Consider the following 72,089-nt stretch of genomic DNA (forward strand, 5'->3'; position numbering starts at 1 on the left):
GTGCATATGTGAAAAACCTGATTTAAGTCTAAAAATAAGACGACTGCCGAGAGTGTTTGATATTCTCATCTCTCCTGGTGTTGTAAACTAAATACTGGTGAAATATGACCCCAGGAGGTTTGATATCCTCCTTGTGCATATTCCCCAAGGACAGTCACTATATTAATGAATGTCCATATCATTGGCTTCCTAGACAAATGAAGAGTTCAATAAATTGATGAATGGATTCCTCATGAATGAAGGTGAAAGCTCAACTGTGAAAGTTGAAGAATATGATGGGTTTGATGAAACTAATGAAAATGATCAGAACTTGCCAAAGTCTTTCGATTGGAGGAAAAATGGTGCAGTCACACCAATAAAGAACCAGGTAAAAATTGGACCAAAAAAAACCCAGTGATAAATGTGATATATAATTGATGTATTGATGACTTGTAGGTACCAGCAAGGAAGATGAGTATTTGATTTTATGTCTTACTTGTCAGAAAGTGCTGCTCCTGCTTTCTTATCCTGCTGATGTCTACTGAGTTTAGCCACACACGAAAAGTAAAATTCATCCTCAATTATTGAAATTAAATATGCAATATACTGCCAGATGCATTCTATCCCTTGCTCCCTGTAACTCAGTTCTGTTGAAGCTGAAGAAGCTATGTGTTGAACACATAGTCTTTTTCTCAGGGTTGGGGAATCAGGGCCTCGAAGGCAAACGTTTAAGATGAGAGGACAAAGATTTAATAGGAACTTGAAGGGTAACATTTCACACAGAGGATGGTATGTATTTGGAATGAACTGTCAGAGGAAGTGGTTGAGGCAGGTTGAATAACAACAATTAAAAGACATTTGGATGGATTCATGGATAGGAAATATTCAGAGAGATATGAGCCAAACTTGGGCAATGGCACTAACTTTGATGGGTCATCTTGGTTGGTATGAACAAGTTGTGCTGGAGGACCAGTTAGTGGTGTTGTATGTCTCCATGACCATTCAATGGTTAAATTCTGGTGAGAGTTTATAGATTTAGGGTTGAATAACCCAGGAAGTCAGAAAATTGAGGGAATGATTTGACTGGATTTATAAAGATATTAAGGAGAAGAGACTTATAAGTAAAACTACTTCCATGAGTTGAAATATTTAGGGCCAAGAGTTAGATTAATAATGTAGAATTGAAATTATCAAGAGGAAAATTTGCATCCATTTTACTTACAGAAGGGTGCAGAAATTGGAATCCTCTTCCACAAGATGCCAAATATATCAGGTCAATAGCTAATTTGAAATTTGTGATTGGTAAGTTTTTGTTAGATAATGGTATCAATTAAGATGTGGAACAGGGAATGATATGAAATTAGACCTCATGATCTCAAGAATAGCAGAGTAAGCTTGAGGGACAAAATAGCTTGGGTCTTGTTCCTATGTCCTTAACATGTCTGTTTCATGATCCTCAGCTAGTCATTTTTTGCTATTCCATGCCAATTTATTAAGATGCCTATCCGAGGAGTGTGTATGTTGTTCATAGACCAATGCTCACCTAATTTAAACATGTTTCATATGCAATCTAGATTAGATTCTGACTCCTCATCATTCAACTAAAACTGGTAATTTCAAGTTCCGGCTTTCTGTGTTAACTTATAATACCCGGGCTCACAATAAACAAGCTATAGTTCAGCAAGCAAGGACATTTTATTCAGAAAGCAGAATCAATGCAAATAGTAGTCCATCTCGGTGGAGGTGAAATGGATGTGAATTTTACATTGGAATGCTGTTGGTGTGACAGTGTTTGTGATTTCCAGGGAGCATGCGGCTCCTGCTGGATCTTCAGTGCAACTGGAGCCCTCGAGGGACAGATGGGAAGAAGAGGTCATCTTATTTCTCTAAGTGAGCAGAACGTGCTAGATTGTAGCACTAATCCTTACGGATGCAGAGGTGGATATATGGAAGATGCCTTTTATTGCATTCAGAAGGAAGGCGGCATAAACTCTGAAAAAGTATATCCATACACTGCAGTAGTAAGTCTATTTTCAAACTGTAATTATTTTTTTTGTTCATTTGCAGTGTTGCATAGAAAAGCCTTACATTTGTCTGAATTGTAGAGTTGAGTTGAGTTTATTGTCATGTGTACTGAGGTACCGTGAAAAGCATTTGCTATTTTGTTAACCAGTCAGCTTATATCTTCTCTGTTCAAATACATTATTTGGTTGGGGGATCCATAAAATATTTTATTGTTGGCACCTATTGCCCTTCTCTCATTGCCCCTGAACTGAGAAGGCAGTCATTTGCTGGATAAGGATGGAAGATTTTCTACCATGAAGAATATTTGGAGCAGCTGTATTTTTACAACATTCCTTTAGGTTCATGACCGTTGCAACTGGAGTCAGACTTTTTTTTCACTTGCAGATTTTTAAATTATTTTAATTTAACGTCGCCAGTTTAGTTATTCCAATTTTGTTTACTTTATTATCATGTGTACAGTGAAAAACTGTTGTTGCACGCTAACCAGTCAGCAGAAAGGCTATACATGATTACAATCAAGCCATCCACAGTGTATAGATACATGATAAAGGGAATAATGTTCAGTGCAAAATAAAGTCCAGTAAAGTCTGATTAAAAGATAGTCCAAGGGTCTCCAATGAGCAGGGGTGCAGTGCTGCCAGAGCTCACCAGAGCGCCGCTCCGACACCTCTGTAAGAAAAAAGCCAAAATAAACTGCGGGGAATTTTAACTAGTGGGGAATGTAACAGCGGCCGCATATTAGATTAAAGGGATTTTACGGAAGCGAAGGTTGGGGTAGATAAGATAATAATTTATGTAAAGATTCACCCAAGCAAAACCTGAAATGACGCCCCTGTTTGACAGTTCCGGCACCTAAACAAATTAGCACTGCAACACTGCCAATGAGGTAGATAGTAGCTCAGGACCGCGCTCCAGTTGTTAAAAGGATGGTTCAGTTGCCTGGTAACTGATGGAGTTATTCCAGCACTTTGTGTTATGCTCACGATTCCCTAGCTGCTGTGATGGGATTTCAGCTCAGGACATCGGGTCAACAGCCCAGTCTTTTGGCTGCTAGTCCGAGAATGTATGATGAGTCCAACACAATCCACATTTCCTTGATTATCGCTGGTTTCTGCATTTGTCCTAAGAACCCACTGTATGTCTCATTCTCCTTTCCCCGGACTCTCAGTTTGAAGAAGGGTCTTGACCCGAAACCTTACCTATTCCTTTTCTGCAGAGATGCTGCCCGACCCACTGCGTTACTCCAGCTTTTTGTGTCTGTCTTCCTGTCAACCTTCTCCTAACTTTTTATCATTGGCATGTACCTTCTGCCTAGAAATTGCTGTTTTCATGGAGGCAAACTAAGCTCACAACCACAAGAGAGACTTTGAGATCAGTGTACTATCTGACTCCATGTCTTATCTAGATTTGCCTCCTTGTATATAAAATATGGAATCGAATGAGTGAGCACCTATTGTTGTACAGCTTTTTGAATGTGCTCTTCCTTGCTCTAAATCCACACTGCGATTCTGAGCTACACTAATGGCTCAGCTCGGTGGCCAATATATTTCTATAAGGAGCGCTTTCAATTTTTGCCTTGTTCTCAATTTTCCCTTTCCATTTGAACGTGCCAACAATAGTTGTACATTCAATTTCTGATGAACTGTATCAGCCTAAAGGCTGAAGGGCTCATACAATATCTCACAACTCTATGATTGGCGTCTCGAGAAGCATCGTGGGTGTAAATTAACTTTGAATTCTATTGATTGATTTATCAATTAGCAAAAAGACTGCAGATTTAGGAGTGACAAGGTTGTTGCCAACCTCCGTAGTTACCACACGCTCAGAAAAAACGAAACAGCTCTAGCAATAGGCGTGGCTAATATCGGACCAATTTCAATTGCCATTGATGCTAGTCGTCATTCGTTCCAGTATTATAAAGAAGGTAAGAAACATAAATTATCCATTCCAGGGATAATGTTTAATAGAAAGTAGAATTATATTAAATGTCACACTTCCTCTGTCAACTTGCTTATCATTAACAAGTTCTGTTGAATATCTATAATTCAAACCATATTAACCTTCCATCACAGTAAGGTTTTACAAAAGCTTGGCACATGCTATCTGGTGCTGTCACAAGCCACCTATCCATTCCAGCATTCATATTTTCCATAGCATCCCTTTCATGATACCACTTATTTCCCTCTCCCCGAATAAAGATTTTAAGACCTGCACTCTCTATTCCCTTTCATCTTGACTATCCATTGCTATCACAGTCTAGGACAAAAATCACAATAAAAAAACAACCTAAACTCTTCTTCCTATCACTGCCATGATGGAGAAACACCCTCCACTCCTTAATCAAATCATTGAAATCGCACTTTAACTTCTGTGACCAGTCACTCTTCTTATCACTTTTTGCATTCCTGTTTTGTAAAACATCGACTTCAACTAACATATGATTAGAATCTTCAAAAATAGAATAGGATTGAATTTATTGATATTAATCAATTCCACATATCATTATTTGTGGATATTTTGTGCAAAGATCAATAGGCAACTTTATTTATCATATTAAGATTAGAATTAATTATTGACAAGTTGCACAGAATGATCAAGTGCAAAATTGCGCTTACAGTTGTGAAAAGGTTCACAGGTCTCTCATGTGTTTAACTGACCTTGCACTGACTAAAATGTATCCAAACTGAAATGCGAACAATAAATACATCGCTGAACATAGCAAGTGGCCTTTTCACATTCTAGATGATAAAAAAACATTAGGAAAATCTATTATTTGGGGAAGAATCCAAAAGAATATGTATTGTTCCACAAATGGTCTTGTTTGAATGCAGGCCAATGGTGCACGAGAGAGCTGTAGTATGAGCTGGGCACTGCGCACCATTTTCATTCCCGGCCTCTTTGCTGAGATCCCCCAACTGCCAAATCCCCAGAAAAAGATCGAGACAATGTGGTCAGCTTCAGTCAGCAAATTTTGCAGTGATTTGGAAATTGATGTTAGGTGCATGGGAGAAGGTAAACCCCAGAGCTCTGGCCAAGAAATGTGGAGGTGGAATACCAAGCCTAGGTTTGAGGGCACAGATTTGACGCAGCAAATTTATATTGGGATTTCTCATTACAAACATGAACATGAACATTGTGGTTTATAATGGAAATGTAGGAAAAAGTAACAGAATTTTGACAAACAAATGTGAACTGAATTGTAGAGTGCATGATAATTGCATGGCAAGATATTACAAAGAGCAATCCCTTGTGCAACCCATTGTCAATACATGTTTTTCAATCATATAAATAAATGTTTCTTACCAGGAATCTATTATGATGAACAATGCTCTAATAAAGATGTGAACCATGCTATGCTGGCAATTGGATATGGCAGAGAAAACGGACTAAATTATTGGCTTATTAAAAACAGGTATGTACCCTAAAAGATGAAAGATGTAACAAAATTTCAAAAGGGTCGGTGGCAAAACACTGTTCGATCAGAGTATTGGTGCATGAGGAAAACGAATTACCATTCTGAGGCAGCGAACAAAATGATTCACAGGATTGATACCAGAACTATGAAATATCTTTATCAGGAAAATATCTTTGCCTAAGATCTTTTGCATTGCAGACAGATACTAGGATGGTATGATAGCAATCTTCAAAAATATATAAATGGAATGAGCAAGACAGAGAATATGTTTCCATTTGTGGAAATGTGCAGATCTAAGGGTCTTTGGTATTGTTTTATCACTCATACATCCATGGAATCCAAAGGGGTTTCTTTATCTAATGCATAGAAAAGTGTAGAATGAGCGACCACTGGGAATACTCTAGACATAGTTAAGGGGAAGTTGGATAATCCCATGAGGAAAAAGTTACCAGAAAGATATATTTAAATGAAGGCTCTTGTAGGACATAAACATGACACAGGTCAGTTGTACTAAATGGTATTGTAAACTTTGTGACAATATGTCCAACATCAGATAATATGTTTATGTGATTTGAAGTGTCATTGACAAAGTTGGATGATACTGACAAGATTCTCGACTGCATCCAGTCCATTTCCAGCATTTGCCCTTCTCCTAGTCTCAGAACTGTAATGGGATTCCTTTTGTCCTTTCCATCCACCCCATGGGTCTTCACATTCATTGGACTATTATCTGCTTCTTCCAACTTCTCCAACATGTTCCTCCTCTTTCAGTTTCACCATTCCAGGACAGTCTGTTGTTCCATCCGTACCTTCTCTTTCCCACAACAGGAGCTGCAACACATGTGCCTGTACCTCTTCCCTGCTCACCCTCCAAACTCCAAAACATGCATAAGATGTGAAGCAGTTATGTACTTATTCTTCATTCAATATTCACTGCTTATTAATGTTATCCTATTAATTTAAGGGTACCTAAACTGTGCAAAGCACCCAAGGTATGGATTCACTTGTCTAGTAGTACTAATATTTTCCTATTTCTAAACACCGATCCCCTTGCAAAAAAACAAAAAGCCATTTGCTCTCCCAATTATTTGTATACTTACCTGTGAATATTTAGTAAGCCATACAGAAGAACACCTAGATTGTTTGTATTCCATTCATTTTCTATCTGTCCGTTTGGAGAGTTTACAAAAGCTTCATGAAAATTCATGAGATTGAAAATTTTGGAATATGAAGCAAAGAACAATCTGCTGGAGGAACTAGGCGAGTCTCGCAGAATCGATGGGGAGGGGGAGTAATGGCCAGTGTTTCTGGTCGAGATCCTGCATCAGGATTGAGAGTGGAAGGGAAAGATAGTCAGCACAAAGAGAAGGGGTTGATGAGTGAGATAGGGGCCAGTAGATGGACCAAGGAGAGATGAAGGACAACTGGCAAATGAGGCTATGTGGGGGAGGAGCTTAAGTGGAATTAAGCTCATTCTGCTCAGCAATATAACTCAACTGAACTATGTGCTTTGACATTTTAAAGATCCCAAGCACAAAATCCACTTTTGCAATGCACCACTTCTTCGACCTTAATACTTGAGCGGAACTGTGATATTGATACCAGTTTATCTCTTCTTTTTCAGCTGGGGCACAACATGGGGTGACCTTGGTTACATTAAAATGGCGAAGGACAGGAACAATCATTGTGGAATTACCAATGATATCGTCTATCCACTCGAGTAAGTGCACCTGCGACCGACCAGACCTTCCAAACACGGCCTGAACATTTTTGGAAAGTCCTCTGCTGTTGCTTTTTCATTCTATGCCATTGCTTTAACAGTGTGCGGCAAACGCATACTCGTGCTCAAGAGAATAATAGCAGCTTCCATAAATTCTATAGTGTGACATTAAAGGCAAACTAATCAAACATTACTGAATGACAATGTTATTCATCCTACGTCGAGGCAATGGGTTGCAACACAGAGAAATTAATAAAAGCTATTGGCAATTATTTCAACTATATCTTAACTTTCAAGCTTAATGAACAATTTTGCCTTTCACTTTCCATCAATTACCTAGTTTAATTTAAAACTGAGTGTCCTATAATTACTAACAATAAACAAGGTGCATTAAATATAAGTCTGCACCTTTTGATACCAGGACAATTATTGGCCAGGTGTAGGGTTTAAACCAAACAGTACTAACCCAGCACCTATGACGAAATGTGTCATCTGATCCTCTCTGGCAGTATAATGACATATACTTCACTGAAGCAAATTCAGACAAGAGAGACGTAGAAACAAGGAACTGCAGATGCTGGTTTGCCAAGGAAAGTCACAAAATGCTGGAGTAACTCAGCGGGTTAGGAAGCATCACTGGAGAACATGGATACGTGACCCTTCTTCAGAAAGATGTGTTGTTTAATCCACCATTGGATCAAGTGTTGCGTACATTCATGAATTCCAATAACACACACACTAAATCAGACTAAATGTAGGATTAATGTAAGGATAAGAGAGGAGACTGATACCAGATGTTGACCATGTGGATTAGATTTGAACAGCAGGTGATAGTTATGGTTCAGTAAGTATGATTTTCTTTCAATCCAGAGACCTGAGCACAAAATTTGCTTGGACTCAGTGTACATTGAGAAAATGCTAAAATGGGGAACATCTGATTGATAAGGGAATTGTTGATCACATTTCTAGTAATGACGATCTATGCTCCAGAAGTGCATGTTGCTCTCGTCTAGTTGCTGCAGAACGTGACCCTGCATTGGCAATGTGGAGGTATGAACTCAGTTGCAAAGATGAGGTGAGAGCAGGGCCGGATTAAGATAGTGCGGGGCCCGTAGCATATGTTATAAAAGGGCATTAAATACGGGACAAGGTGATGTCACCGCCCGCTCCCCACGTGACCTCACCCAGCCAGCGGCCACGTGCACCCACTCCACCAATGACGGCCACCCAGGCCGGGAGACGGGTTGCAACCTCCGTTCGGCGAACACACTCGGCTCCGCTCCCCGAAAAAACTCGGCCCGCCTCCCGAACACGCTCGACCCCGCTCTCCGAACACACTCGGCCCAGCTCCCCGAACACCGTTAACGTTAACGAGCTCCGTTAGCCTACACTGTCCGGATGGGGGGGGGGGGGGGGTTTCAGTTCAGAGATACATCGCGAAAACAGGCCCTTCAGCCCAGTGACCGACCATTGACCCCCGCACACACTAGGAACAATTTTACACATACACCAAGCCAATTAACCTACAAACCTGTACGTCATTGAAGTGTGGGAGGAAACCGAAGATCTCGGAGAAAAACTATGCGGTCACGGGGAAGACGTACAAACTCCGTACAGACAGCACCCGTGGTTGGGTCTCCGGTGTGGGGGAAAGCCTAATGGAGATGTGCAGGGGGGAGAGTGGGATGGAGAAGAAGAGAGAGAGTGGGACAGAAGACTGGGAATAAAGGGGGGAGGTAGATTGGCGGAAGAGAGGACTGGAATAGTAGCTATTTGGAGGTTCGAAAGTCTGGAAGGCGAGAGCGAAGGGGGATTGTGGGGAGAGACGCCCGGTGGAATTGGGAAAAGGAGAGAGCCAGAGGAGTGGAGAAAGAGAGAAGACCGCAGGATGAAGAGAAAGAGAGGCCCTAGCAAGGAGAGGGAGGGACGGAGGGGTAGGGAAAGAACAGACAGGAAGTTTGCAGAAGAGTGAGCAGTGGAGGATTCGGGGGAGCAAGTGCTAGAGGAACGTGGAGAGAGCGCCGGAGGAGTAGGGAGAAGGAGCATTGGAGGAGTGGGAGAGATAGAGGGGAGGGGGGATAATGAGGTGGTGAAAGTGGCCTGGGGACTTGAGAGAAAAGAGGTAATGAGCGAGGAGTGAGAGGGCCGGGATGTGTGGGGAGACAAGGCCAATATTTGGGCAGAGAGGTCCGGAGGAGTGAGGTGTTTGGGTGAGGCCGGAGGTGTGTGGAGTAAGAGAGCCGGAGACTGGGCGGTTGGGCGGTGATGTGCTGGCTGCCCATTGGTCCGTGCAGCCCCGCCGCCAACACATTCTAACCGAGCAACACAGCATCCCTCAGTGGGATGCAGATTTAAAGCATTTAGCGCAGGGCCCTTGAAAGCGCGGGGCCCATAGCAAATGCTACTTTTGCTATTATGTAATCTGCCCCTGGGGGAGAGTGACTGCTCAGTGGTATCAACACAGCATTTGGCCAAGTGAGCCATTAAAGAACATTGTTGTAAATGACATCAGTGGGTATCAAGGTAAAAACACTGCATGGTTGGAATCTTTCATGATGGGTTTAAATTAGTATGTGCTCATTTTAATGTACGCATGGTGAAAAGTGATGTAGAAGAATTTCACCTAGAATCCTGTGACCTGGATCCAAGGGACTTTGGTGGTGAGAATAAGAAGGCAGATTATTATCTGAATGGTGTCAAGTTAGGAAAAGGGGACATACAACGAGATCTTGGTGTCCTAGTGCATCAGTCACTGAAAGGAAGCATGCAGGCAAAGCAGGCAGTGAAGAAAGCCAATGGAATGTTGGTCTTCGTAACAAGAGGAGTTGAGTATAGGAACAAAGAAGTCCTTCTGCAATTGTATAGGGCCCTAGTGAGACCGCAGCTGGAGTACTGTGTGTAGTTTTGGTCGCACCTGGAGTACTGTGTGCAAATTTCAGGAAGGATATTCTTGCTATTGAGGGGGTGCAGCGTAGGTTCACTAGGTTAATTCCCGGACTGGCGGGACTGTCGTATGTTGAAAGACTGGAGTGACTAGGCTTGTATACACTGGAATTTAGAAGATTGAGAGGGGATCTTATCGAAACATATAAAATTATTAAGGGGTTGGACACGTTAGAGGCAGGAAACATGTTCCCAATGTTGGGGGAGTCCAGAACCAGGGGCCACAGTTTAAGAATAAGGAGTAGGCCATTTCAGTCAGAGAGTTGTAAATCTGTGGAATTCACTGCCTCAGAAGGCAGTGGAGGCCAAGTCTCTGAGTGCATTCAAGAGAGAGCTAGATAGAGCTCTTAAGGATAGCGGAGTCAGGGGGTATGGGGAGAAGGCAGGAACGGGGTACTGATTGAGAATGATCAGCCATGATCACATTGAATGGTGGTGCTGGCTCGAAGGGCCGAATCGCCTACTCCTGCACCTATTGTCTATTGTCTATTGACATATCTACCAAACTAAACAATGCAGCATCTGCAGTTTCTTGTATCTCCAATGCACTTTGCAACTGATACTGGAGTTGTTCTTACACAAAAATTATTGTAAATGCTTGAATATGAATTACTCAGTGCCTTCCTAGCCTTGAAGACCTAAGATTTATGTTTCAAATTCACGAGGAAGAAACAATTTCCACATGACTAATTCTGGGTGACATCTCAGTTCAGATCAATGAAACCTTGGTTCTCTTCAACCCACAGTAATCCATCCACCTGGTCTTCAATTTCTACCTGGCCCAATGGAAAATTGGAGCAAATGGTGATGAAAAGCCTGTCTATAGTAAGGTGTTCTAAGATTAGAATACAGCATCTGGGAGTAAAAGCAAAATTGTTACCGTTGATACATTGTGAGTGGTATTAGCACAGGTGTGGGGCCAGAACATGTGCACTTTTGTGGAAATGGTTTAGAGCAGAGTGGAAATGATTAAAAATTATCCAGATAGGCTATATATCCGGCTTGGATATATATAAATCACTGTTCCATCATCACCATCAAAAACCTAGAACATCCCACCGAACCACGTGGGAGTATATTCAATGGAAGTCTGACAGATTCAAGAGCATATCCCAACCCCACCACCGAGAACAATGAAGAATAAATGTCAACTGATTTCAACAAATTTTTGTTTGATTATCTTCAAAGTTTATATTTTCATTTATTTTTAAATAACATTTTTTTCTCATTTAAGTGCCGTTTAATTAAAAAAATCTCGGCTAATCCAATAATAATTAAAAATGACTTGTCTTACCTGTGGTCCTCCACCATGGGACGCCTGTGAGGTGACTGCAGGTTGTGAGATTTGTGTAATTTGTACAGCGTTAATCCAGATTTACTATGGAAGATGAAGGTTTTAGGTGCTACGTAATCGTAGGGCGCGTGCAACTTTAACAAAAGAAGGGAGAAAAGCTAAAATATACTCTACTAAGAAACAATTTATCAAAGGTTTTATTCCCTGTTTTTAGATACTAACTTCAACGGTATCTTCATTGTTCAAAGCTTAGCCAAAACTCTTCCAGTAACCACGAGATTTGCAACCAATTTTGCACTAAATGATGCTAGACGCCATTACAAAGCCCTCTCTCTGCTGAATTATCAGCTCCTAGGTAAAGAGAAAACAGAGCTCTTGTTTGATGTGGTTCAGGGCGAGATAATTCAAAGCTAAGTTTTGCACCTTTGATCATTAGTCCGTGATCTATATCAGAAATCCACATGTGGATGTCACACAAAACTAAGATTTACATGGACCCAGAATTTATTCTTGTCCAGATGTTAGGTGGCAGTCCAGCATAAATTTGGATTGAATTGGAATTACCACCGATCATCAGGATAAGTGAGAGACGGAACACAGAAGCCCCTTAAAGCATTTAACGTTCAGCAAGATTATTGCAAAACGTATTTTTGCCCAATTCGTATCGATTTCTTCAGATTCAAAATATCTGTCATCCCTGCCTTGAATATATTCATCACTTTGTACAGAGAAATGATTCCTGAAATTAATCCTAGAATTTGGAATAACCTCTGGGCAAGTATACACACTGTCAAAAACCTTCAAAATGGCATGTTTAATGAGATCATCTCATGTTATTCCAAATTCAACAACATGGAACAATTCTACTCAATCTTTGTTCATGGGACAGCCTTTTCATTTCAGGATTAAGTCATAAGTTTCACTGCATCACCTCCATGATGAGTACATCTTTCATCAGATAAGGCGATCAAAACTATACACAGTACCTCAGACATGATATCAACAAAGGCATGTATGATTGTTACAACATTCTCACTCCTGTACGGCAACCCTCTTACAATAAGCACAGTACATCTTCCTTAATGAAAACCTACGTATTAACTTTGATTTATTCATTCCACTAAATCTCTCTGAACCCTATCTTTGAGTGGTTGCTCCCAGTTTCAAAGATTTAAACATTTAAATGTAGGTCATATAAGAGAGGGCTGCATTAACCACAGCATAGGAGAAGCCACATTCTTGAAAATGGAGGTCATTTCAGATGTCCTGGAATAAGGAAGAAGAATCTTGAGATCAGATACAACAATGATGAAGAAAATGGGAGAAAGGAATTGCACTGCAAGTAATCCTCCTTTTTTAGAATCTCCTTGGGAATTTGAAGCAGCCCTTCCAGGTGAGGCAGAGATTCACATGCACCTCTTCCAACCTGGTCTATAGGAATGAGTTCACACAAAGTTCTCTCCTCAACATCAGGGAGATCAGGTGTCCACTAGGTAACAGTTTTCAGGGCACCTGCACTCTTTCTGCGGTGACTATTCTGAACAATTATCTGCATACCATTTCATGCAAGGATGTTCCTGCAACTTCCTCTCTTGCCTCTCTCAATAACGGGATAGATCCCATTAGGCCCAGGGGATTTATCCATCTTAATGCTCTTCAAGAGCCCCAACACCTCCTCCTTCTTAATCTCAAACTGCCCTTCCATATTAGTATTCTCCACACTGATTTCACTGTCATCCATGTCCTTCTCTTTGGTGAAAGCAGATGCAGGGTACTTGTTTTGTATCTCGCCGACAACTCCAGACTCCAAGCACAAATTCCCTCCTTTACCACTGAGCAGTCCTACCTTCTCCCTGGTTACCCTCTTGTTTTTAATATAGGCATAAAGAAATTTGAGGATTTTCCTTAATGCTATTTGGCAAAGTAATTTCATTGCTCCTTATGGCCCTCTTTTACCCCTCTAGGGTATTGACATGGATAAAGAACTGGTTGGCAAAGAGTAGGAAGCAAAGAGTAGGAATTAACGGGTTCTTTGCAGAATGGCAGGCAGTGACTAGTGGGGTGCCGCAAGGCTCAGTGCTGGGATCCCAGTTATTTACAATATATATTAACGATTTAGACGAGGGAATTAAATGCAACATCTCCAAGTTTGCAGATGACACAAAACTGGGTAGCAGCGTTAACTACGAGGAGGATGCTATGAAGCTGCAGGGTGACTTGGATAGGTTGGGTGAATGGGCAGATGCAGTATAATGTGGATAAATGTGAGGTTATCCACTTTGGTGGTAAGAACAAGACAGATTATTATCTGAAACAGGCCCATTAATGAGTTTCCATGCAGCTATTCAAGCCGATTCTGCTGAACCAACTGGCACCTCAACCTCATGTTGATGCCTCCTTGAATTAACCTTTCACCTTTTACCCATCATGACCTATCCACCGACATCCTACATTCACTCTGCCTCAGCTCTCATTTACAATGTAAAGACTCAGCCCTCCGAGAAAATAAAACCGCTTCTCATCTCTGTGTGGGAAGGAACTGCAGATGCTGGTTTAAACCGAAGATAGACACAAAAAGCTGAAGTAACTCAGCGGGACAGGCAGCATCTTGACATTTCGGGTCGAGACTCAATGGTGTCAGATTAGGAAAAGGGGAGGTGCGACGAGACCTGGGTGTTCTTGTACATCAGTCACTGAAAGTAAGCATGCACGAACAGCAGGCAGTGAAGAAAGCAAATGGAATGTTGGCCTTCATTGCGACAGGATTTGAGTATAGGAGCAAGAAAGTCCTACTGCAGTTGTACAGGGCCCGGTTGAGACCACACTTGCAGTATTGTGTGCAATTTTTGTCTCCTAATTTGAGGAAGAACATTCTTGCTTTTGAGGGAGTGCAACGTAGGTACACCAGGTTAGTTCCCGGGATGGCGGGACTGACCTATGATGAAAGAATGGGTCGACTGGGCTTGTATTCACTGGGATTTGGAAGGATGAGAGGGAATCTTATAGAAACATAAAATTCTTAAGGGATTGGACAGGCTAGATGCAGGAAAAATGTTCCCCATGTTGGGGGAGTCCACAACCAGGGGTCACAGTTTAAGAATAAGGGGTAGGCCATTTAGGACTGAGATGAAGAAAACCTTTTTCATCCAGAGAGTTGTGAATCTGTGGAATTCTCTGCTTCAGAAGGCAGTGGAGGCCAATTCACTGGATGTTTTCAAGAGAGAGTTAGATTTGGCTCTTAGGGCTAACAGAATCAAGGGATATAAGGAAAAAGCAGGAACGGGGTACTGATTGTGGATGATCAGCCATGATCATATTGAATGCTGGTGCTGGCTAGAAGGGCCGAATGGCCTACTCCTGCACCTATTTTCTATGTTTCTATATTTATAATGCCCACTCGAGTTATTTTCTCCTTCCCTGATGTTTCTCAAATGCTCTGCCTGATTCCATCGTCTTAAACATTGCATGCGTTTCCTTTGACTTTTTGACCAAATTTGTAACCTTTTTGGTCATTCAAGGTTCCCCTACGTTGCCATCCTTATCCTTCCTCCTTACTGAATCATAAACTTTGATCAACTTGCCGTTAAATGACTCCCGAATGTCAGATGCGGACTTACTCAATAACAACTGCTCCCATGGTACCCTCCCGAGCTCCTGCCTAATAACGTAGTAATTTGCCCTACTTCAATGTGTACCTTTCTGCAAGGTCCAAACTTCTTCCTCTTCAAAGCAATTATAAAACTTATGGAGTTGTGATCACTATCCCTAAAATGCTCTTCCCCTGTAATACAAATCCCCTGGCCTGACTCATTTCCCAATATATCTAGTACACTCCCTTTTTGGTTGGACTATCCACCTTGAATAAACCTTGAATAAACCTGCTCCATCTATGCCTTTGGTACTGAACAAGTTCGTCAATATTGGGGAAATTAAAGTCACCTATCAAGAGTAACCTGTTGCTTTAACATCCTTCGGTAATCTTTCTACATATCTGTTCCTCTATCTCCCACTTGGTTGTAGGAGGCCTATGGTATAATACAATTAGAAGGCGTGCAACTTTCTTTATTTTTTAAACTACCCACATCGCTTCTGTGGATGAAGTTTGTCCTCTCTGAGTGCTCAACTTCAATACAGCGTTGGAGATCAAATGCAGGTTGAAAAAGATGAAGTATTTGGGCTAATTACTGTTATGCCTTGGATGAACAAGGAACAGTAGATGCTGGAATTTTTAACAAAACACAAAGTGTTGGAGTATCTCAGCGGGTTAAGCAGCATCTGGAGAGGGCATGGTTAGGCAATGTTTCCGATCATGATCCTTCTTCAGACTGGCCCGTTGAGTTACTTCAGCACTGTGATTTACTGTTATGTCCATGTTTAAAAATAGGGGATCACCCATTTAAGAGAGATATGAGACAACATTTTTTTTCAGATCATGAGTCTTGGAAAGCCTTTTTCTCAAAGACCAGTGGAAGTAGAATATTTGAATATATTTTAAGTGGAGATAGACTTTTGGTAAAGAGAGCTTTATCGTTTACAATATGAAGGTGGTTAGCAATATGAAGTTAAGGTTATATTTAGAATATCCATGAGCTTATTAAATTACACATCATGTTTGAAGGTCTGAATGCATTAAATCTGTTCTTAATTTATATGTACTTATATTCATAAAACTAAATCACAGTTGATTTATACCAAAGATTTAAAGATTTATTAGCAACATCGTGTACTTTCTATTCATGTGTGGAGTCTCTAAGCTATAGTTGCCAACTTAATATCTGCAAAATTATTTGTGAAAATACTACTTTGTTGAAAAGTGAGCAGGCCATAACACCATGACATCAGAGCACAGTCAGGCCATTCGGCCTATCGAGTCTGCTCCTGATCTATGGCTGGTCTATTTTTCCCTCTCAACCCCATTCTCCTGCCTTCTCCCTGTCACTTTTGACATCTTTACAAATCAAGAAAGGCCAATTTATCTGATGTCCAATAGGATTAAAACACAGATACATTTTTAAGGCAGCTATTTCTGAGATTTAACCAGCTTGCAAAAGATAAAACCAGGTAACCATAAAAGCTATTTCAATGTATCATGAAAAGTTCCACTGCAAACCATTCCTGTTTTTACCTGATTGATATTTCTGGATTCTGGATGGATATTTTGAGTAATAAACATTATCCTATAATTGGGGCATAATTAATTGACTCTTTTTCTCCCACATTGCCATGAACTACTTTTAGAAGCAGCATATGGGGCTGAAGAATGCCTAATACTTGCCCATTTCTTTCTGGGATCCTTGTACCAGGTTATCTGTGTGAATTTTGGATGACTTGGATGTCTACATTCAACTTTTCATCAGCAAATGTGCAAGGATGATGACAAAAATGCAAGTGTACACACATTAGGAAAAGCCAAACAGATTTTTTCTCTTTAGAAGCGATGGCTAAGGGATGTTGGATTAGAAGTGTTTAATAAGCTAAAGATCTTGATAGGCTGTAATTCCTCCAGGTGTTTGGTTTTTGCACCAGATTACAGCATCTACAGTCTCTTATATCTCCCTGTCACACTGGTTACAGAGAGGAAATGTTTACTTGTGGGGAAGAGAAAAGAAATATTCACAATTTTCACATTTAATTAAGCCTGAGTGATAAAATTGCATAACAATTGCTTAAGGTTCCATTTTGGGAAGTTGCATTGTTCAAAATATTGGGAAATCGTGGTACAATTTCACTTTTTGCTATTTCAAAATGATTGCTATAACCAAATAGGAGTGAATTTCTTGATCTCTTTTCGCAAGAACTGTTTGGAAGAAACTCTGAGTGGAGCGAGGAGTAAACAGAAATTTGGGCACCAACCGACTTCTGCAACAAACTGAAAAATATAACATTATTTCTGATATCCATGGCACAAAATCTGGTTATCTATGCACATAGTTCAAAATTACACCACCTAAACTCACACTAAGTAGTAACTCACCTCCCGAATCTTAGTTTCAAAATGTTTTACCTTGCAATTTTCTGAGTGCAACTTCATCTTCCAACAATTTGCAGTTCTTCAGTGTTGACTATCCTGTCCTAACTTTGGATTATCCGCAAAATTATAAATTGTGCTTTTGATTTCAGAGACTATATTATTAATGTAAATTATGAACCACAGCTATCATATCATATCATATCATATATATACAGCCGGAAACAGGCCTTTTCGGCCCACCAAGTCCGTGCCGCCCAGCGATCCCCGTACATTAACACTATCCTACACCTACTAGGGACAATTTTTACATTTACCCAGCCAATTAACCTACATACCTGTACGTCTTTGGATCAACGTTGATCACGAGCATCATGGAATGCTACCATCTTCTTTCTTTCATTATGGATCTTTATTCTTTACTCCCACTCTTTGCTTCAATTTCTTTCCACTAGCCAATACTGGTGGAAAATGGCTTGTCATATGACTGCCTGTTCTCTGATGTTAGACCAGGGTAACGTACTGAAAAGTTTTGAAAAGTTTCAGTTATATCTACTGTATGCCATTGTCCAAATTCACCATTGTTACTTTCAAAAACGTATTAAGGTTCGTCATGCTAGACCTTTCCTTTTGAAATCCTTTTCAAAATACATTTTATTTCTAGTTTTTCTCCAGCAAGGATCAATTATTTTACCTGCTGTCTATGGACTGGCCACCAATTATCTGGACATTACAGTATGAACATTAAATTCCCCAATTTTAGGCAACTACATTACCCGTCCTCTTTCTATTCATCCCTCCACCTCTCTTGTGTCCACCTCGACTCACACCTTTCTCCCCTCCCCCTTCCGTTCCACCTACATTCCTTCCTCTAGCTTCACAGTTCACAACACGTCAATCTTTTTTGTTTTACATCTTCTGTCTTTTCATTTCTGGCCTTTGTTCAACCATCTGACTCTCAAAAAACCCCCTCTTCACTTGTAGCAAACTATTTCCTACCAAACTTTGTCCAACCTGTCCCCTCTTCCAGCTTTCTTCCTCCCATACAGTCTAAAGGAGGGTCCTAACACAAAAAGTCACCTATACATGTTCTCTAGAGGAGTTGCCTAACCCACTAAGCTACTCCAACATTTTGTGTCTTCTTTTGTAAATCACTAATTGCTGTTCCTCGTTTCTACAATTCTCTGGACAAGTTGTTCCATTCACATTCTTACACATGGGTATTGTTGTGATATTGCTGGGACTACTTTGTGTATCCAAGAACTACTTTGTATGGCTGTGTATATAAGTGATGGGTGTGATTAGGCAGTCACTCTGGATCCAGGCGGCCTTGGAATAAACAGCCTGGAGTACAAGCTGCACCATGATAACATCTTAAACATGTGCACTCGTGGTCAAAGTCAAGTCAAAGTCAATTTTATTGTCAATCCTCAGCCAGTTTACACAGACAGAAAATCGAAATACCGTTTCCCACAATCCCGAGGAACAAAGTGCATAAAACTAAGTTAAAATTAAAAAGGCACAGCAAACAACAATCAACATAAAATATAAAATATAAAATATAGTCACTTCAAATGCGTTAAAAAATTTTTTTTAAAGTGTCTGGTGCTGGATGTGCGTGTGTGTGGGGTGTTAAAGTCCAGGTCCAATAGGGGCAGGGGAGAAAGGAGGAAGGGAGGGGAGAGAGTTCAGCATCCTGACAGCCTGGTGGAAAAAACTGTTCTTTAGTCGGGTGGTGCTTGACCTCAGGCTGCGAAACCTTCTCCCTGAAGGCAGGAGGGTGAAGAGGCTGTTGGAGGGGTGGAAGGGGTCACCCACAATGCTCAATGCTTTGCGGGTGAGGCGGGTGGTGTAAAGGTCCAGGAGTGTTGGGAGTGAGGCGCCAGTGATCCTCTCAGCAGTGTTCACTATGCGCTGCAGGGTCTTGCGGCTGGAGGCTGTGCAGCTTCCGAACCACACAGTGATGCAGCTGCTGAGGATGCTCTCGATGGCGCCTCGGTAAAAAGTGTACATGATGGGTGTGGGGGCTCCCGCTCTCTTCAGTTTGCGGAGGAAGTAGAGGCGCTGCTGGGCTTTCTTGGCGATGGACGTGATGTTGTTGCTCCAGGAGAGATCCTCGGTGATGTTCACCCCCAGGAATTTGGTGCTGCTCACCTGCTCCACAGCAGCACCATTGATGGTCAGTGGGTGGGGGTGTTGGGTGTGCGTTCTCCTGAAGTCGACAACAATCTCCTTTGTTTTCTCCACATTCAGGAAGAGATTGTTGTCTGTGCACCACGCGGCCAGCTGGTCCACCTCCTTCCTGTAGTGGGTCTCGTCGTTGTTGCTGATGAGACCCACCACTGTTGTGTCATCCGCAAACTTGACGAAGTGGTTGGAGCTGTAGGTGGGTGTGCAGTCGTGGGTCAGCAAGGTGAAGAGCAGGGGGCTTAGCACACATCCTTGTGGGGCACCCGTACTCAGCGTGATGGTATCCGATGTGTTGCTGCCGACCCGTACGGACTGGGGTCTGGCAGTGAGGAAGTCCAGCAGCCAGTTGCAGAGAAGGGGGCTGAAGCCCAGATTTGTTAGTTTACAAACCAGCTGCTGGGGGATGATGGTGTTAAATGCTGAGCTAAAGTCTATGAACAGCATCCTAACATATGAGTTTTTAGTGTCCAAGTGGGTGAGGGCTGGGTGTAGAGCAGAGGAGATGGCATCCTCAGTGGACCGCTTAGCTCGATATGCAAACTGAAACGGGTCCAGGGAGGGGGGGGAGGTTGGATCTGATCTGCTTCATGACCAGCCTCTCGAAGCACTTCATGATGGTTGAAGTCAGCGCTACAGGGCGGTAGTCGTTGAAGCAGGATGGAGAAGACTTCTTGGGCACAGGTATGATGGTGGTTTCTTTGAAGCACAAGGGAACAACAGCCTGGCTCAGGGAGATGTTGAAGATGTCTGTGAGGACATCTGTGAGCTCAGCTGCGCAGTCTTTTAGCACACGACCAGGAATGTTGTCAGGTCCAGAAGCTTTCCGGGTGTTAATCCTTAGCAGTGTGCTCCTCACACTGCCTGGAGACAGACAAATAGCCTGGTCGTTGGGGGGGGGGGGAGTTGTTTTCTGCGCAGGTGTGTTGCTCTGTGCTTCAAAGCGTGCGAAGAAGCCGTTGAGGTCGTTCAAGAGAGAGGTGTCACTGTCACAGGTTTGTGGTAAGGGTTTGTAGTCCGTGATAGTCCTAATACCCTTCCACAGGCTCCGTGTGTCTCTGCTGTCACTGAAGTGGGCTGTGATGCGCCGGGTGTAGTGTTGTTTGGCTTTCCTGATGCCACTGGAAAGGTTGGCCCTGGCTGCTCTGAGACCGGCTGGATTGCCCTCTCTGAAGGCTGCGTTGCGGACCCTCAGCAGCCCATGGACCTCCCCTGTCAGCCATGGTTTCTGGTTAGCCCGGATGGTGATGGCTCTGGTGTGGGTCACATCGTCAATGCATTTGGTGATGTAGAGTCCAGAGTCACAACAAAGGTACAACAGGTACCGGACCACGAAGTACAACAGGTACCGGACCACGAAGTACAACATGGTGGCAGCGGCTTGGTGTTTTGCCTAGGGAGGGAATGAAGCATGCCCGAGCAGAAAAGGTTAAAAAGAAGAAAAAAAAGCCCTGAAGGGAAACAAAACAAAAGAAAAGTTTCCAGCTCGGTACGGGACGTTTGGAGTGCATCCCGACAGGGCCAGTGTGAGTTGGTATAGTTACCTGCTCAGTAGTCGGCGCCGAGTTGCCGACGTGACGCTGCAAGCTGCTGGGGGAGGTGCGTGTAGGCCCACGTCGCGCCCCAGCACCTGTGTAGGCCCGAGATTAGAAGCCTGCGACTGCTTCGCGGGGGAGAGACCGGGAGAGCCGACACACGGAGATGTGCGGTGACCGGGGAAGACCGACACCCATGGAGGTGTGCGGCAACTATAGGAGACTGGGAGACCCGACACCCACGGAGGTGTGCGGTGACCGGGGAAGACCGACACCCATGGAGGTGTGCGGCGACCGGGAGACCCGACACCCATGGAGGTGTGCGGCGACCGGGGGAGGCTGACACCCACGGAGGTGTGCGGCGACCGGGAGAGCCCTGGAGGAGACCGACACCCACGGAGGTGTGCGGCGACCGGAGGGACCGACCACCCGCGGAGGTGCAGCGGCCGGTAAGGCCAAGCCACTGCGTACTTACCCAGGCGCGTCGACCGTAGAGTCGGGACGGCCCTGGGCCCGAGGCAGCGGCAGCGCGTTCGAATTTGAGCGGCAGCTGCCGGGAGCACCTGTGGGCGGAGTCGGGGAGCACCTGTGGGCGGAGTCGGGGAGCACCAGTGGGCGGAGCCGGGGAGCACCTGTGTGCGGGGCCAGCGGCAGCGCGTTCGAAAAGTTGAACGGCAGCTGCCGGGGAGCACTTGTGGGCGGGGCCAGCGCACCGCGATTACAGCAGTGTCAGCCCAGCAGTGGGAGCCCAGCAGTGCCAGCCCAGCCCAGCAGTGCCAGCCCAGCCCAGCCCAGCAGTGCCAGCCCAGCCCAGCAGTGACAGCCCAGCAGTGGCAACCCAGCAGTGCCAGCCCAGCCCAGCAGTGACAGCCCAGCAGTGACAGCCCAGCAGTGCCAGCCCAGCAGTGGCAACCCAGCAGTGCCAACCCAGCAGTGGGAGCCCAGCAGTGGGAGGCAAATCATGGTGGTGGAGCATCTGGAGCCTACACTACGTTTGATCTACACAGCACGTCTTCTTGAGGGGAAGATATGGAACAAAATGAATATTTTGTGTTTAATGACCTGTGTAGTGATCTGTGTAATGAAAGCTTAATGTATTATATTTGATGCTTTTGTATAAATGTATATATCTGTGGAGTGACCACACGGAGTGAGTGACCGCCCGGAGTGAGTGACCGCCCGGAGATGAGTGACCACACGGAGTGAGTGACCGCCCGGAGATGAGTGACCACATGGAGATGAGTGACCACCCGGCGATGAGTGAAATTCCGCAGAGGAGTGACCACCATGATGGCGAAAAAAAAGCAATTGTGTTTAGTTGTGCTATTGGTTTTGTTTGCAAATAGCAATGGTGTTTTGGTTTTGTTTGTTAAATATATTTTAGCCCTCGAATGGTAAAGAAAACAATTTTATATAAGACAAAGGGGATGTTGTAATATATAAGACAAGGGGGATGTTGTGATATTGCTGGGACTACTTTGTGTATCCAATAACTACTTTGTATGGCTGTGTATATAAGTGATGGGTGTGATTAGGCAGTCACTCTGGATGCAGGTGGCCACGGAATAAACAGCCTGGAGTTGAGCTCCAGCAATGTAACCTTTTTAAACATGTGTACTCGTGGTCCTTCCAGAGTCACAACAAAGGTACAACAAGTACTGGACCACGAAGTACAACAGGTATTATATGAACTAATTCACTAGTCCTCTAACAGGTAGTATAAGAAAATAACTGCAGATGCTGGTACAAATCGAAGGTATTTATTCACAAAATGCTGGAGTAACTCAGCAGGTCGAGACCCTTCTTCAGACTGATGTCAGGGGGGTGGGACAAAGGAAGGATATAGGTAGAGACAGGAAGATAGAGGGAGATCTGGGAAGGAGGAGGGGAAGAGAGGGACAGAGGAACTATCTAAAGTTGGAGAGGTCGATATTCATACCACTGGGCTGCAAGCTGCCGAGGCGAAATATGAAGTGCTGTTCCTCCAATTTTCGGTGGGCCTCACTATGGCACTGGAGGAGGCCCATGACGGAAAGGTCAGACTGGGAATGGGAGGGGGAGTTGAAGTGCTCGGCCACCGGGAGATCAGTTTGGCCAACGCGGACCGAGCGCAGGTGTAGAGTGAAGCGATCGCCGAGCCTGCTCTTGGTTTCGCCGATATAAATAAGTTGACATCTAGAGCAGCGTATGCAATAGATGAGGTTGGAGGAGTTGCAGGTGAACCTCTGTCTCACCTGGAAAGACTGTTTGGGTCCATGGATGGAGTTGAGGGGGGAGGTAAAGGGACAGGTGTTGCATCTCGAGCGGTTGCAGGGGAAAGTGCCCGGGGATGGGGTGGTTTGGGTAGGAAGGGACGAGTGGACCAGGGAGTTACGGAGAGAACGGTCTCTGCGGAACGCAGAGAGGGGAGGGGATGGGAAGATATGGCCAGTGGTGGGGTCCCGTTGTAGGTGACGGAAATGTTGGCGGATGATTTGTTGGATCCGCTGGCTGGTGGGGTGGAAGGTGAGAACGAGGGGGATTCTGTCCTTGTTGCGAGTGGGGGGAGGGGAAGCAAGAGCGGAGCTGCGGGATGTAGAAGAGACCCTAGTGAGAGCCTCATCTATAATGGAAGAGGGGAAGTCCCGTTTCCTGAAGAATGAGGACATCTCTGACGCCCTAGTGTGAACCACTTCATCCCGGGCGCAGATGCGGCGTAGACGGAGGAATTGGGAGTAGGGGATAGACTTTTTGCAGGGGACCGGGTGGGAAGAAGTGTAGTCCAGATAGCTGTGCAAGTCAGTGGGTTTATAGTAAATGTCCGTCACTAGTCTGTCTCCTGTGATGGAGATGGTGAGGTCCAGAAACGGGAGGGAGATGTCGGAGATAGTCCAGGTATATTTAAGGGCAGGATGGAAATTGGAAGTGAAGTGTATGAAGTCAGTGAGTTCTGCATGGGTGCAAGAGGTAGCACCAATGCAGTCGTCGATGAGGTAGAGTTCGGGGATGGGGCCGGTGTACGCCCGGAACAGGGATTGTTCGACGTACCCGACAAAGAGGCAGGTGTAGCTAGGGCCCATGCGAGTGCCCATAGCTACGCCTCTGGTTTGGAGGAAGTGGGAGGAGTCAAAGGAGAAGTTATTAAGGGTAAGAACCAGCTCTGCTAGGCGGAGGAGAGTGTTGGTAGATGGGGATTGGCTGGTTCTACGGTCGAGGAAGAAACGGAGGGCTTCGAGACCATCCTTGTGGGGGATGGGATTGTAGAGTGACTGGACATCCATGGTAAAGATGAGGGAGTGGGGGCCTGGGAACCGGAAGTTATTGAGGAGATGGAGAGCGTGTGAGGTGTCTTGGACGTAGGTGGGGAGGGATTTAACCAGGGGGGATAGGATGGAGTCGAGGTAGGTGGAAATAAGTTCGGTGGGACATGAGCAGGCAGAGACAATGGGTCTGCCGGGACAGTTCTGTTTATGGATTTTGGGTAGGAGGTAGAATCGGGCCGTGCGGGGCTGGGGAACTATAGGTTTGGAGGCATTGGAGGGTAGATCGCCGGAGATGGTGAGGTCCGTGATGGTGCTGATGATGAAGGTCTGGTGTTTATCGGTGGGGTCATGGTCCAGGGATAAGTAGGAAGAGGTGGCTGAGAGTTGTCGTCTGGCAGCAGACCTCTAACAGGAGTGGACAGGAGGAACTCTGGCCCCCAGAGATGCGACGTGCAGGCGCACTGGCATGTGGACACATCCTGACGTCCATCAACCAGGTCCCAAGTATGGGTTAAATACCACCCCACTGCCTTGTGGGTGAGGCTCAGGTGAGCCAAAGGACTGGAGCTGTAGTCCCTAGAGACGGTCAGCTGATCCCTCGTGCATCCGCCTTCCGGCAACTCCTGCGACTGAGTAGGCCCCAGACGTAGCAGCCACGCCGTTCCTCTGGAATCAGCCTATCAGGTCAAGAGGAGAATGCAGATGCTGGGAAAGTTTGTATTCCCATTTACCTGCCCAGGCTCAGCAGCCAAACAAATGGAGAGGACACTTCATCCTTGCTGAGCACAATGAGGAACAAAATCACGGGAGGTAGCAGTTACAGGTTATAAGTCCAGCTCGATTGACGTAGAGCGTGGATGCCATGGGTTACCTCCGACAGTGGGAAGGATCATCACATCCTACTGGTCAGATATTTATTTTAATTTTTTTTAGAGATACAGCGCGGAAACAGGCCCTTCGGCCCACCGGGTCCGCGCCGCCCAGCGATCCCCGCACATTAACACTATCCGACACACACTAAGGACAATTTTTTGTTAACATTTACCCAGTCAATTAACCTACATACCTGTACGTCTTTGGAGTGTGGGAGGAAACCGAAGATCTCGGAGAAAACCCACGCAGGTCACGGGGAGAACGTACAAACTCCATACAGATGGCACCCGTAGTCAGGATCGAACCTGAGTCTCCGGTGCTGCATTCGCTGTAAGGCGGCAACTCTACCGCTGCGCCACCGTGCCGCCCGCCTTAAGCTGGGTAGCCCGCAGCCAATAAGGTACTGACCCGTCAACGTTTTCCTTCCTCTGTGGGTGCATGGGGATTAGGGAAGTTCACTTCCTGACAAGCAGACGTCAACCAGGCACCCAAGAAACAAAAAGAAAAGACAAAATTTCTCCAGCTTGGCAGCTGGAACGTCAGGACTATGTGCCCTGGCATCAATGAGAACTTGCCGTCTATCTCTGACTGTCGGAAGACAGCTATTATCGATTGCGAACTTCACACACTCGGCATCGATATTGCTGCATTCCAAGAAACCAGACTTCCTGACACAGGATCCATCCGCGAGACCAACTAACCTTCTACTGGCACGGCAAAAGGGTTGATGGTCGCAGGGAACATGGTTGCGCAGGCTGCGGATACAATAGATGAGGTTGGAGGAGGTGCAGGTGAACAGCTGCCTCACCTGGAAAGACTGTTTGGATCCTTGGATGGGATCCTGGTGTAGGAGCCGCTGTCTCCAACAGACAATTGCAGTCATTGGAGACCCCCACAGTAAAATCTGAGCGCCTCGCGTCTCTCCACCATTCTTCAAAAGAAGGTTTCATCAACATCATCAGTGCACATGCACCAACCCTGGGTGCCACGGCTGAAGACAATAACCGATTCTATGACAATCAACGTGACACACTAACATGCATCCCATATGGAGAGAAGATCTTCCTCCTCGGTGATTTTAATGCCCGCGTTGGCGCAGCCAAATTGCACTGGCCATCACTGCGTCAGGAAGATGAACAAGAACGGACGAGTGTTAGAACTATGCACACAAAACGAACTCTGAATCACAACCACCTTCTTCCAGGGTAAGCATCGCCACAAGGTATCGTGGCGTCACTCCCGCTCCGGTTACTGGCACCAACTTGATGTTCTCATCATAAGAAGACAAGATCTGCCTTGTGTCATCCACACTCGTGCTTATCACAGCACAGACTGCGACACAGACCACTCACTTATCAAGAGCAAGGTGAAGCTGCTCCCACGCAAGCAGCATACATCAAAAAAGAAAGGCCAACCCTGCATCAACATCTCCAACAATGTGGATGAACATCAGCATTGCTCAAAACTGCTAACTCAAACACTGCCAACCTTGGACCCTGAAGGGAACGCAAAAGAGGCATGGAAATCCTTGAAAACGATCATTTACAATGCAGCTTCACTTGCCTATGGAAAAGTAAAGTGCAAGAATACAGACTGGTTTGAGGCATACTCAGGTGAAATGTCGCCAATCATCGAAGCCGTGCTCTGCGCGCATTGCACATGATGCACAACCAAACCTCAGCACACAAGCAGACCCAAGGCTTGCAAAAGCATCCACGCACAGAGCAACAAGGCACTATGTGAACAGATACTGGGATGAATTGTGCGAAGAAATCCTAGCTGCAAGCAACTGTGGAAACCTTCGTGCCATGTACAATAGACCCATCCGTTTGCAAGATTGTTCCTTTAAAGTCCGCAGACGGCATCACCATCACTGGCAAAACGAAGCAGCTGGATCGCTGGGTCGAACACTGCCCTCAGCTATACTCAAGCGAAGAAGACATCTCCACTGCATCTTGATGATCTCCCTCAGATGCTGGTGATGAGTGAGCTCGATGATGAACCATCGTTGCATGAACTGGATAAAGCCATCAATCGTCTCGCAGCGGGGAAGGCTCCTGGGCAGGACGGCATAGCTACTGAACTCCTCAAGCACGGAAACCATCAACTCTTGCCATACCTCCACTCCCTTCTCCTGCTCTGCTGGAGAGAGGGTGGGGTCCCTCAAGGCATGCGTAACGCCAACATCGTCACATTGTACAAGAACAAGGGAGATCGCAGTGACTGTAATAACCTCAGGGGCATTTCACTCCTAAGCGCTACAGTACAGGCCTTTGCCAGTGTGATCCTACAAAGACTCCACAGACTCGCTGACAGAATATACCCTGAGGCGCAATGCGGTTTTCGTGGAGGTAGATCTACGGTGGACATGATCTTCTCCCTGCATCAAATTCAAGAGAAATGCAGAAAGCAGCAAACCTCCTTGTACATCGCATTTGTGGGTCTCACAAAAGCTTTTGATTCTGTCAGCAGACCCGGCCTTTACCAGGTGCTGGAGAAGTTTGGGTGTCCACCACACCTTCTAAACCTCATCCAGTCCTTTCATGAAAACATGCATGGCACAGAGCAGTTTGATGGCGCTGCGTCGGAAAGATTCCCCATGAGAAGCGGAGTGAAGCAAGGATGTGTCCCAGCCCCAACTCTGTTTGGCATCTTCCTATCTGCCCTTCTTGTCCTTTGCCTTCCCGACAGACACGGAAGGAGTCTACCTCCACACCAGAAGTGATGGGAAACTCTTCAAACTAGTAAGATTGAAGGCCAAGACGAAGGTGAAAACTGTGCTCCCGAGAGAACTGCTCTACGCTGATGATGCTCATCGCCCCAACGGAAGGTGGACTTCAAAGGCTAATGAACAGGATGTCTCATGCCTGCAATGAATATCGACTGACAATCAGCATTAAGAAGACTGTTGTCATGGGTCAAGGCACTCCACTCCCCCCCTCAAATCAGCCTAAACACCACTTTTTTGGAATCCGTCAAAACATTCTCCTACTTGGGATCCATGATGACTGATTTCCTCTTTGCATGAGGAAATCAACTCACACATAGGAAAGGCAGCAACCACCTTTGGAAGACTAACCAAACGGGCTTGGAAGACCGATCAACATCAAGAGGGGAAATTGAATCACTTCCATTTTTCTCTGTCTTGACCGCATCCTTGGAGTTTCTTGGCAGGACAAAATCACCAATGAATCTGTCCTCTCCCTAACCAACATGCCTAGCATCCCTGCTATCCTCAAGCAGAAGAGCCTCAGCTGGCTTGGACATACACATAGGATGAACAATGGGCATATCCCCAAATACGTGCTTTATGGGGAGGTTGCCAATGCTCGGAGACCAAGAGGAAAACCAAAGCTCCGCTACAAGGACACAATTAAAAGGGACATGACAACCTTCAATATCCACACTGACAACTGGGGAGCGGCTGTTGAGGACCGTGGCAGGTGAAGGAAGGACCTCCAGGCGGGCATGAAACATCACCACAGCATGTGGTTCAAGACCCTGGAGCACAGGCTCCAATGCCACAGACTCCCCACAGCAACGACCAGAGACAACCTCACCTGTGGAAACTGTGGATCTGCCTGTGACGGGTAGGCCTAGTCAGTCCCACAAGGAAATGTAACCACAGATGAAATATCCCCCTCTCCAAGCAGGACAATGCCAAGCCGCATCATCACCTCCCGCAGATGGATGGATGCCAGTGCTCTAACACCAGTCCTTTCTCTAATAATTTATTCGTATGTGAGGTCATGCTTCTGCAATCTGTTCCTTCGATTCTCTCAAAATCCATCTGGAATATGGGATTTATCATCCTTCATTTTGATTCATTGGTTTACCTATTTATCCCCTTTATCTATTTTAAATATGCCAATGGGGTGGGAGCTACTTTACATCCTTGTAAATACTGAAGCAAAAAATAAATGAATATATCTTAAATTTATTTTAAAATTCTGCCATCTTTTTGTTCTTACCACCCCATGGTTTCTCAGTCTTCCAGTTTGATTTACTTTGCGCCTTGTCTCCTTGATATTCTCTCTATTCCAGTGAGGGCACAGCGGAGAGCAAGAGAAAGGGGATTGTGGAAAAGTAAGGGGAGAGAAGGTTGTTAGAGGTTACCTAAAAATTGGTGCATTCGATATCCATACCATAAGCTACCCAAGCGAAACTTCTTCACCACTGACATTAGTGCCATCGGTCGGTAGCCGTTGGGGCACGTCAACTTAACCTTTTTGGTTTTATTGATTCCCTTTTAAAGCAGGAGAAAACCTCAGACCTCGGTAATGAGGTTAAAGATGTCCAGCCAGTTGGTCTGTGCAGGTTTTGTGAACGTGACCAGGTACACCATCAGGTCCAGACACTTTCCAAGTGTCAGCCTCCTAAAGGGTCTTCTGACATTGGCCTCGGTGACTTAGATTGCAATACCATTGGTTGCTATTGGGGCCCAGCAAGACACATCAGTGTTCTCTCTATCGAATCGTGCATAGAACGCATGGAGCTCATCTGGGAATGATGACTCACTGTCTTTTGAACTGCCATTTGAGTTTGCTTTGTGGGACTTCACTGAACATCAATTTTCAATGCAAATTCAACAGTTTGTGGTCATAATTATCGATACGAGCACACAAGAAATTGGAGATGCGGGAATCTGCAATGAACAAGCAATCTGCTGGAGAAACTTAGCAGGTCGAGCAGCATCTGAGGGGAGAGGAATTGTTGATGTTAAGAGTTGATACCTTCTTCAGGACTGAAGGAAAACTTATTCAGATAACAGTCGAGTGTAGTTCAGATGCTCTGTCTGTCCATACTGAGGTTTCAGGCAACAATGGTTTGGCTTTGTCACCAGACACAACGCTTTAGTGAATCTGCAGATGTTGATTGCAAGCACAGTCACCTCACAGATACTGTGACTATGGTAGATGTGTCCCCGGCCTGCCATGGCAGCTATTGTGTGCCACCTTCTCCTGTGAAAGAGATTAATGCCTGAATTTCAGATACAGTAAGAGCATTGCTGGCTCAGCTGTGGGAGTATTTGAGAAAATGGGATTTGTGCAGATGATTGCCCACTGGTCGGTGCGGATGTGATGGACCGAATGGCCTGATTCCATGCTACACCTCTCTCTGACTATCTTTTGCAAAACTGTCCCTGCATACAGCTTCATTCCAGTGTACTTGAATTTTAATAGTGTTTTGCTGCAGCTGTAACAGTTTGTTGAAAGTTAGATCACTTATTTTCTGGCAAACATTGTGCATGGTGCAAACAATGCTTTTTGCATTAGTTCTTTATATATGAAGCACCGTGGAATCGTTAGCAATTTATTTTGCAATTGTAGTGCATCTGGAAGAATTGGGGGAAATGAGTTGACACAATTCAGATAGTTCCTTAATATTCTTACCAATAGTTGGGTTAGTTCATTATAACCTCTAACCACAATTTCCAAACATTTTTATTTTCCGTTGCTAGTTCTCCGTTTGCGCCATCCAACCGTTCTGCAAATGCTTTACAGCCTCTACACCTTGTGCTCAAAACCATACCTTAAAGAAAATTACGATCATGAAATTAGGTTGTGTAGTGCCTACTTTCTTGGATCCGAGAGAATCAATTGGCATGCAGTTTTCCTTGTATGCACAAGCCCATATTTTTACTGCAATTTACGTTTTGGCACCTATCACCCACCTGCCTCAGACCAACTCCACGCATCTATCTCCCTTATCTGCCTCCATCTGCTTTCACCCATCACCCCAGTCCATCTATCACCTGCTGGCCCCTATTTCACTCCTCACCCTCTCTTTTATACTGGCTGTCTTCCCTCTCCAGTCTTGAAGTACCATGGACAATACTTTTACCCCACAGAGGCTGCTTGATCCACTGGATTCCTCCAACAGTTTGATTTTTGTACCTCTTAGCAATTGGGATCACTCAGTCGTCCATGCATTTTAGACATTAGCTAAAAGTATGCAGTATAGCCAGTTGGTGATGGAAATCCACATTGTATTGATTTGATGACAAATTAAGTTACAATGATCCAGCAAAAGCTAGTATTAATCAACATGAGATTGTGGTTCAGCAGTATGAAAACTAGCCTCCGCTTTGGACTGCATATTTGTGGTGGAGTTGTTATTCTGAAACTTAAAGCAAAGTTGTTTGAGAAGATTTGATCTTATTTGGCAGTTGACAACTTAACCTAACACCAACATCGTTAGGAGCAGATGATTTTATTTGTCCACACGATGTTGATGAACATAAAGTGTCATAGAATGATACAGCATGGAAATAGGCCTTTCTGGCAAACTCATCCACGCTGACAAGGATGGCCCATCGAAGGCAGTCCTATTTGCCCACATTTGGCCCATGTCCCTCTAAACCTATCTTATCCATGTACGTTTAAAAGTTGTCACTGTCCCTGCCTCAACGACCTCATCATGCAGCTCATTCTGTGTGAAAAAGTTGCCCCTCAAGTTCATATTAAATTCTTTCCCCCTCACCTTAAACCTATGTCACCTAGTTCTTGATGCTCCCACTTGGTTAAAAAAATCTGTTCATTCACCCTATCAATTCCCCTCATGATTTTATACACTATATGATCACCCTCAACCTCCTGTGCTCCAAGGAATAAAGTCCAAACTTGCCCAATCTCTCCTTATAGCACAGTCCTTTGAGTCCTGGTAACATCCTTGTAAATCTTCTCTGAACTCTTTCCAGCTTAAAGACATCCATCCGATAGCAGACTGACCAAAATTGAACACAATTTTGTGTACACAATACTCCAAATACAGCCTCACCAACATCTTGTACAACCGTAACACAAGGTCCCAACCTCTATACTCAATATCCTGACTGGCCAAAGTACCAAAAGCCTTCTTGACCACTCGTCTTGAAACGAAAGATGTCAACATTGAAACATTCAGATACATCTCCATGCTTTCAGTCTTGATATGCTTTAATTTTCTCAGAATTCTTTCTTCATAATACTTTGACTCAAATCTATACTTTATAGCCTTATTTTCAGTCAACAAGTCATGAAGTGCCGAGATATAACGTGTGTTTGTACACATAGTATTGTCGTGAGCAATGTGGAACAATGCACACTCGCATCTATAACAATATACAGAAAACGTTTCTCTCTCCATAGACGTTGCCTGACCTGCTGGGAATTTCAGCATTTCCTATTTTGAGTTCAGATGTTCAGCATCGGTAATGCATTATCTGTCTCCAAATTTTGCTGTAAGAATATTTGGAAATTTTACTTTGAAATTCAACAAATATCTTTCCCATCAAAACCAGATTGTCATTAGTTTATTGTAAAAAAAAATAATGCCTCCAATACATATCTCCTCCTTGTGAAAATATTTCCATAGCTGTAATTGCTGTGGTGTTGACTTCAATCACGACCTGCCCTTCTGAGCTGTGATGGTGTTTACTTATTACAGGAAACGGCTAGGCTGCCGATGTCAGTTCCCAACAGAACAACCCCATTACATCTATTCCCCTGACTTGCCAAATATTTACGACCTTTGGCTGTTTTTGTCATTGCTGGAATGAGTTGATCACTTATGAGTAAAAGTTGGACTATGCTGCCTTGGAGTCACCCATCTGCATCATGAATGCCTCTACCTATTATTTTCCTCTTCTGGGAAAATCTGCAATTACTAGTCATTCTTTAAAACAAGAGGTCTCCAATTTAAGAGAGTGATGAAGCAAAATTGTTCTTCTAATGATCGTATTCAAAGGACAGTGGAAGCAGAGTTTTCAATGTTTTAAGGCAGAAGTAGTTAGATACTAAATAAGTAAGAGGTGAAAGGATACTGTAGGGAAGTGGGACTGCAGAGTAGAGGTTGCATTAGAACAACCGTTATACAGTTAGAGAAGCAAGTGGCCTATTCACGTCCCTGATTTGTATGCTCAGTCGGCACCCCTACAGAACCTACCATGCATTTCTGTATTCTAACCTAACAGTAGATCTATATGGAGAATTATTAAAAATGAGCATTGATAAGAAGAGTGGGTACCGATAATATGTGAATTTGAAGCAAATGTACTTTAAACCAAAAGTGAGCACATTCTGCTTTACTGTCAAGTAGACATGGGTATACAGAACAAAGCTCAGACCTTTCCTATGACACCATGAACAGCATTAATATTGTCTGCAAATATCACATGATGATTTATTAGATGGGTCTGTTTCTATTAAGCCTTGTTTCTATTAAGTTGGAATCGATGAGCATATCTTTAATCATATGTATCCTTTCGTGTGTTAATCCATAATCCCACAAAGGTCTGTTTCTTTCATAACTGTCCTCACTTTCTCCATTTCAGTTATTGCTAACAAAGATTGAGAAACATACTTGAGCAAATTCATACCTTCTGGTTTTGTGTTCATGTAAAGATTGCAAAAGAGTGAATTGCAATCTTGGTCAGGATTTCCCAATATTTAAACACATTAAACATTTTCCAAAACTAGAGCACAACAAAGTTTACTCTGATCCTTACTCACCCTGATCTGTATGTGATTCCAGACCCATTGCAGTGCGCCTTACTCTTAAATGGCATAAGTCACATATTGGTACCTTTACTGCTGCAGAAAATGGTTAAAACCCAAACAGACCACATTGCATTGACCCAAATACAGACGTGGCAAAGTCAATCCCAACAAAATTAACCTTTCAAAGTCCAGCTCACAATCATTAGGGGACGATAGATCTATACGGACTAGCCTGACATCATTGCTCCTTCAGAATCATTCTTTAAATACAACATGCCAGACTTCCCCTTCATAATCCCTGGCTATATTTTGGCCCACTACCAAGATTGATTCATCAGAAGTGACCATGTTGTGGTTTTATAAGCAGTTAGGAGTCGCTCTAGAAGTCCACAGCATTTACTTCAAACCCTACCATGTCTCCTCTCACCAGGCATCCCATAAGCAAGTGCTTCAATAAATATCTACACTTCAGAACTCCCTGCACTTACAACTAATCTGTTCCCTTACAGTTACAACACCACCATCTACCCAACATTGTGTAAACCTCCCCAGTTATATCAAGTCGACAAAAAGCAGGAGAAATTTAAATAGGCTAATTACAGCCTAATCCGTCTACTGACAATCATCATCAAAGCAATGTGTAGGAAGGAACTGCAGATGCTGGTTTATTCCAAAGATAGACACAAAGTGCTGGAGTTACTCAGCGGGTCAGGCAGCATGTCTGGAGAAAATGAATGGGTGACTTTTCAAGTCGGAACCCTTCTTCAGACTGAATTATTGGTCTTGGTAGTATGTTCGGCCCAGACATTGTACGCCAAAGAACCTGTTCTTGTGCTGTGCTAGGTTCTATGTTGCCATCCGGGTCAAGCCCTAATGAATGGGAGATAGCATGATGGTGATTTAGTCCACGATAAACCTGAACAGTGTGGACAGTGAAGTAAAAATAATTTCAGCAATCTTTCCTTCTCAGTGTTGAGAATTGTAATATAAGCTTCATAATTATTGTACTCAATCATGGGGTTACAGTGGAACCAAGAGTTCTGAGGGAAAATGTGTAGGAAAAAAAACTGCAGATGCTGGTTTAAATCGAAGGTGGACACAAAATGCTGGAGTAAGTCAGCGGGTCAGGCAGCATCTCTGGAGAAAAGGAATGGGTGACGTTTCGAGTCGAGACCCTTCTTCAGACTAATGCCAGGGGAGGGGGCAGGACAAAGATAGGATGTAGTCGGAGAAACGAAGAATAGAGGGAGAACTGGGAAGGGGGAGGGGATAGAGAGGGGAAGCAGGGACTACCTGAAGTGGGAGAAGTCAATGTTCATACCACTGGGGTGTAAACTGCCCAAGCGAAATATGAGGTGCTGTTCCTCCAATTTGCACTGGGCCTCACTCTGACAATGAAGGAGGCCCAGGACAGAAAGGTCAGATAGGGAATGTGAGGGGGAGTTGAAGTGCTGAGCCACCGAGAGATCAGGTTGGATGAGACGGACCAAGCAGAGGTGTTCAGCTAAAACGATCGCCGAGCCTGCACTTGGTCTCACCGATGTAGAGAAGTTGACCTCTGGACCAGCGGATACAATAGATGAGGTTGAAGGACGTGCAGGTGAACCTCTGCCTCACCTGGAAAGACTGTTTGGGGAACAGGCAGGAAATGGGATTGAGCCCACAGATTAGATCAGCTAAAATCTTGCTGAATAGCAGAGAAGGCTGGGGGGCTGTCTGGATTATTCCAATCTCCGGTGCTGCAAAGTGGTAAGTCAATAAAAAGAGGAACATATTAAAACCATGTTCTCAAACACCTGGAACCCTGCATTGAGCTACAGTACAGAGAATGTTGGAAAGCAGCGAGTCTTCTAATGTTTATTCCTGCTAAACTCCTTGTTGGTCCGGGATACATCAGGAGCACATCAAGATCAACTGAAAGCGTATCTAAGATCTGAGCAAATCGGCAATGATACCCAAACACCTCTATAATATGCCCCGCCCTGATATCAAGGAAAACAAAAAAAATATTCAAAATTAATGTGTAAAAGAAAGGATAATATTTAATTCTGTTTTTTTGCTTAATAAAGAGGAATTTGAGTTTTCAGGATTGCTCCACAAGTCACAAAAAATGTGACTTTACTTCTGTAGGTTTCCCAATTAGTGATGTTGCCATGGAAAGTGGGGGCGGGTCCAGGGATATGGCACATGTATATAAACGGGGATACACCCAGTGTTTGTAGAATCTTCATCAAGGCCAACATCATATCAAGGTGAGTTTGCTAATGCTTGCCTTAGATATATATATATATATATATATAATAAGTAACTTTGTTTTGGATAATTTTTTTGGATAATTGATCTTAAGTTTGAACAGTATTTAAGTAAAGTGGAAGGGAAGTTAATGCTAATCCAGAAACTATGCGTGCACATTGTTCTGTTTAATAGGGCTCAGGTGTAAATGTATGAGTTATTGAAGCAATTATATCAGCCCCATTGCTCCCCATTCAGAGTAATTTTACAAAAAACTACTTTCATTATTAATGAACATGGCTCTGTCAAAATATAATGACATTTCTTTTGTCCCTTTAGGTTGTCCAGAATGAAGTTGCCATTATTTCTGGTCCTTGTGGTGGGGTCTATTCTTGTCGTTGCCTCAGACGACAACCTCAATTCAACATTGGATGAAAAATGGGAGAACTGGAAATTACAGTACAACAGGCAGTATGCAGAGGTAAAATAGAACGTGGTTTCAAACACAAACCTACTCTGATGTATGTCAGGAGGAAAAAGGCAAGTTAGACAATCTCTTTCTAACCAGCCTGTCAGTGACCAACTCATTGAAATGTACTGCTCTCAAGGTAAACTCAATTAATGGATCTTGTGCTGTCTTAAGATGTCTGGACCTGCATTCCTTTACACACATGGCAACCCTGGTAGGTTCAGTAGTGGAAGGTTCTACCTGACCACGAAGGTAGAGAGAGTGTTAGAGCACAACTTGGAGCAGTTCTGGGCCGAATAACGAACGGGGCTCAAGCTGTTCAGGATAAGTCGGTACTGGTTGGTGTGAGGTCTACAACAGTTTAGGAAGGCAGCTCAGAGACAATAACCACGGCCCATGCCTGCGGTGCCAAAATCCTTTAAAATAAATCATTGAAGCCACGGGCACCTTTTATACCCGGTAGCAATCGTATCTTGAAAATGTTGATTTGGTTTGGAGCAGCATCAGCATCCAAGTCTGTGGCTCCAAATGTTACAACAAGTGACAGTGTAAATTCACTGTCACTTTCCGCTGTTTCTTTCATGATTGCCTGGCCTAGTTCTATTGCTGAAAGGAAGAGGGTGGAGGGGGCAGATTGTGAGAAGGGAATGGTTACAACACCTGCTGCTTGTAAATCAGAACAGATTGTGAGATGAGAGAAGCAGGCTGTGGTATCTTGAGAGTTTCCACTGCATTGCGGAAACAGCGTCCAAAACGTACTCTCCAGTGCTGGCAGCCTCTGTCTCCTCTTTTGGAATGATGTGATCCCGTCTCTTTGGTTGTCTTTACTTGTGTCTTCTTGTGCTTTAAGAGAAAGGGAAGTTTACAAGTGAGTGCCGGGCAATCCTGTTGGGCAATGTGGCTATCAAAGTTGAATTACTGGCATTCTGCACAGCTCAATGCTGCAACAGCACTAAGGCTGTGGGGCAAATAGTCAGCAGGTGAGATTCAATTAATGGAGCTTATTGGTAACAGAGCATTGGGGATTAGGTGCATTGAGTTGCTCAGTCAACATCATGCAAGGGAGTTCTCCCCCCCACGCCTCCTCCCCCCTCCCCCCCCCCCCACGCCCCCTCCCCCCTCCCCCCCCCCCCCCCCCACGCCCCCTCCTCCCTCCCCCCCCCCCCCCCCCACCACCCCCCACACCATGAATGGGGTCATTTTGCTACCTTAAATACGCCGAACAAGTTATTGTTGTCCCTCGATATGGAATGATCCCTCATCTCAAGCAAGTCAGAGGCTGTAGACTATGAATTCTGTTATTCTGTAGAGCTTTTGAATACTATTTTATGATGATGGTAAAGTACGGTAAAAAAGCATGACTTTGCCTCAATGCCTTTTTTTCAGTGTGAGGAGACCAACAGGAGACTGATTTGGGAAAGTGCTATGAGTTACATTGAACAGCACAACCAAGAGTACGCCATGGGGAAGCACACATTTACTGTGGGAATGAACCAATTTGGAGATTTGGTGCGTACAAAATGCTAAATGTGTGTGTGAGGTGCCATTTAAGGTGATGCAATTACTGAGAGAGCTGTATCACATCATTTTACATCAGTTCACCCTTAACCTCCAGATTTCTAGCAAAAAATAATTCAAGTCTGTCCAACCTCTCCCTATAGCTAATACCCCCTAATCCAGGCACCATTCTGGTAAACCTCCACAGCACCCTTTCCAAAGCTTCCACACCCTTCCTCTAATGCAACAAAGAGAACTGCATGCAATATTATAAATTTAACCAAAGACCTATAAAGCTGCACCATGACTTCCTGACTTTTACATTCAATGTCCTGACCTATGAAACCAAGCATACCATGTGCCTTCTTTATCATGACTACCATCCAGTGGCACTGACACTGAGTGGTACTAAGCTGGGGGGTAGTGTGAATTGTGAGGAAGATGCAATAAGGCTGCAGGGTGACTTGGACAGGTTGTGTGAGTGGGCGGATACATGGCAGATGCAGTTTAATGTAGATAAGTGTGAGGTTATTCACTTTGGAAGTAAGAATAGAAAGGCAGATTATTATCTGAATGGTGTCAAGTTAGGAAGAGGGGATGTTCAATGAGATCTGGGTGTCCTAGTGCATCAGTCACTGAAAGGAAGCATGCAGGTACAACAGGCAGTGAAGAAAGCCAATGGAATGTTGGCCTTCATAACAAGAGGAGTTGAGTATAGGAGCAAAGAGGTCCTTCTACAGTTTTACCGGGCCCTGGTGAGACCGCACCTGGAGTACTGTGTGCAGTTTTGGTCTCCAAATTTGAGGAAGGATATTCTTGCTATTGAGGGCATGCAGCGTAGGTTCACTAGGTTAATTCCCGGAATGGCGGGACTGTCGTATGTTGAAAGGCTGGAGCAATTAGGCTTGTATACACTGGAATTTAGAAGGACGAGGGGGGATCTTATTGAAACATATAAGATAATTAGGGGATTGGACACATTAGAGGCAGGAAACATGTTCCCAATGTTGGGGGAGTCCAGAACAAGGGGCCACAGTTTAAGAATAAGGGGTAGGCCATTTAGAACGGAGATGAGGAAGAACTTTTTCAGTCAGAGAGTGGTGAAGGTGTGGCATTCTCTGCCTCAGAAGGCAGTGGAGGCCAGTTCGTTGGATGCTTTCAAGAGAGAGCTGGATAGAGCTCTTAAGGATAGCGGAGTGAGGGGGTATGGGGAGAAGGCAGGAACGGGGTACTGATTGAGAGTGATCAGCCATGATCGCATTGAATGGCGGTGCTGGCTCAAAGGGCTGAATGGCCTACTCCTGCACCTATTGTCTATTGTCTATTGTCTATTGACATCCACAGTCATAAAGTGCTCCAAGAGGCCGGTCATGGCCTACATTAACTCTAGCCTTCCAGACTGTCTTGATCCACTGCAATTTGCCTACCATTGCAACAGATCCATGGCAGACGCTTTCGCCCTGGCAATACACTCATTGCTGGAACATCTAGATAACAAGGACACCAAGTCTGAATATTTATGGACCATAGCTCCACCTTCAATATCATAATCCCAAACAAACCTATCTCCAAACTCCTTTTCCTAGGAGTTCTGCCACTGGGTCCTCAACTTGCTGAAACATGGAACACAATCAGTGAGAATAGGCGACAAAACATCCTCAAGAATAATTCTCACCAGTGATACCCTGCAAGGATGTGTTTTTCAGCCCCTGACTATACTCCATACACACTCTCGACTGTGTGGCCAAATTCTCCTCTAACTCCATTTACAAGTTTACAGACGACACCACTTTTGATGGGTCAGATCTCAAACAATGACAAGGCAGGGTACAGGAAGCATATAGAGAGATGGTAAATGGTATCAAGAAAACAATCTCCCCCTCAGTGTCAGTAAGACAAAGGACGTCAAGAATGAGGTGGTGTGCACGCACTGTCAGCATCAATAGTGTCCATGTAGAGATGGTCAAGAGCCTCGAGTTCCCAGGCATAAACATCAGCATTTTCTTTTCCTGGACCAACCACATTGAAACTATAGCCACGAAAACACTCCACTGCCTCTTCTTCCTCAGCAGACAAAGGAAGTTGGGCATGTCTCCAACGACTCTTACCAACCTCTACAGATGCACCATAAAAAAAGCTGCATCACAACTTGATTTGGCAACAGCTCTGTTTAAATCCCCAAGAAATTGCAAAAACCAACCTTCCTCCATCTCCATCTCCCTCCACCCCCCCCCCTCCCCCGCCCCCACCCCCACCTTATCCCCACTCCTCCACTGACCATCTACACCATGTTACCTTGGAAAAACCACCAACATAACAAAGGAGCATTTACATCCTAGTCATTCTCTCTCTCCCCTCTCCCATTGGGCAGATGTTTAAAAAACATGAAAGCATGTACGATCAGATTCAAGAACAGCTTCTTTCCTGCTGTTATCAGACTACTGAACATTTCTATCATAAGCTATGGTTGTCCCAATCAACAAACTGACTTCATTGCGGCCCTTGCACCTGTCTTTAATCAGCACTTTCTCTGTATTCTTTGTCGCTGCACTGCTGTAATGCTATATTCTGCGTTGTGATATTTTTCTCTCTGCACTACCTGTTGTACTTGGGTATGACTTGATTGTACTCATGTACAATATAATTTGACTGGATAGCATATAAAAATTGTTTGTCTATCTCAATACACATACTTCATTACTGGAACATGTCTGTCCATAAACTCTGAACTGGTCTCTAAAGAAATTTTGCAGTGGAACAGTTCAATGAAGACACAAGAGACTGTAAATGCTGAAATCTTGAGCAAAAAATAATCTGATGGACGAACTCAGTGAGATAGGTGGCAACTGTGGAGGGTTTGAAGTAGTCCTCTTTTTTTCTATAATGGCAATGCTATGAGATCCTTACTCACTGCTCCCCTCTCTGATTTCTAATGCTCTCCTGCTCTTTGACAATGGTCTTCCCCAAAATCGCTACCACAGTCATGTGTCCTTAATCAGTACCTATCATGTGCTAGCTCTTGCCGTATCCCACCCCTCTTTTTACTGGTCATCTCCCCCCTAACTCTATCGGTTCAGAGGAAGGATCTCAACTCAAAACATCGACTGTCCATTTCCCTCCACAAATGGTGCCTCTCCTGTCAGGTTTGTCCAGCACAAGATTCCAGCATCTGCATTGCCTTGTGTCTCCATTTTATTGCTCCACTGCAAAATGTGTTCAATGTATGCCTTCTTTGCAGAAGTTTTCCTCTCTTCTTCAACCGGAGTTCTGTGTGAGCCTCTCACTGCTCACCCTCTGGTTTTGACTGCTTTCCGACCATGTTCTCACCATGACTCATCACCACAGCCTCGTTCAGTGGGAGGGGTGGAGGGGGAGGGGAGGAGAGGGTGCTGCACCAATGCAGGAGAGGTTTGGGCCCAACGGGTCCACTTGGTCTAGTTGTAAACTAAATACTGGTGAAGTGTAACCCCAGCAGATTTCCTATCCACCCTGTGCATATTCTCCAAGGTAAGTCATCACAGTAATGAATCTCCATGCCATTGGGTTCCTAGACCAACGAAGAGTTCAATAAACTGATGAATGGATTTGTCATGAATGAAGCTGAAAACTCCACTGAGGAAATTGAAGAACACGATGGGCTTGATGATGATAATGAAATTGGTGCGAAAGTACCGACTGTCGATTGGAGGCAAAGGAATGCAGTTACACCAGTAAAGAACCAGGTAAATATTGGAAAACAGCACTCCAGTGTAACCAATGTTTTATAAATCTGTAATATGACATCCCAGTTCTTTTATTCTTTCCAACATTGTGCCCATAAGTCTCCTTCACCACTTCATGCTCTTGTGCTGCCACTTTCAACGAAACACCAGTGAAGGGAGGAATCCACGATAACCTCACTGGCATCTACACGCTTAGATTTTATGTTGTTGTAATCATGTAGATAGCTTATTACTGAATGTGGAGGTAGTTATTGTCTTATAGCATGAGTGTGTATAGGCAGTAAGATACTACTTTGGCATTGGGCTTAGTTTTCTTGGCTGAGCGCTTATCCTGGTGTTACAACACAAGTACTTTGTGCTTTAATACTAATCTATCATTAATTACCACTCTTGTCTGTACCTTCAAAGTGGCTGAATCTATGTTCTCAGCCTTGACATTTCTTAGCGGGCTAGTTCAGCCATTGGCTCACTGCCGCACTAGAGACCTGGGTTCTGACCTTTGGTGCTGCTAGTGTGGAGTTCACACATTCCCCCCGTTACTGCATCGATTTCCTCTGGGTGCTCTGGTTTCCACCCAGATCCTGAAGACATGTGGATTGGCAACTGTAAACTTCCCTGCGTGTAGGTGAGTGGTAAAATCTGGGTGAAGTTGATAAGAGTGTGGAGAGAATAAATTATTTAAATTACAAAAAAAAACACAAAATACTTGTGCAATAACTCCAGGATAAGCGCTCAACTAAGAAAGCCAAGCCCAAAGCCAAAGTATTATCTAACTAAATATACCAATTTACAATTAGCTCACTCTAACAAATGCCAAATGGCTGGCATCCTATTTCCATCTTATCCTAGCCCATCATTAAGCTTGCAACACCACAAATATTACCCTTGCATAAGCCCGGGATACACTTACACAACTACAATTACAAAGAAATACACATACTGCATGTCATACATTTCCTTTCTGCCCCCAACTGACATTATTTCTTCTCCACCAAATCCACCTACTGCCTTGCTCTGTTACCTCTGACACCTGTTTTATGGCCTGACGTGAACTCTATCCACAAATTCCTTGCTCTCCAAATAGCGACGTGGTCCATCTCGCTATGAAACCTCTACAATCCACCGCAACCAGACGTACTCTTGCTCTCCATCCTCGCTGCTCAACTGCTGCTGCCAACTCGACATATCTAAGCTATTTCCTTTCATAAGCCTCATCCACTAAGTTCTCCCAAGGCACCATCAGTATGTAGTATTATGTAAATATAGTATTATGTAAATGGCTGATTGATGGTCAGCACAGATGGGCTAAAACCTGTATCCATGCAGAGTAAACATCATTACTCTGATGATTTTTTTATTATTACACCGCATATTGACATTTTATTAAAGACCTGACCCTTAAGTATAATTTCTCGCTTACCATTTTGGTAACATACAGGTATTCCTCGGGTTTTATAAGGGTTCCATTGCTGACAATCGCTTGTAGATTGATTCCTCCGTAAAACAGAAACACCCCTTTTCTGGTGACACATATTGTATTGTTCTACAAACATTTGAATAATCATTTCCATTTATTGAATGTTCACTCTAACTCTTCCCAGAATGAAACTAATGGAATATACACTGTTTCCAGTCATTAGTGAATATCACAAAACATTGTATTATTACCATTATACAAGCAATGAAGAACTGCCTGCACACATTTGATGCTCATTGTCTTTGGTGGTCTCTGTACATTTACAAGAAAGAGGACCAGTTTCTCCAGCGTGAATTTCTGTAGTCCATCTCGACAGAGATGGCATTGATGTGATTTTTACTTTGGAATGCTGTTGGTGTGACAGTGTTTGTGATTACCAGGGAGCATGTGGCTCATGCTGGGCCTTCAGTGCAACTGGAGCCCTCGAGGGACAGTTGGGAAAAAGAGGTAATCTTATTTCTCTGAGTGAGCAGAACCTGCTGGATTGTGACCGTCAATCCCATGGATGTCGTGGCGGACTTATGACATATGCCTTCGCTTGTATAATGAGAAAAGGTGGCATAAACGCTGAAAGAACTTATCCATACATTGCAAGAGTAAGTCGCATTTCAAAACGTACTAAATTTTATGGTGTTAGATTGTAGAGCATTACATTTGGCCAAGTAGTATTACCTTCTCTAATCAGATACATTGCTTGGTTGAGGGATAAATAACACATTTTGTTTTTACTGATTATTTCATACAAGGCTCAGTCCGCCTCAACCAACCTGATCTCCCGGTGGCTGAGCACTTCAACTCCCCCTCCCACTCCCAGTCTGACCTTTCTGTCATGGGCCTCCTCCAGTGTCATAGTGAGGCCCACCGGAAATTGGAGGAACAGCGCCTCATATTTCGCCTGGGCAGCTTGCAGCCCAGCGGTATGAACATTGACTTCTCCAACTTTAGATAGTTCCTCTGTCCCTCTCTTCCCCTCCCCCTTCCCAGTTCTCTCTCTATTTTTGCTGTCTCCATCTATATCCTTCCTTTGTCCCGCCCACCTGACATCAGTCTGAAGAAGGGTCTCGACCCGAAACATCACCCATTCCTTCTCTCCTGAGATACTGCCTGACCTGCTGAGTTACTCCAGCATTTTGTGAAATAAATACCTTCGATTTGTACCAGCATCTGCAGTTATTTTCGTACATTTCATACAATGAGCATGTCACCGCCAATTCTGGCATCTGTTGCCCTTTTCTCATTGTCACTGAAATGAGAAGACTGCCATGAATCCACCACATTGGGCGACTTTACTGGGTAAGGATAGGAGACTTCTTCCTTTGAGGAATATTTGAACCAGCTGCATTTGTACAGCAGTCCTATAGGTTCATGGACCTTGCAAATTAAGTCAGTATTTTCTTTAAGTTGCAGATGTTTCAATTAAATCTAACTTCCCCAGCTGCTGGGGTGGGATTTCAATTCAGGACTTTAGCCCAGTGCTACGGCTGCTTGTCCAAAATCTGAATTTCCTTGCCACCACATCCCTTGATCTGTGACGCTGGGTATTGGTGCATCAGTCACTTGAGTCAACTTTTCTTGCATGCGCCACATTCGACTTGAGCAATTTCCAGCATCTACCAGCCAGCATGTCTTCAGGATGCAGAAGGGAACCAGAGCACTCAAGGGAAATTCAGGTCACAGAGAGCATCAGGGGTCAGGATCAAACTGGGGTTGCTGAGACTGTATGGAAGAAGCACTAACTCTTGTGTGTCTGCTGAAGTGCAAAATGATTCAAATTTGGGGCGCAAGCTATATGGACGACATTAAGCTATGATACAGGTGTAAGGTGTAAACCTTATTACCTGCATAAATATAGTTATTTGTTAAGAAAGATCTCTCTCTTAGGAATTAAAAGTTCAAAGTATATTGGATTTTAGTTAAGAAGTAATGAGTAAAATTGTTCTCAGGTAAACACTGATGTTCTTGATATTTGTATTGATGCTGTTTCTTCACAGAAGTCACTCCACTAGTGACAAATGTTCATAGAATTAGCAATGTGTACAATTCTGATTACTCCAACATAAGCATCTCCAAAATTTTTGTCACTGCCCTGCACTTTCTGTTGCTTTAGTATTGTAGGAAAATAACTGCAGATGCTGGTACAAATCGAAGGTATCACAAAATGCTGGAGTAACTCAGCAGGTCAGGCAGCATCTAGGAGAGAGGGAATGGGTGACGTTTCGGGTCGAGACCCTTCTTCAGACTGATGTCAGGTTGCTCATTTAGTAACTCTACACACTCATCTTTGAATTCCTAACCCACATTACGTCTCCGTTTTCATCCACAATATATAATTTGGACTGGCTCAATGCTTCCTATTTTTCTCTGTCTCAGCATTTCATCTTTTGATATCTATGATGGTTCTGATGTGCTATGAAAAATCAAAAAAACTGTTGAAAGTGAAATAAAAATTGAAAATACTCAGAAGATATTCTCAGCATTCAGGCAGCATCTGTGGAAAGAAAAACAAGAGTTAACATTTCGGGTCAAAGATCCTTCATCAGAATAAATCGAACCAGAAACATTAATTCTGTTTCTCTTTCCACAGACACTGTCGGACATGCTGGGTGCTTCCAGCATTTTGTGTGTTGTGGCACTTGTCAGATACTCTGATATGCAGCCTGATTTCATGGAGACAAACTGAGGTCACAACTACAAGAGAGATTTTGAGATCAGCATGCTATCTGACTCCATGTCCTTTCCAGATTTGCCTCCTTGTGTGTAAAATATGCAATCAAATGAGTGAGAACCTATTGTTGTAGAGCTACAGGTGTCAGAGGTTATGGGGAGAAAGCAGGAGAATATGGATAGGAGGGAGAGATAGATCAGCCGTGATTGAATGGCGGAGTAGACTTGATGGGCCAAATGGTCTAATTCTACTCCTATCCCTTATGACCTTATGACCTTGCATCTACTGTATAAGTTGTTGAATGTGCTCATCCTTGCTCTGAATTCACTCTGCAATTCGGAGCTACACTCATAGCAGCTTTGGGGGATCCGGGAAACATGTTGGCCAATATGTTTCTATAAGGAGCCCTTTCAATTTTTGCCTTGTTCTCAATTTTCCCATTCCAATTGAACATGCAAACAAAAGTTGTACATTCAATTTCTGAAGAACCTCATCAGCCTGAAGGCTGAAGACCTAATAAAATTCCTTACAACCGGAGCGGCGTAGTGGTGCAGAGGTAGGTTTTATCCTGATTACTCTGGTTTCCTCCCACATTCCAAAGACATGCAGATTTGTATGTTAATTGGCTTCTGTCAATTGTACCTTGTGTGTAGCATAGAACTAATGTTCGGGTGATCGGTGGTCAATGCGGATGGTGTGAGCTAAAGGACTGTTTCCACTCTGTATCACTAAAGTAAATATGTCTGGCACTTTGAGAACCGTCGTGGGTGTGTATAAACTTGTAACGATCAATTTATCAATTAGCAACAGAGCTGCAGATTTAGGAGTGATATGGTTGCTACCAACATTCGTGTTTACCGCCGCCTACGCTCAGGTTGTGAAAGATGTTTACAAAACGGAGTGGCAGAGATTGGACCAATTGCAATTGCCATTGATGCACGTCGACGATCTTTCCAGTATTATAAAAAAGGTAGGAAACTTAAATTATCCATCCCAAGTATTATATGAAATATCGGAGAAACAAGGAACAAGACACAAAGTGCTGGAGTAACTCAACTGGTCAGACAACTTCTCTAAAGAACATGGTTAGGTGCCTTTTTGGGTTGGAATCCTCCTTCAGTGGTCGGTTTGTTGATTGGGACAACCTTGGCTTATGATAGGATTGTTCAGTAGAATGATAACAATGGGAAAGATCATGGGTGGGTTGGACTGATTGTGGTCTCTTCCCCCCCCCTCCCCCCCCCCCCCATCCAAGTTCTTCAGAAATGCTGCCTGACCCGCTGAGTCAGGCACATTTGTCTTTATTAAATATTAAATATCGTACATTGGCACATACTTCTTCTGTCAATTTGTATTTCGTTAACAATTTCTGTTGAATATTTTTTATGGAAATCATATAACCCTTACACCCCTTTAGGTTTTATCACCCCTTGCACGTGCCACCTGGTGCTGTCGAAAGGCAGTGTCCCTTTCATGGTCGCACTCAAGAAGGCAGCATCTTTCATCAAGGATGCCCACCCTTTGAGCCATGTCCTCTTCTTGTTGCTACCATTGGGCAGGAGCTGCATAACCAAGAAATCCCACACCACAAGGTTCAGGAACAGTCACTTTCCTACAACCATTAGCCTTTTGAACCAACCTGCACAACCCTAATCCCACCCTACAACAGAGCAGGAAGGATCACCTCTTGCACTACCATGGATTTATTTTCTAATTATGGTTTGCACAGATGCCTTGTTATTGCACAATAGACAATAGACAATAGGTGCAGGAGTAGGCCATTCGGCCCTTCGAGCCAGCACTGCCATTCAATGTGATCATGGCTGATCATTCACAATCAGTACCCCGTTCCTGCCTTCTCCCCATACCCCCTGACTCCGCTATCTTTAAGAGCTCTATCTAGCTTTCTCTTGAAAGCATCCAGAGAATTGGCCTCCACTGCCTTCTGAGGCAGAGAATTCCACAGATTTATAACTCTCTGGCTGAAAAAGTTTTTCCTCATCTCCGTTCTAAATGGCCTACCCTTTATTCTTAAACTTTGGCCCCTGGTTCTGGACTGCCCCAACATTGGGAACATGTTTCCTGCCTCAAACGTGTTCAATCCCTTAATAATCTTATATGTTTCAATAAGATTCCCTCTCATCCTTCTAAATTGCAGCATATACAAGCCTAGTCGCTCCAGTCTTTCAACATACCACAGTCCCGCCATTCCGGGAATTAACCTAGTGAACCTACGCTGCACGCCCGCAATAGCAAGAATATCCTTCTTCAAATTTGGAGACTAAAACTGCACACAGTACTCCAGGTGCGGTCTCACCAGGGCCCTGTGCATCTGCAGAATGACCTCTTTGCTCCTATACTCAACTCCTCTTGTCATAAAGGCCAACATTCTCATAATAAGTTATGTACAATTTATATTTAATTGATGTTTTGTGTGTTTTCTGAATCTATGTGCCTGTGATGGTGCTACAAGCAAGACTTTCATTGTAACTGTACCTCACCATACTTGTGCATAAGACAATAAGCTCCACTTGACTTGACTTCTTCCCCTCTCCCTGAATGGAGATTTCACAAGACCTGCACTTTCTAATCTCTTTCATCTTGACTCTTCATTACTATCATACTCTGGAACAGAAATCTCAGGCCAATACAACTACCTGACACTTCTTCCTATCACTGCCATGATGGAGAAACACCATCCCTCCTTAACCAAACCACTGAAATCGCCCTTTAACTTCATCCAAAATCTATGCCTAAAGTATAAATTAAAACTCACATGATTAGATTATTCAATGGTTATCATTTTTGTTATTAAACAAAACACAAGGATAGAATTCACGACACAAGTTTATTAAATAGATAAAGGATTGGTATATGTCCCCATTCCAGTCTGCCTTTATGCTCCTGAGTGATGCCCTTGTGCTCCACTGACACACAGGACCATGCTCAGAATCCCTGCTGCCTTCAAAATTTTTACTTGACTTTCTGGGATGTAACCAAGCGTCATTTTTGTTTTTGGATTGGATGTATTGGGCAAGGAGCAGTAAACAACTTCATTTATTGCAATTATGTTTGAATTAACTGTTCACAAGTTACACAGAATGACCAAGTTGAAAATTGCACTAACAGTTGTGAAAAGATTCAAAGGTTTCTCGTGTGTTTCACCAACATAATAACTACATCGACCAGAATGAATCTAAACAATAAATGCATCACTGAACAATATGGCGAGTGGCCTTTTCACATTCTAGGTTATGAAAAAAACATTATCAGAGTCAATTATTTTGCAAAGAATCCAAAAGAATATTAATTTTTCCACAAATGGTCTTGTTTGAATGCAGGCTAACGGTGCATGAGACAGCTGTAGTATGTAGCTGGGTACTATGCAGCCTTTTCATTCAGGGCTTCTTTGCTGAGATCCCCTGATTGCCTAATCCCCAGAAAAAGATTGAGCAAAATATGTTCACCTTCAGTCTTCAAATTTTGCAGTGATTTGGAAATTGCTGTTAGGTGCATGGGAGAAGGTAACCCTCCAGAGTACTGGCCAAGGAAAGTGGAGGTGGAATACCAAGCGGTTGGAGGGCACAGATTCGACGCAGCAAATGTACATTGGGATTTCTCATTGCAAACATGAGCATTATGGTTTGTAATAGAAATGTACACAAACTAACAGAATTGTGACAAACAACAGTGAACAGAATTGTAGAGTGGATGATAATTGAATACTTGTGCAATGTAACGTCAATCATATGTGTTTCAATTAAATAAATATATCTTTCCTTTCAGGAGTCTACTATGATCGACGATGTAGCCGTAGAAATGTGAACCATGCTGTCCTAGCGGTTGGATATGGCAGAGAGGGAGGACGTCAATTTTGGCTTGTTAAAAACAGGTATGAACCCAAAAAGTGGGGCCAGTGGCTAAACTCTTTTAAATGTTGGTGCAGGAGGGAAACTGATTACCATTCTGAAACAGCGGAGAAAGGATTAATCAGAATGATACCAGAACTATGAAATATGTTTATCAGAAGCTGGCAAAGGTCTTTTGAATAGCAGACAGAAATTAGGGTGATCTGATAGCAATCTTTAAGAACATAATTGGAATGATCAGGACTGAGAATATGTTTCCATTTGTGGAAATGTACAAATCTAAGGGTCTTTAGTATTATTTTATAACATATATCCAGGGAATTCAAATGAACTTCTTCATCAAAAGCATGGAAATAGTACAGAATGTACAACCTTTAGGAATGCCTAAATATATCTAGTTAAGGGGAAGATGGATAAGCATGTGAGGTGCTGGAAATATATATATATTTAAACAGAGGAAGCTCTTGTAGAACATTAAACTTAAAACAAATCATTTGGGCTAAATGGTGTTATAGGTTATGTAACAATATGAAGAACACCAGGAAATATGTTTATGTGGATGTAAAGAGTCAATGATAAAGTTGGATGTTATTGACTAGATCCTCGACTGCATCCTGTTCATTTCCAGCACTTTTGCTCTTGCCCTCCCAGTCTCATAACTACGATGGGATTCCTTTTGTCCTTGCCATCCATCCCACTAATCTTCATATTCATTGAATCAACTTCACATTAATTCTTATCTCACTCCCACTGTGAACCCTCTATCCTTGACCATTTGCACTCTTCCAATGAAGCTTACTGCAAACTCAACAAACAATAACTGTTCTTCTATTCAAGCACATTTTTGCCTCCAGACTCAACAATTTCAGATAACAGCAATCCAGCAATCCTTCAATATTCCTTTGGTAATCTCAAATAATAATTCAGCATCTACATTTCCCTCGACAATCAGCAATCTTTCATTTATTTAGCATCCACCCCATTAAAACCTTCCCTTTTATTCTCTCCTTGGTTTCCCCATTTATTCAGCATCTTAAAATCTCTTTTATCACAAACCGTTTCCCAATTATTCTGATAAGTCATCAATCTGAAATGCTAACTCTATTTCCCTCTCCATGGATACTGCCTGGCTGGCTGAGTATTCCCATCACTTTCTGTTTTAGTTTGGGGATGGATTTGCACTGCCAATAATGGATTGGAATGGAGGAAATACTCATTGGCATCGCATAGAGTCACAGTATGGTTGGGTACAGTAGGTTATCGAAGGGGTCACCGAGAGGTAGCAAAGTTGGATGAGATGGATAGTACAAATATCTGATGTACATAGAAAATAGGTACAGGCCATTCGGCCCTTTGAGCCAGCACTGCCATTCAATGTAATCATGGCTGATCATCCGCATCAGTACCCTGTTCCTGTCTTCTCCCCATATCTCTTAAATCTGCTAGCCCTAGGAGTTCTATCTAACCCTCTTTTGAATCCAGTGAATCGGCCTCCACTGCCTTCTGAGGCAAAGAATTCCACAAATTCACAACTCTGGGTGAAAAAGTTTTTCCTCATCTCAGTAATAAATGGCCTTCCCCTTATTGTTAAACTGTGGTCCCTGGTTCTGGACTCCCCCAACATCGGGAACATGTTTCCTGCATCTAGCGTGTCCAATCCCTTAATAATGTTATATGTTCCTATAAGATCCCCTCTCATCCTTCTAAATTCCAGTGAATACAAGCCCAGTCGTTCCATTCTTTCATCATATGACAGTCCCGCCATCCCGGGAATTAACCTCGTGAACCTACACTGCAATCCCTCAATAGCAAGAATGTCATTCCTCAAATTTGGAGACCAAAACAGCACACAATACTCCAGGTGTGGTCTCATCAGGACCTTGTACAACTGCAGAAGGACCTCTCTGCTCCTTTACTCAAATCCTCTCGTTATGAAGGCCAACATGCCATTAGCTTTCTTCACTGCCTATTGTACCTGCATGCTTACTCTCAATGACTGATGTACAAGCACACCCAGATCTCTGAACTTCCCCTTTTCCTAATCTGACACCATTCAGATAATAATCTGCCTTCTTGTTCTTGTCTTGTGTTAGAATTGTTGGTTGAAGTCCATGAAACAAGGGCTGAATGGAGTAGTAACATTTGGAAACAAGAACACAGGAACATTGGTACAGAAGTCGACCACCTGCCCCGTCAAGTCTGTCCGCCATTCAATATGATCACGGTTGATCTGCTCAGGCATTCTGTGCAGAGCCTATTGCCTTTGATGCCCCATTCTGTCAAAAATGTATCTACCCCATCTTTAAATACCTCCATTGACCTAGCTTCTGCAGTCCTCGGAGATAGAGAATTCCACAGATTAACCATCCTATGAAAGTAGTAGTTCCTCAGTTTTAAAGATAGTTCCCTTATTTTTGGCATATGTTCCCTCATTTGCAACATTCCGACTCATGGAAACATCTCAGCATCGCCCATATCATGCCCCCATCTTGATGTATCACAGTGTATGAAGATTGGACGAGAGCTCATTGACCCCGAGCCCAAGTTCCACAAGGAGCCAACACTCACTGCAGATACGGTCATTGTGAAACTACGCTGGGGTCACCAGCTCCCACATGTTGCAACTACAAGTATATTGCCTGCCCAGACATATCTGTTCTAATTATTTAGTTCTGACCAGCAATACTCAAATGTGCCTTGACAATATTGTTAAGATCCCAATCATAGCCGGTCAAAATCCTCACGCTGCAATGTATAAAAGACTACTTACAGTCATATGCCACAGGCACAGGCCCAGCGGCCCAACTTGCCCATGCCAAACAAGATGCCACATCCAAACTGGTCCCATTTGCCCATGTCTGGCAAAGTCTTTCCTAAAGCCTTTCCTATCCACATACCTATCCGAATACTTTTTTTTTTAATGTTATTGTACTCAACTACTTCATTTGGCATTTGCTTCATATACCCAGCACACTCTGTGTTAAAAAGCTGACCCTCAGTTTCCAAATACATCTATCCCCTCTCACCTCAAACCTATGCCCTCTAGCTGTTTAATTCGCTATCCTTGGAGAAAGACTCTGTGTATTCACACGATCTATTCCCCTCGTAATTTCATTCACCACTATAAAGGACATCCCTCAGCCTCCTGCGCTCAAAGGAAGGGAGTTCTAGCCTGCCGAACCTCTCTCTGTAGCTTACGCCCTCAAGACCGGGCAACATCCTCATAAATTTTCTCTGCACACTTTCCTGCTTAATGGGATCTTTCCTATAGCAAGCTGACCAAGCAAGGTACCAAAAAACAACAGCAGCATGGTGGTACAGCAGTAGAATACAATACAATACAATACAATACAATACAATACAATACAATATATCTTTATTGTCATTGTACAGGGGTACAACAAGATTGGGAATGCGCCTCCCATACAATGCAATAATTTAATTAGTTAATCAGTATTAATGATTAATTTAAACAACCCAACAAAACAACGAATTGCTGCTTTACAGTGCCAGAGACCCGGGTTTGATCCCGACTAAGGGTGCTGTCTGTATGGAGTTTGAATGTTCTCTCCGTGACCTGCAAGGGTTCTCTCCAGGAACTCTGGTTTCTTCCCACATTCCAAAAACGTACAGGTTTGTAGGTTAATTGGCTTGGCAAATTGCAAATTGGCTCTAGTGTGTGCAGAATAGTGTTCGTGTGCGGGGATTGCTGGTCAGCGTTGACTCGATGGGCCAAAGGGCCTGTTTCTACGCTGTATCTCTGAACTAAACTAAACTAAAAGTGAACTCAATACTCCAAGTGCAACCTCATCAACATCTTGTGCAACTTATTTGAGTTTATCATCTTAACAAAACTGTGATGTTGACACCATTTTATTTCTACTTTTTCAGCTGGGGAACAAGTTGGGGTAACCAAGGCTACATTAAAATGGCAAAGTACAGGCACAATAATTGTGGAATATCCAATTTTATGGTCTATCCACTGATCTAAGTGCACCAGCATTCAACGAGAGCTTCAGAACTCAGCCTGAAAAATTGTGGGAAGTCTTTTGCAGTTGCTTATTCATTTAATGCTGTTGCTTTAGCAGTCTCTGCCAAATTAAGCTGTGCATTCAGGGGGGGAAATATCAGCTTCTACAAATTCTGCAGTGTGACATTAAAGGCAATCTAATTGTGCCTTGTGCAGTTCTAAATTACAATATTAATCAATTTGTTTCAAGGCAATATATTGTGGAAATTAATAAAAGCTGCTGGCAATCTTTTCATCTGTCCCTTTATTTCAATATTCTTAATAAACGACTGTGTGTTTCATTTTCCATGAATGGCCTAGTTTAATTTAAACCATAAGTGTCCTATAACTGTGCGGAAAAAACTCCCACAATTCATTAAAAATAAGGCTGCATCTTTTGATAACAGAACAATTAATAGCCAGGTGTACTTTTTAAAATCAAACAGTCATAACCCTGCACCTCTCCAGAAATGAGTCATCTGATTCTGTCATTTTGCAGTTTCATACGTACTCCGCAGAAGAAAACTGCTGAAGGAACTCAGCATCCTCAGCATGTTCAGCTTTGTTTCTTGTCATGTGTACTAACCAGTCACCGCGCAACAAAAGCTTTTCACTGTTCCTCGGAACACGTGACAATAAACCAAAACTGAACATGCTGCCTGACCCACTGAGTTCCTTCAGCAGTTTACTTCTGTGAAGTGAGCATCAGTTGAAGGAAATGAAAAAGGACAGATGACATTTCAGACATGGAAAAGAGGGGAAAAGAGCTGATAGGAAGAGGTGAGGCAGAGGGTAGAGCAAAGCAGACAGGAGATAGTTGAATCCAGGTAAGGAGGCAGATGCATCAGGTGGGGAAGAGAAGAGTGGAGGCGGTAACCAAGGCTGGAGTGAGAAGTGGAGGAGGCAAGTGGATGGAGAGTGTAACAAACATCACTTGCAGGTAACCAATTGTGCCTTTTATAAAGGCATCAGTTTGGGCAGCTGCATCATTTGGCTCATTCCTTTACTTCACCAGACACAAATGCTGAATTATCAGATTTCCAAATAATTGGAGAGTGGATTTTAAGTGTTTTAGAGTCATGGAGTCATGCAGCACGGAAACAGACCCATCAGCCCAACTCGGTTGTGCTGACCAAGATGCCCCATCCAAGCAAGTCTCATTTGCCTGCAATTGGCCCCAATCCCTTTAAAACTTTCCTATCCATGTACCTGTCCAGGTGTCTTTTAAATGCTGTTATTACCTCCTCTGGCAACTTGTTCCATATGCTCACCAACCTCTGAAGGAAAAAGTTCCCTCTCAAGTTCCGATTAAATCTTTCCCTCATCTTAAACCCATTGCCTCTGTTGCTTGATTCCTCTAGTCTCGATGAAAGACTCTGTGCACTCACTCTCACCCTCTCACCCTCTCACCCTATCAATTCCCCTCGTGATCCATGTTACCCCAGCACTTCGTGTTCTGCGTAAGATTCCAGCATCTGCAGTTCCTTCTGTCGATATTGTAGTTAACATTGTTTTTGTAAATTAGCAGATGACACCCAAATTGGTGGTATAAGTGGACAGTGAGGATGGACATCAAAGTTTAAGGATCGAGATCAGTTGGGAAGCTGGGCCAACAAATGTCAAGTGGCATTTAACTGCTACAAGTATGAGGTGTTGCTCTTTGGTATGTCAATTCAGGGCAGGGCTTACACTACCTAAATGGTGGAGCCCTGGAGAGTATTGTGGAACAGGGAGATCAAGGAGAACAGGTACAAGGTTCCCTGAAAATGGAGGTGGAGAGGGTGGTGAAGGTGGAGTTGGCCTGCTTATCTTCATTTTCGTTTGAGTTGCAGGGAAAGGTTGGATAAGCTGGGATTTTTCTCTTTGAGAGTGGGAGGCTGAGGGGTGACCTGATAGAAGCATTAAAAAAATGATGGGAATAGATAACTTGAACACTTACAGTCTTGTCGGGGTCAAGGATTCTAAAACTAGAGGGCAATTTCTAAGGTGATGGGGGGAGAGATTTGAAAGCGTCAACTTTTTCACTCAAAAAGTGGTCTCTATAAGGTCATACGGTCATAAGGGATAGGAATAGAATTAGGCCATTTGGCCTATCAAGTCTACTCCGCCATTCAATCATGGCTGATCTATCATATCATATCATATCATATCATATCATATATCTACAGCCGGAAACAGGCCTTTTCGGCCCACCAAGTCCGTGCCGCCCAACGATCCCCGTACACTAACACTATCCTACACCCACTAGGGACAATTTTTACATTTACCCAGCCAATTAACCTACATACCTGTACGTCTTTGGAGTGTGGGAGGAAACCGAAGATCTCGGAGGAAACCCACGCAGGTCACGGGGAGAACGTACAAACTCCTTACAGTGCAGCACCCGTAGTCAGGATCGAACCTGAGTCTCCGGCGCTGCATTCGCTGTAAAGCACAACTCTACCGCTGCACTACCGTGCCGCTGATCTAGCTCTCCCTCCTAACCCCATTCTCCTGCCTTCTCCCCATAACCTCTGACATCTGTGCTAATCAAGAATCTATCTATCTCTGCCTTAAAAAATATCCACTGACTTGGCAGTCTTGTGGCAAAGAATTCCACAGATTCACCGCCCTCTGACTAAAGAAATTTCACCTCATCTCCTTCCTAAAATAATGCTCTTCCTCTCTGAAACAAGCTGCTCGGGGAAGCTAAAGAAGCAGATATAATCACTACTTTTAAAATAGATATATCATATCATATCATATATATACAGCCGGAAACAGGCCTTTTCGGCCCTCCAAGTCCGTGCCGCCCAGTGATCCCCGTACATTAACACTATCCTACACCCACTAGGGACAATTTTTACATTTACCCAGCCAATTAACCTACATACCTGTACGTCTTTGGAGTGTGGGAGGAAACCGAAGATCTCGGAGAAAACCCACGCAGGTCACGGGGAGAACGTACAAACTCCTTACAGTGCAGCAACCGTAGTCAGGATCGAACCTGAGTCTCCGGCGCTGCATTCGCTGTAAAGCAGCAACTCTACCGCTGCGCTACCGTGCCGCCACGGTAGATATCTATTATATAGACAGATATATGGATAAGAACAGTTTTGAGGGCAAATGTGACTAGTCCAGAATGCCAACTTGGTCTGCATGGACTCATTGGGCCAAAGGGCCCATTTCCATGCTGTTTAGCTCTAGGACTAATAAATATATTATAGGATCAACCCATGTCTTATTGAAAGGAGATTCTTGGCAGAGTATGTCTACTGCTTTACTTCCTTACATTCTCTTTTATTCCATGCCAACCTCTGCCTGATAGTCCACCCCGAGTTTACCAGCTAGAATTTTGTTGTTTTGTATTTAATCTTTAATCTTGTTGAGTGGAGAACATTGACTTGATGAGCTCAGTGACCGAGGTGATGTTCCTTTGGCCAGAACAGGAGTACACAGCAGATACATGAAAACTCTGAATGCAAAACATTCTAAATTCAACAAGGGTCTAAATTGTTATCAGCAATTTTTCTACACAGCTTTTGAATGTCGCATCAGCTATGGTGATCTGATCGTATACCTTTGGCTTGTGGTTCCTCAGTCCACATCACATATCTTGGTCCGTGTCATATTAGCGTCCACCTTCATTCACTGTAACAATGAAAGATCTGTTACAGTTCTTTACTTTGTAGCTTGCTGCTTCGGTGTGACCATAGTGCTCGGTTCTCACGTCGCTGGCATGCATTGTTCTCTTCAGCTCATCAATACTGTCTGCTAGTTTCATTGCTCAGTTAATTTCCCCTGTTCCCCATCACTTATTTAACAGCTTGGCTTCTATATTTCACTGTTAGGCTTACTCAGATGTTATGGTGAATGATCATGTATGCTGCTTCAGCGTAGATTCATAAAATCCATAATAATTCACAATCTCACAGTTCACTTAAAGCGAATCCTATTTTAGTTGTCATTACAGTGTTTGTTGATGTATCCTAGATCATGTAACAGAAACAGTATTGCCTCACTTTACATCTATGGCTTCACCAAGTGTCTGTCGGGATCTCATATCAATTGGTCTCCTGCCTACAGTGAAGATTTCTGGAGAAGTTTTCTTTTGTCTCAATTGTGACTTTGATGCAGTTATGGATATGAAGACTACATATGGTATGGAGAAGGAACAGGAGTAATTGGCATGGGCATGAGTTAGCTGAGTGGGAGCGATGGTTGTCCTGAAATCATAGAGTCATACAATCATGGAGCATGGAAACAGGCCCTTCGGCCCATCTCATTCCAGGGAACTCATCCTGAGCACTAAGGAAGAAACTGGTGCACCATTATTTCTGAATTAGAAATGGGTGCTAATGGATCCATTCTGTAGGTAGTAGAGTTCATTGATGGTCGCAGTGGTACAATTTTGCACGGAGTGGGGAAAGAAGCCAACTGTGCATCACAAAAATAATTCTAGAGTTCAGCCAGAGATGGAATAGTACATAGAGCCAATGAGAACATTAACAGGGAGCTCATCGCTCCAGAACATTGCTCTGCCCTTCTGTCAGGTTGTGACGGACGGGCAATGTGCCCATCGTTTCCTGATTGATAAATACATCTCTTGATGCTCCTAAGCACATTTAAAATTTTAAGCTGTAGGTGTTTGGAGTGTGAGAGGAAACCGGAGCACTCAGAGAAACCCCATGCGATCACAGGGAGAGCATACAAACTGCGTACAGACAGCACCCGAAGTCAGGATCAAGTCCGGGTCTCTGGCCCAGTAAGGCAGCAACTCTACCGCTGCACCATTGTGACACCCTCCTTGGTAAACCCAGGTCTTGGTAAATGCAGAGTTATTTGCTGAAAGACTGCAAATGGAATTGAATATTTTCCCCTCCTGATCGTGTGATGAAAGGTCCTTGACAAAGCAGCTGTAGGAGATTATTCCTGTACACTTGCTAATCGGGGATCAGGGGTATTGTGATACACTACTGGACTGTTTGTAAGGGAAAAAAAATCGCTGTGTTAACAATTAACGGATGTGACAATAAATTGCATTTTTGATTAAATGATTAGATCTGGGACACTGACCTGAGGAACTCCTGTAGGGCTGACCTTGACCATAACATGATAACATTCTCACAATGCAATCATCTTCGTCCATGTGAAGTTTGATTCCAAATATTGAAGTGTTTTTTTCTAGGTGCTCATTTTCCTTTGGTTTTGCCAGGGCTCCTCGATGTCAAGGACAATCACTCTCATCTCACCTCTGGAAATGACCTTTGCGGCTCATGTTTCACCACAGCTGCAATAAGGTCAGGATCAAGTGGCCCTGAGGTAACTAGTGCTGATCATCAGTGTGCAGGTTATCTGAGGATAACTGCTGCCTAATGCCACAATTGACAACCAAGATTGATCAATTAAACTTAATAATTAAACTTCCATTTTCAGTAAAAGGGTTCCACAATTTTACCAGTTTAGTTTAGTTTAGAGGTACAGTGCGGAAACAAACCTTTCGGCTCACCGAGTCCGTGCCGACCAGTGATCCCCGCACATTAACACTACCCCAACACACACACACACGGGACCATTTACATTCATGCCAAGCCAATTAAGCTACAAACCTATACGTCTTTGGAGTGTGGGAGGAAACCGAAAATCTCAGAGAAAACTCACGCGGTCACGGGGAGAACGTACAAACTCTGTACAAACAGCATCAGTAGTCAGGAACGAACCCGGATCTCCAGCACTGTAAGCACTGTAAGGCAGCTGAGCCACTGTAAGGTGCTGCCCCTAATTTTTGCTTGTAAGAATGTTTTCAAAATTCACTTTGAACAACTGTTTCCAATTTTCAGCCAGTGCACTGGTTCTCATCTCCCCAAATAACAGATGCATTTTCTTTCTGCTGACCCTATAATCTCACCTTTAAAACTTCAGTCCTTTTTATTCATTCATTGGGTGTTGGCTTTGCAGGCTGAGGCAGCATTTAATTTCCCACCCTAATTGTTCTTGAGAAAGTGGTGGTGAGCTGCCTTCTTCAACTGCTAACTTCAAACAAATCAATTCTTAACTCCCTAAGTTCCAGTTGGGTGAGGATTTCCAGGATTTTGATAATCTTAACATTTTGTGCATCACATTTACACTGGGATCCGTCCATGACTCCAGACTTTTCTGAGGGGTGGCACAGTGGTGCAGCAATAGAGTTGCTGCCCTACAGTGCCAGAACCCGGGTTCAATCCTGATTATGGGTGCTGTCCAGGGCCGTTTTTACAGCATTATGGGCCCCCGGGCAAAGCAGTGTACTGGGGCCCCTACCATTACTCTCCCCCACCCCCCTTTCCCTACCAGCCCCCCCCCCCCCCCCCCATCGTGCCGGCGAAAAGCACTTACCGAAAAGCACTTAGCGATGGACTTAGGGTGATACATTGTTGCGAAAAGCACTTACAGATCGCTGTGAGAAGCACTTAGTGACCGAAAATGTTGCGAAAAAAGCACTTATTGAACCTACATTTTCAAAGTAGTATTTATTTATTGCAAGTCACTTAACATACACAGATCAGCATGGAGCCCCTATGCTCGTGGGCCCCCGGGCAAGTGCCCATCAGGCCCATGCGTTAAGACGGCTCTGGTGTTGTCTGAACGGAGGTTGTACGTTCTCCCCACGGGTTTCCTCCTGATGCTCCAGTTTCCTCCCACTCTCCAAAGACATACAGGTTTGTAGGTTAGTTGGCTTCGGTAAAATTGTAAATTGTCCCTAGTGTGTAGGATAGTGTTAGTACAGGGTGATGCAATGGTCAGCGTGGACTCTGTGAGCCAAAGGGCTTGTGTCTGCACTGTGTCTCTAAAGTCTAAAGTAAAGTCTAAAGGGTGGTGTCCAAGCTGACCTCCAGGTTGGGCCAGCCAATTTTGCACAGCCATTATCTACCTTTTATCCCATGTTCCCCGTTCCCTATTTTGGGCTGAGGCGGAACGGAGAGGGGTGAAATTATGAGGGACATTGTATAATAGAGAGAATCTGAGATCAGACGTTTAAGAGAATGACCAAGGAAGCGGAGATTAATTGATTGCAAAGGAACAGGGAATCCAGAATAAACTACAAACCTTTAATTTGAAACATAGAAACATACTGTAGAAAAATAGGTGCAGGAGTAGGCCATTCGGCCCTTAGAACCAGCATGGCATTCAATATGATCATGGCTGATCATCTAAAATCAGTACCCCGTTCCTGCATTTTCCTCATATCCCTTGATTCCTTTAGCCCTCAGAGCTAAATCTAACTCTCTCTTGAAAACATCCAGTGAATTGGCCTCCACTGCCTTCTGTGGCAGAGAATTCCACAGATTCATAAGTCTCTGGATCATTTTTTTCCCCCTCATCTCAGTCACAAATGGCCTACCCGTTATGTGACCCCTGGTTCTGGACTCCCCCAACATGGGGAACATTTTTCCTGCATCGTGCCTGTCCAATCCCTTAAGAATTTTATATGTTTCAATTATATGTTCCCCTCTCATCGTTCTAAATCCCAGTGAACATAAGCCATGTCGACCTATTCTTTCATCATATATCAGTCCCGCCATCCCGGGAATTTACCTGGTGAACCTACACAGCATTCCCTCAATAGCAATAATGTCCTTCCTCAAATTAGGAGACCAAAATTGCGCACAATACTCTAGGTGCAGTTTGTACAACTATAGTAGGACCTCCTTGCTCCTAAACTCAAATCCTCTTGCAATGAAGGCCAACATGCCATTAGCTTTATTCACTACCTGCTGTACCTGCATGCTTACTTTCAGTGACTGATATACAAAGCATACCCAGGTCTCGTTGCACCTCCCCTCTTCCTAATCTGACACCATTCAGATAATAATCTGCCTTCCTGTTCTCGCCATCAAATTGGATAACCTCACATTTATCCACATTATACTGCATCTGCCAGGCATCTGCCCACTCACCCAACCTATCCAAGTCACCCTGCAGCCTCATAGCATCCTCCTCTCAGCTCTCACTGCCACCTGGCCTTGTGTCATCCGCAAACTTGGAGATGTTATATTTAATTTCCTCATCTAAATCGTTAATATGTATTGTAACTAACTGGGGTCGCAGCACCAAGCTTGCAGCACCCCATTAGTCACTGCCTGCCATTCTGAAAAGGACCCGTTAATTCCTACTCTTTGCTTCCTGTCTGCCAACCAGTTCTCCATCCATGTCAATTCCCAACCCCCAATACCATGTGATCTAATTTTGCACATTAATCTCTTGTGTGGGACCTTGTCAAAGGCTTTTTGAAAGTTCAGATACACCACATCCACTGGCTCGGCCTTATCCATTCTACTTGTTACATCCTCAAAACATTCCAGAAGATCAGTCAAGCATGATATCCCCTTCATAAATCCATGCTGACTTTGACTGATCCTGTCACTGCTTTCCAAATGTGTGGCTATTACATCTTTAATAATCAACTCAAGCATCTTCCTCACTACCGCTGTAAGGCTAACTGGTCTATCATTTCCCTTTTCCCTCCTTTCTTAAAAAGTGGAGTTACATTAGATACCCTCCAGTCCATAGGAACTGATCCAGAGTCTATAGAACATTTGAAAATGATCATCAATGCATTGATGATTTCTAGGGCCACCTTCTTGAGTACTCTGGGATGCAGACCCTCAGGCCCTGGGGATTGATCTGCCTTCAGTCCCAACAGTTTACCGAAAACCATTTTCTGACTAATGTGGATTCCCTTTAGTTCCTCCCTCCCTCTAGATCCTCGGTCCCCTAGTATCTCTGGGAGATTGTTTGTGTCTTCCTTAGTGAAGTCAAAACCAAAGTACTCGTTTAACTGTTCTGCTTCAGTCTTTTGTTGCAAGAAATGTGGCTCATTTAAGGACCAAATATTGAAGAATTACAGAGGCATCAGAGGGGCTGAGAGAGACCAGATCTGCAATAGAGTTGGGTAGCATCACTGTGCACAGGGAATCCAACGAGGATGAGCAGACGGAGTCACGGATAGAGTCGGGCTCTTCAGCACACAGAGTTTGCATCGCCCAACAAGCATCTATTTACATTCACATTATCTTACAATAATCCACTGTTATTCTCCCCGCTTTCCCATCAATTCCCCCTCAGATTTTACCCCTCTCCTATACACTAGGTTGCATCCATGGTGGGAAACTAACCTACTGACCTGTCATTGTGATTTGGGAGGAAACTGGAGCACCTACCTGGTCACAGGGCGAATGTACAATTTCCACACAGACATCACCTGAGGTCAGAATCAAACCTGAGTAGCTGTGAGGCAGAACCTCTACCAGGTCTATCAGATGGGAAAATTGATAGAACTTTGGGGTGTCCAGGGATAATGTTGTGTGCAGAGAACAAGACGTCTTTTGCTAATCTCTTGCTATGAATGGATAGGCAGGGCATCTGAAGACCAAAGGAAAGACACAATAGCTAACTCCAACAAACTTTATTATATAGTTTTGTACTGCTGAAATAAACAGAATATAGGCTTTACACTTTGGGCAACATCATCACTTAACATATTAATGCAGAATTACCCATGCCCAGCAAATTTCGTGATCTTTTACATAACATTTGAACACATGGATTTCAACCCTTTCACTGATAGAGATATTTTTTTATTTTAACATTTTGGATCAATAACTGCCTGTGACAAAGTTAAATGAAGGTAAAAAGCATTAACAACGATGTGATGCATCAGTTCTAGACAGACACAAAGTGAATGATTATCCTTTCCGTGCAATACACTTGAACCTTCACACCTCAGGATAAACTGCATTTGAAGCTATTCCGCAGTTGTTATCCATGTCTTTAGCCATGAGGACGTAACCTTCATTGCCCCAACGCGGTCCCCAACTGGAACAAATCAATAGAGTTTTGCATGAATGGTCTAATGAGCCATTGCTTCAAAATTCATCTCATATAAACAAGGATTCCAGGTGAAATATGACTTTACATTGAAGGCAAGTGGAGAGATGACAGTCACTAGGATAGGAACACTGGAAATAGACCATTCAGCCCAGGAATTTGTTCTATCATTTAAAACTGATCTTTGCCAATCTTCATTCACTGTCACCACATCTTTGGTCACAATATCCAACAAAATACTTCCAGTGATCAAAGCTTCAAATGTCTCAGCATTCCCAGACTTCTGAAGGGGGGAGATCCACATTTCCACCATCCTTTGTATAAAATAGAATAATTCTGCATATGCCACTGAATTGATGCTTTTACCTTTGATTCACTCTTACCCTTCTTACTAAGAAGTGCTTTCAGTAAATCTGCCCTTTTAAGTTTTTTTTATTTAAACAGCTCAGTAAGATCTTTCATTTGTACAGCGAATAGAAGTCAATTGTATGTAAACTGTACTTGTAGCAATCTTCCAGGCTCAGCTGTCCTTTCCGCAAAATTGATCGGTAGTTCAGGATCAATCGAGTTCCAACCACAAGGAATCATTTCATCCAAATCTATTTCTTGCCTTCACTCTGGTCCAGTGCCGGAACCAAGTCCAATCCATGGAGAGACAATCAGTGCTCACTAGAGCAAGCACCCTCCTTCTTCCATGCAAGCTCACCTCCTTTTAGTACCGTGTTCTGAATTGAATGATGTACAGGAGCTGCAAGAAGGGATGGCCATCAACTGTGTGGCAAAGGGCTGGATGCATACAGGGAGCTAGTGTAGGGTTTCCCCACCAAGGAATGAAGATATGATGTGTGCAATGCAAGGAGTACTTGGCAAGACGGAATGGGGATTCTTGGCTGGGATTTTATTTCATTTCAAGTGGACCTGTGTGGCGGCAATATTTCTGAAGAAGTTCTCAAAGGAATGGCGGTGAAATTTGCAACATGTTTTACCACATCAAACGTCACAGCTTGGTTTGGCATCAGCTCTGCCCGAGAGAAAGAAATGGCAGAGAGTTGTGGATGTTGCCCAGTCATTACTCAGACCGCATTATAGACTAGCCTAATAGCCTGAACATCCCATTAAAGGACAATGTAACTTGTATTTATAAAGCTCCTCTTTTGACTTTATTCCCACAGGTAATGGTAGATCAACCCAAAGGTTGGTTGACAGGCATGGATCCAATGGATCAAAAGGCTTCTTCATGTGTTTGAACTTCAGTGATGCTACAATGATAGTGAGAGCCTATTTTTGACCAGGAACACCCTTCTTCCTTGAATAGACTATTGGTGCTCCTTACCCAAGGTGGCAAATAGGACCTACGTCAAATGATCCATTTGAAAGACTCTGTCAAAGCAGCATTTCCTCTGTACCAGGAGTTAGGAGCGGGAATGAGCTCAAATGCTCTTTAACTCGTAAACTTGGGAAGAGCGACGTAGCAAGGAGCTTGCAACCAACCCTAATTGGAAAGCAACTTTTGTGAAACTTAATTACCTTAGCTACAAATCCCAGTCAGACTGGGTAGAGGAAGGAGGATTATTTTTTTTTAACTCATCAGTGTGACAAAGGAACCCAGACATGAAATTTTGACCATTTCCACAGATGCTACCTGGCTTTTTGAGTCCTTCCAGCATTTTCTGTTTTTTATATCAGGATGACCTTACATTTTTATTGCTTCCATTACAAATAAAATCAGAATTTGAGTTCAGATTAACTCATGTTAAATACAACCCTCCTCCCCCACTTAGTAACCTACCTGTTTTTTACAATCCAATATGGTTTCTGATTTTCCATTCCATATCCGACCACTAAAATTCCATGATCGAGTTTCACAGTACTGCAGTGAGGCTCATAAAAAATCCCTGCAGAAAATGTTTTTGAATCACCATGTTATTTTGTTTATTTTAGAAATACAGCATGGAAATGGGCCCTTCAGCCCACGAAGGGGATTGGACACATTAGAGGCAGGAAACATGTTCCCAATGTTGGGGGAGTCCAGAACAAGGGGCCACAGTTTAAGAATAAGGGGTAGGACATTTAGAACGGAGATGAGGAAGAACTTTTTCAGTCAGAGAGTGGTGAAGGTGTGGAATTCTCTGCCTCAGAAGGCAGTGGAGGCCAGTTCGTTGGATGCTTTCAAGAGAGAGCTGGATAGAGCTCTTAAGGATAGCGGAGTGAGGGGGTATGGGGAGAAGGCAGGAACGGGGTACTGATTGAGAGTGATCAGCCATGATCGCATTGAATGGCGGTGCTGGCTCGAAGGGCTGAATGGCCTACTCCTGCACCTATTGTCTATTGTCTATTGTCTATTGTCTATTGAAGCCCATGCCAACCATCGATCAATCGTTCACATTAGTTCTATGTAATTCCACTTTCTCATCCATTCCCAACACACAAGGGGCAATTTACAGAGACTAATTAACCTAAAAACATGCATGTCTTTGGGATGTGAAAGGAGACTGGAGCACCCTGAGAAAACATATGCAGTCACAGGGAAAACATGCAAACGCCACACAGAGAGCCCCTGAGGTCAGGATCGAACCCGGGTCTCTGGCACTGTGAGGCAGCAGCTCTACCAGCTGCGACATTGAGCTGCCCATATAGTGGAATTTCAAAACAAGTGGTGAGATAACCAAAGGAAAAACCTCTGAACTGCAGGGGTTGGGATGGGTGGTGTGGGGGAAGAACCCAGTGGGTTAAAAGCTTGATGGAAATATGTCACATCTCAACTTCCTGCTTAAGAAATCAGCGTGGAAAGATCTTGCTGCATTATAGTAAAATCCAGTTTGTTGGGTATATCTGAGGGGTGCACAATTTACCCAGCCATTCACTACAGTGCGGCTTTATTCTTGAAACGGAGGTTTTATGGCACTAAACCCATGTGGCATCTTCTTCTCTTGCCTCACCTTTCCAACCTCGTCTGCATTTTCTGCTCCTTACCCGATTTGTACAACATGAAGGACTTGTGCTCTGCGTCGATGCCAGCTGAGATCGGTCCAGCCCATGCCACCGCTGCCGCTAAATCCGTCTCAGAGTTTCTCGCAATTTGCTTGACTCCTTTGCAAGTGGCAACTATGTCGCTCTGTTTGGATTTACAATCCCCATCCTAAATACGAAACACACCAGAGGAAGGAGAGGACACATGGGACCCATCAATGGCCAGGAATTGCCTTTCACTGATGAGACAACTTTGCTGGAAGCTCAACACCAACCTGCTACCTCTTTGGAAAATGCTACTTTAGCATAGAACCATACAGCACAGAAAGAGCCCTTCGGCCCATCGAGTCCGTGCCGACCATCAAGAACACTATTCCCATTTTATTTATTCTCCCCACATTCCATCGGCCTCCTCTAGATTCTACCATTCACACCCTCTGGAGGGGCTGTTTCCAGCAGCCAATGAACCTCCAACCTGCCCCTCTTAGGAATAGAGTCATAGAGTCATTCAGCATTGAAACAGTCGTTTCAGCCTAACTTACACATGCCAACAAAGATGCCCATCTACACTACTCCCACCTACCCGCTTTTGCCCCAGATACCTCTAAACCTTTCCATTCCATGTACCTGTCCAAATTCCTTTGAAATGGTGTTATAGTTGACCTCATCTAGCAGATCGTTCAATTTACTCACTGCCCTTTGTGTGAAAATGTTGCCCCCTCAAGTTCCTAGTAAATCTTTCCCCTCTCACCTTAACCCTATGTTGCCTGGATGTTGATTCCTCTACTCTGGGTAAAGAACTCTGTGCATTCACTCCATCTATTCCCATCATGGTCTTATACACCTCTATAAGATCACCCCTCATCCATCTGCGCTCCAAGAAATAAAGTCCTAGCCTGCCCAACCTCTCCCTGGAGTTCAGCCTCAGGATGTCGGAGAAAACCCAACAACTCGAAGGAAATCAACAAATCTTTTTTTTTTTTTTTTTTTTTTTTTTTTTTTTTTTTTTTTTTTTTTTTTTTTTTTTTTTTTTTGCTTTGAGATAAAAAATTTATTGGAGATAGGTACATCTTTACAGTCATACATTTTTAAATTGATAATATTGTCAATTATTATTATATTGTCTCCAATACTTTTTGTCCCCTTTTTTTTTAAAAACTAGATAGAGCTAAAGAAATAGATGAAGTAAGGAAAGAAAAGAGAGAGAAGCAAAATAAAAACAAAAACAAAAACAAATTGTAAGGATAAGGAAAAAGTTAGTTAAAGAAGAATGGAGAAATTTATTAAGATAACAAAAACTTCATTCGAGATATATACGTACATTTCAAAGTATAGCATTTCATCCATTCTTTAGTCCGAGTGCTAGTCAGGTTCCTGTGCTGAACCATTCTGACCCTTTAAGTAATCAATAAAAGGAGACCATATTCCAATGAATAATTCCTGTTTGTCCAACAGGGAAAATCTGATTCTTTCCACGTTTAAGGTCTCCGTCATTTCTATAATCCACATTTTGATTGTGGGGACCGTAGGGCCTTTCCAAAATTTTAGAATTAATTTTTTTCCCATTATTAAACTATAATCCATAAAGTTTCTTTGTGTTGTTCTAAATGTTTGATTTAATTCTAATATTCCGAGTATAATTAATTTTGGATCTGGGTCCAATTGTGTGCTGGTTACTTTAGATATTATGCTAAAAATATTTACCCAGAATTTTTTAATTTTTATACAGTTTGCGAACATATGAAATAATGTAGCTTCTAAATGTTGACATTTATCACATTTAGGTGAGATATGTTGGAAAATTTTATGTAGTTTTGTTTTTGAATAGTGTAACCTATGTATTACTTTAAATTGTATTAGAGAATGTCTGGCGTTTAGTGAACACTGATGTATATGTTGCAAACTTTCTTCCCAAGTATCTTTCGTAATTACTTGGTTTAATTCTTTTTCCCATTTTTGTCTGTATAAGTCCGTGGAGGGAATGTCACTGTCTAATAAGATATTATATATATAAGATATTAATTTTTCTGTATTAGGATGTTTGTTCCAACATTCATCAAGAATTTCTGAATTTCTAATTCGAAAATTTTGGGAGTTCGATTTTACATAATCTCTAAGTTGAAGATATCTGAAATAATCATTTCCACGAAGACCATAAGTCTGTTGCAACTCCTGAAATGTCAGAAAGGTGCCTTCCTTATAAAGTTGTCCCATATTTTTAATTCCATAATCCTTCCATTGTGTAAAACCCCCGTCTACCCATGAAGGCTTAAACAAAGGATTATTCACAATTGGAAGAAAAAGTGATAAATTATCTAATTTTAATGTCTTTTTTAATTGTTTCCAAATTCGTGTAGCACTAAATATTATAGGGTTTTCCCTATAAATTTTTTTGTTTAATTTAGACGTAGCAAATAATATCGAACCAATATCAAAAGGTAAACAATCTTCCTTTTCCATTTTTAACCAGTCTGGTTGATGATCTATTTCTTCCAACCAGAAATTCATATTTTTAATATTAACTGCCCAGAAATAAAACAAAAAATTGGGTAAAGCCAGGCCTCCATTTATTTTTGATTTACACAAGTGTCTTTTGTTTATCCTATGATTCTTATAATCCCAGATAAAATCATTAACAATAGAGTCCAATTTTTTTAAAAAGTTTTTTGTCAGATATATCGGAATTGTCTGAAAAAGGTATAATATTTGCGGTAAAAAAATCATTTTTATGGCATTAATTTTGCCAACCATTGAGATAGGGAGTGTTTTCCAATATTGAATATTCTTATGTAGTTTGTTCAGTAATGGGGGGAAATTTGCTTTAAATAATGATGTATATATCTTAGTTACATAGATCCCTAGATATTTAAATTTTTCATTTACTATTTTAAATGGAAATTGTTGTATTATCTGTTTATTATGTTCCCTTATTGGCATAATTTCGCTTTTATTCCAATTTATTCTGTATCCTGAAAATGAACCAAATTGGGTTATTAGCTTTAATAGGTTTGGAATACTAATTTCTGGTTTTGTGATGTAAATTAATACGTCATCTGCGTATAGAGAAATTTTATTCACTGTGTCCTTTGTGTTATATCCATGTATTTCCGGATGCCCCCTAACTCTTTCTGCCAGTGGCTCAATAGCAAGCGCAAATAATAATGGGGATAACGGGCATCCTTGTCTACAACCTCTAGATAGGCTAAATTTCGATGACAACCTTTGGTTTGTAAATATTCTGGCCGTGGGATTTGTATATAACAGTTTTATCCATGTACAGAATTTCTCCCCTAGCTGCATATTTTCCATCACCGAAAATAAATAAGACCATTCAACCTGATCAAATGCTTTTTCAGCATCAAGTGAGATTATTGCTAGATCTTCATTAATAATTCTCTTGGAATATATAATATTAAATAATCTTCTTAGATTATAGTATGAGTATCGTTTCTGAATGAAGCCTGTTTGGTCAGGGTGTATTAATTTATTCATCACTGTACTTAATCTATACGCTAGTATTTTAGTTAAAATTTTTTGATCTGTATTTAAAAGTGCAATTGCTCTGTATGATCCCGGATCTTCCGGATCTTTATCAGCTTTAGGAATGAGTGTTATTATAGATTCATTTAGAGTGTCTGGAAGTTTCTGTTGAGTATATATATACTCATACAGTCTATGTAAACGTGGGCTAAGCAAATCATAAATTTTTTTATAAAATTCGGAGCCTAAACCATCTGGTCCTACTGCTTTACCATTTTTTAAAGAACCAATAGACTCCTCAATATCCTTTGTCGTAATCTCCCTTTCTAATACTTCTCTATCGTTTGAATCTAAACCTTTTAAATTACATTTTTTTAAAAAGTCTGCTATTCCTTCTGATTGTGCTACGGTTTTAGTTGAATAAAGGCTCTGATAATATTGGAGAAATCTATCATTTATGTCCTTGGGCATTTTTAATAATTCTCCTGTCTCTGTTCTAATTTTATGAATTATTTTTTCCCCTTCCATTTTTCGTAACTGACGTGCTAATAGTTTTTGTGGTTTGTCTCCAAATTCAAAATGTAATTGTTTTGTTTTTTGATAGAGTTTTATTACTTGTTCTGAATACATTTTATTTAATTTATATTTCAATACCGCAATTTTATTATATTTTAGAGTAGATGGCATTCTCGCATTTTCTATATCTAGTTGTTTGATTTCACTTTCCAATGTTTGTTGCTTAATCCTGTTCTCTTTATTGTAAAAAGCTTGAGCAGAAATTAATGTACCTCGAACATACGCTTTAAACGTTTCCCACATAAGAGAAATAGGTGTGTCAGGGTTGTCATTTGCCTCAAAAAATATTTGAATCTGTTTAATAATATATTCCTGGCATGACTTTTCGTTCACAATTTGTGGGTTAAATCTCCAATATGCTTGTTTCTCGGACATTCCATTTAATTTAATCATGAATGTTAAAGGTGCATGATCTGAGATTATAATATTATGGTATTTTGAATTATAAGTAAGTGAGATAAGTTTAGCGTCGACCAAAAAATAATCTATTCTTGAATAGGTTTTATGTACAGGTGAATAAAATGAGTATTCTCGTCCAGTTGGGTTTTCCACTCTCCAAACATCTTTAATATTACTAGTGTCCATATATGCATTTAATAAGTCACTGGAATGTGATTTGGTTTTCCTTTGTCTTGTTGATCTGTCTAAATAGGAATCTAAAGTACAATTTAAATCTCCTCCAATTACTAAATTATGTTGTGCCATTTCCGGAATGCTGTTAAATATTTTCTTAAAGAACAGTGGACTATCAAAGTTTGGTCCATATACATTAACAAAAATCATTTTTTGTGCATTTAATTCTCCTATTACAATAATATATCTGCCATCCTTATCGGTTATAGTTGATGTATGTTTGAATAAAGTACCTTTCCGAAATAATATTGCTACGCCTCTTGATTTATGTGTAAAAGAAGAATGATATGTTTTATCTATCCATTTAGCTTTCAGCCTATGCTCAGCATCTTTTTTTAAATGTGTTTCTTGGATGAAAATCACGTCAGCTTTAATTGCTTTTAAATGTGCTAATACTTTACCTCTCTTAATTGGTTCATTAATACCTTTAACGTTCCAACTGCAAAACGTTATTCCTTCGTTCCCCGTATTCATTTTTAAATCTTGCATTTTTTGTCTATGGGGGTCTATAATAGAGCCAATGGTTCAGTTCAACAGACCCGACCCCGCACCCGAACACTGAATAGATGAATTTTAAGACTCTTAAATGCCTCTCACATATATATCTCCTTTGCTCCAATTTATAACTCCGTTCAAACTGAAAATAATAATGATAGTTTGTAATAGAAAAAAAAAGAGAATAGATTAAGAAATTAGTATTGTGCACAAAGAAGGAAAAAACTACATCTAATGTTAGTGCAGTTAGTGCTAGCCATACTAGCATGGCTACCCATCTACCGACTTCCGTAGTTGATGTTTCGAACTTATCCAGCCCCTTTGTTTCTTGGAACTTGTGTTCCATAGCAATATTTTACCGGGGGTATATCAAGTTCCAATAGTCGGAAGAGTTATGATACAAATAATAAAACCCAGAGTTAAAGGAACAATAAAGGTAAAAATGATAATGAAAATTACTAGCAGGAAAGGAAAGAGAGCAGATTTCC

General features: G+C 42.9%; 3 protein-coding genes across 3 annotated transcripts in view; 2 read left to right on the top strand and 1 right to left on the bottom strand.

Annotated features, from left to right (window-relative positions):
• Positions 1–5,429, top strand: part of LOC144607386 (procathepsin L-like) — a 9,364-nt gene extending 3,935 nt beyond the window's left edge. Inside the window, exons 3-6 of the mRNA XM_078424194.1 lie at positions 194–367; positions 1,785–2,000; positions 3,766–3,928; positions 5,311–5,429. Coding sequence (XP_078280320.1) covers positions 194–367; positions 1,785–2,000; positions 3,766–3,928; positions 5,311–5,429 — 672 coding nt within the window. The remainder of the gene's footprint in view (positions 1–193; positions 368–1,784; positions 2,001–3,765; positions 3,929–5,310) is intronic.
• Positions 5,430–35,845: 30,416 nt separating this feature from the next.
• Positions 35,846–53,583, top strand: LOC144607339 (digestive cysteine proteinase 2-like). Its single transcript, XM_078424093.1, has 8 exons — positions 35,846–35,913; positions 36,233–36,374; positions 37,749–37,871; positions 41,411–41,581; positions 43,439–43,654; positions 46,528–46,693; positions 49,510–49,615; positions 53,484–53,583. Exons 1-8 carry the CDS (start codon positions 35,849–35,851, stop codon positions 53,581–53,583), a joined length of 1,089 nt encoding a protein of 362 aa, XP_078280219.1. The 5' UTR covers positions 35,846–35,848.
• Positions 53,584–63,335: 9,752 nt separating this feature from the next.
• Positions 63,336–72,089, bottom strand: part of LOC144607400 (cathepsin L2-like) — a 15,241-nt gene continuing 6,487 nt past the window's right edge. Inside the window, exons 5-7 of the mRNA XM_078424230.1 lie at positions 66,421–66,586; positions 65,237–65,342; positions 63,336–63,435 (exon numbers count right to left, since the gene is read on the bottom strand). Coding sequence (XP_078280356.1) covers positions 63,336–63,435; positions 65,237–65,342; positions 66,421–66,586 — 372 coding nt within the window. The remainder of the gene's footprint in view (positions 63,436–65,236; positions 65,343–66,420; positions 66,587–72,089) is intronic.

Source organism: Rhinoraja longicauda, chromosome 28 (genome assembly GCF_053455715.1).
Source record: "Rhinoraja longicauda isolate Sanriku21f chromosome 28, sRhiLon1.1, whole genome shotgun sequence".
Taxonomy (NCBI): Eukaryota; Metazoa; Chordata; class Chondrichthyes; order Rajiformes; family Arhynchobatidae; genus Rhinoraja; species Rhinoraja longicauda.

Coding starts and splice junctions, on each gene's coding strand:
- LOC144607339 (XM_078424093.1), top strand. CDS start 35,849: ATGTATATAAACGGGGATACACCCAGTGTTTGTAGAATCTTCATCAAG. Junction 35,914..36,232: donor AAGGCCAACATCATATCAAG/GTGAGTTTGCTA, acceptor TTGTCCCTTTAG/GTTGTCCAGAATGAAGTTGC. Junction 43,655..46,527: donor CTTATCCATACATTGCAAGA/GTAAGTCGCATT, acceptor TTTATCAATTAG/CAACAGAGCTGCAGATTTAG.